General features: G+C 43.0%; 4 protein-coding genes across 7 annotated transcripts; 3 read left to right on the forward strand and 1 right to left on the reverse strand.

Moving 5' to 3' along the window:
- The first annotated feature begins 2618 nt into the window (after nt 1–2618).
- On the forward strand, nt 2619–11708 carry LOC129824953 (ras-related C3 botulinum toxin substrate 1). The gene is made up of 6 exons (XM_055884983.1): nt 2619–2943; nt 7999–8070; nt 8398–8515; nt 9292–9354; nt 9554–9713; nt 10064–11708. The coding sequence occupies exons 1-6, from the start codon at nt 2909–2911 to the stop codon at nt 10192–10194; spliced, it is 579 nt and encodes a 192-aa protein (XP_055740958.1). The 5' UTR covers nt 2619–2908; the 3' UTR covers nt 10195–11708.
- Nucleotides 11709–14300: 2592 nt separating this feature from the next.
- On the reverse strand, nt 14301–16802 carry LOC129830348 (NHP2-like protein 1). Its single transcript, XM_055893177.1, has 3 exons — nt 16553–16802; nt 16277–16397; nt 14301–14734 (listed from the first exon to the last, which is right to left on the reverse strand). The coding sequence occupies exons 1-3, from the start codon at nt 16553–16555 to the stop codon at nt 14472–14474; spliced, it is 387 nt and encodes a 128-aa protein (XP_055749152.1). The 5' UTR covers nt 16556–16802; the 3' UTR covers nt 14301–14471.
- Nucleotides 16803–17022: 220 nt separating this feature from the next.
- LOC129815639 (cytochrome b-c1 complex subunit 2, mitochondrial-like) lies at nt 17023–26574 on the forward strand. 3 transcript variants are annotated; one of them, XM_055870022.1, is made up of 14 exons: nt 17023–17181; nt 18199–18300; nt 18652–18801; nt 18913–18977; nt 19147–19203; nt 19637–19761; nt 19921–20018; nt 20193–20250; nt 20363–20458; nt 20634–20833; nt 20990–21070; nt 24099–24172; nt 24290–24443; nt 24814–26574. In XM_055870022.1, the coding sequence occupies exons 1-14, from the start codon at nt 17149–17151 to the stop codon at nt 24895–24897; spliced, it is 1377 nt and encodes a 458-aa protein (XP_055725997.1). In that variant the 5' UTR covers nt 17023–17148; the 3' UTR covers nt 24898–26574. The 3 variants fall into 3 exon arrangements, with proteins under 3 accessions (XP_055725997.1, XP_055726717.1, XP_055727567.1); XM_055870742.1 differs by lacking the exon at nt 18199–18300 and adding an exon at nt 18093–18164 and having other exon boundaries at nt 24814–25198; XM_055871592.1 differs by lacking the exon at nt 18199–18300 and adding an exon at nt 18093–18164 and having other exon boundaries at nt 17132–17205; nt 24814–25198.
- Nucleotides 26575–47729: 21155 nt separating this feature from the next.
- On the forward strand, nt 47730–60284 carry LOC129827638 (uncharacterized protein C16orf52 homolog B-like). Of its 2 annotated transcripts, none has more exons than XM_055889084.1 (3): nt 47730–48792; nt 57511–57723; nt 58693–60284. In XM_055889084.1, the coding sequence occupies exons 1-3, from the start codon at nt 48678–48680 to the stop codon at nt 58875–58877; spliced, it is 513 nt and encodes a 170-aa protein (XP_055745059.1). In that variant the 5' UTR covers nt 47730–48677; the 3' UTR covers nt 58878–60284. The 2 variants fall into 2 exon arrangements, with proteins under 2 accessions (XP_055745059.1, XP_055745559.1); XM_055889584.1 differs by having other exon boundaries at nt 47874–48783.
- Nucleotides 60285–72089: the final 11805 nt, after the last annotated feature.

Below are 72089 nucleotides of genomic sequence, written 5' to 3' on the forward strand. Positions count from 1 at the left end.
CCCCCCCCACTTCTAAAAACAAAGTTGTGCCCCTGTACAAAATAGATAAGTTGTCAAAGAACTGTAGAGTATGAGGGAAATTTCAGTGAGGAATATACAGTATAAATAAGAGGTAGGAAGGCTCTGTGATGTAGTGCATCTAACAGGTCTTCCTGAAAAAAGTGACTAACACCCACTGATTCACCGCAAACTCCACATGTCCACACAATGACTCTGAGCATTTTCCATTTGGACACATCTGTGTGCTAGTGGTGGCCCCTAGTCTCTGTGACGAGCATGTTTATACTGCATTAATCCCTTTCCTCTGCTTTTATCCACTACTGTTGTTGTTTATGCTATGAATGTGTCATTCCATTCAAAATCCCCCAACAGCATAATCCTTCTTGCTCTATTCCGGGATGAGGGGTATAAATACATCAGTGTTTGAGTTACCATGGAGACACTGATTAATTAACAATGAAGACACTTTAATAGTTTTGCTGATGAAATGAGAAGGGGGAGAAGGATGAAGGAAGAGAGAAGGGAAAGGGGAAAGAGAGCGAGAACTCAAAATTACATCTTAACTGGTTTTATTCTGTTTTTATTCAGATGTTTTGGATCTGCAGTCAACAGACAATCTGTGTCGTGCCGGGGAGCAGGTAGCCTAACAAGTAGCCTTGCTTGTTAAGAACATTGGGCCAGTAACCAAAAGGTCAGTGGTTCGAATCCACAAGCGAATGGGTGAAAAATCTGTCTGTCTACTGTCGTGTCTTTGCTATCATTAAATTGAAGACTTATAGTTTACATCAAAGATTCCTGCAATTAGTTATTACGCGATCAACTGATTAATAACGTAACGAATTAACTATGAATTCGAGGGCACCAGGGAAAGTAGTCAGATTACAAAGTTATAATTTCCCAATATAACCTTTCAGATATTTTCATATCTGATCAATAGTCTTCTGATGAATGATTTATTTATTTTACCTCACGTTAGTCTCCTTCCAAACGTCGTAAATTGTTGGTTATCTGCACGAACCCAGTCTTCACTATGAGTCATCCATACATCAATTGTCTTAAATCATTTATTTATTACTAACTAAGTAATTCACAGAAATGCATAAACAAACTAACAAACTTAAAATGGTTACATGAAATGATGGGAGAAATATGCCCTAGTGGGCTGAACCGGCATGGCGGCTTGTTAGACAAAAGGAAAATTGGCGTTCGACCAAGAAGTCACTACAGAGTTCATAATTATAACAATTGACATGCTAATCCTTTACTCATGAACGCTCACTCATTCGGGAACAATTGCAATCAATATATATATATTTACGCTAAATGTGTCGTCTTGATCGCTGGAGGAAAATTAGTTTCTGTTGGAGATTCGTCTGTCTCTGTCTTGGCTAATATGGATAGTTCAGAGTGACATTCGTTATAGAATGGATGTTTCGGCGGTTGTCTTTCTTCGCGTTCAATGATACCGAATTCCTAGCTGCAGACTAGTAGTCAATATCAAAGACTTGTTCTTATTCGTCTAAGAGTTTAACCACGTGGTATGGTTAAAGATTCAGCAATGGTATAATACTTAACCTTCGTTCTCCTCCTATGGAGAAAAACATGGTCTGTTGATAATTTCTCAGAGTTGGGCTTTTATTCGGATAGCAGAAAGGGGCTGTCCCAGGATGTCTGACCTTAAATGGGCTCAGGGGCGGTCCTTGGATTTAGTTCAAATCAAAAGGGATTTATATTTTTCTTCATTAAACAGTCCAAAATCATATTACACAATTATACAACCAGTATCATACTCACTCATTCATTTTATACAACAATCAGATGTAAACCTCATATCTGAGGTTATTATACAAACAGCGGTATGGTAATGTAGCCACCCAGTCTCCCATGAGTTTCCCACATTGGGACAAACGGACATGTTAATAGCTGGACTCTTCACCGATCTTTTATACTTTTTCCGGAAAATGAAATCTGTTCGTACCTCAAGTTCTGTGAGGTGGAAGAAACTTAATTTGTCCTGAAAGTTTACCCTCTCTCTAATACTGTTTGGCCATGAGGAGATTCTCAGGAATTTACGAAGTCTCTCTGTGATCACAGCATGGGTTGAAGGAGGAAAGGGGGAGGCAGGGAGTGGCAGGGAGAGGGGAATGGGCTTTATGTACCTAAACAGGCAACGTCATTGACACTATTATTGAGCAAGGCACTTAACCCTAAGTCACTCCGGATAAGAGCAGCTGTCAAATGCCAATTTAGATAAGATGCTGTAATGTGGATAAACACAGACTTTTTTAAAGGATAAAACATGATAAACACAGACTTTTTTAAAGGATAAAACATGGGACAACCATGACAAAGTTCCCGGATGAATTAAATCATAAGACCCTAAGTATTGACTGACTGTCTTGTCTCATGATGCCTGCCTCTCTGAAATGGTGCACCACCTTGGAGTGACTTTACAATATTCAGCTGATGAGGGAATACTGCTCTCTAATGTTCAGAAACTGAAAGTGGCTGTAGAAATGTTCTACTTACCGCTAGGTGGCGTCGCTTGACAGCCCTTTGAAAATTCCTTTATCCTATCTACGGTTAACGGAAATGACTTGTATAGAATGGGAGCTACAGCTTCCGTTGTCTGAGGGCGTTTTTTCAAGCTTAGCACCAGAGATTTTTGGGGTGGTGGCTGCTTGGTTTATAAGTTTGGAGTTCCACCAAGTTATTTGAGGACACTGATTTGAAGGAATTCTCCTCATTTATAAACTATCGCAATTTGGGCCATCCAATCGAGGCTTCAAACCTTGTTTTTCTCCTTTTTGGGAAAACAAGTTCACGGATCAAAAGAGTGGTTTACCAGCTGACCAATAAACTACCATTTGAGCTAGCTACTGTAGCTTGATAGCTGAGAAAGGCGTCGATGCAGGCCATCAAGTGTGTTGTAGTGGGGGACGGGTAAGTTAAACCTACATTTATGTAGCTAGTTAAGTATGTTTATAAAATGACGTCTTACAATATAAGTTATGATCTAGATTCTAGAATATACATTGTCAAAGTGAATTGTTTCTAGTAGCCCACAGTTTGAGCGTTAGCTTACTAACGTTAATTGGTGACAACTGTCAGTTTCCAACACTAACGTTAGCTAATTATCGTTAACTTGCTAACATCAGACTGCAAACTTGTTGTGGCATACTAACTAATTGTTACTTGACGGTAACGTTAACCGTTATGCATTCTCGTTTGCTGTTAGGACCACACGTTTCTTGTTAGGTTAAAATGAGTAGTGGCTAGCGAGAGACAAAGCCCGCTGTATGCATTGTTAGTTATTAGAAATGATCCAGTCCCAGCAACCCTTTAGTGTCCGTTCTATCATTTAACTTCTTGTTACCACCTTGTATTATGATAAATTACATAATTTGCTACACCATTGGGTTTTAGATAATTTACTTCCCTTTGCTTTATTGAGAACTTATAAACACTTGAGAAGATGACCCGTAATCTAGCAGATATTTATCAGAACCTCTTTTAGTTTCTTTAGAAAGCTTCATACACTTACTATAGCCCTTTAATTTAAGTATGTCTGGAAAAGAGTAGTTTAACTGTCTGCTGCCTGTTAATGAGCTCCACCATCAACATTATTTAGAACATAGGGACATGGTACCAGCATTGACAAAGAATGGCACTATGTCCTAAATAAGGTTGATGGTGGAGCTCATCAACAACAGGCAGCAGACAGTTAAACTACTATTTTCCAGACATATTTAAATTAAAGGGCTATAGTAAGTAGTGTATGAAGCATTCTAAATACAAACTAAGAGGTTCTGATAAATATCTGCTAGATAGTGGGTCATCTTCTCAAGTCTTTGTAATATGTCCCTATTGTAGAGCGAAACCTCAACATTGGAACACTACTGGATAATATGGATGCACAATATATCGGTGAACATATCGGAATCGGACGATATAAGCTAAAAATGCCAACATCGGTATCGGCCGACGTCTAGTTTAACGCCGAGGTGCAAAACCGATGTCAAAGCTGACGTGCATACCTATATAACGTAGGTACATGACGTAATGACGCCACCAAAAATGTTCCGCTATACTTGCAACACAGAATTCCGAAACTAGCCCACAATATCTGCTGTGTGGATTGAGCAGTCATTTGAAAGAGTAACACAATTTCAGCGAGACAACTCAAAGGCGAAATCCATTAAGCTGTCTGGCTCTGGCGTTCCGCCAGCGGAACTCCTCCCACATTCCACTGAAAAGGCAGAGCGCGAAAGTCCAATACAGCAAATGAAAGATACACATCTTGTGAATCCAGTCAACATGTCTGATTTTTAAAATGTTTTACAGCGAAAACACCACATATATTTATGTTAGCTCACCACCAAATACAAAAAAGGACTGACATTTTTCACAGCACAGGTAGCATGCACAAAGCCAACTTAACTAACCAAGAACCAACCAAACTAACCAACAAACAACTTCATCAGATGACAGTCTTATAACATGTTATTCAATAAATTTGTTTTGTTTGAAAAATGTGCATATTTCAGGTATAAATCATAGTTTACATTGCAGCTACAATCAGAAATTGCACCGAAAGCAGACAGAATAATTACAGACACCAACGTCAAATACTCATCATAAAACATTTCTGAAAAATACATGGTGTACAGCAAATGAAAGACAAACATCTTGTGAATCCAGCCAATATTTCCGATTTTTTTAAAAAGTGTTTTACAGCGAAAACACAATATAGCATTATATTAGCTTACTACAATAGCCTACCACACTACCGCATTCATTCATCAAGGCACGTTAGCGATAGCAATAGGCACGTTAGCGATAGCGAATAAACCAGCAAGATATATAATTTGACTAACCTTGATAAGCTTCATCAGACGACAGTCCTATAACATCAGGTTATACATACACTTATGTTTTGTTCAAAAATGTGCATATTTAGAGCTGAAATCAGTGGTTATACATTGTGCTAACGTAGCATCTTTTTCCCACAACGTCCGGATATTTTTCTGACACTTTTTCTGACACATATTCTGACCAAATAACTATTATAAACATAACTAAAAAATACATGTTGTATAGGAAATGATAGATACACTAGTTCTTAATGCAATCGCCGTGTTAGAATTCTAAAAATAACTTCATTACGACATCCAGCTTAACAATAGCGAGAGAGTACCCAAAAGCTGGGTGCTAACGACTAGTACAACATGTTCGACAGATATATGAAATAGCATCATAAAATGGGTCCTACTTTTGCTGATCTTCCATCAGAATGTTCTACAAGGGGTCCTTTGTCGGGAACAATCGTTGTTTGGTTTTAGAACGGCCTTTTTCCCTCTCGATTTAGCAAGCACACTTGCCAAGTGGCGCGAATCTCTCTATCGTCGACAAACAAAGAGAACGGAACACGGCAAAACTCCCGAAAAAAATTAAATAATCTGATTAAACTATATTGAAAAAACATACTTTACGATGATATTGTCACATGTATCAAATAAAATCAAAGCCGGAGATATTAGTCGTCCATAACGACAGCTTATCAGAAGGCAAATCCAGGTCCCCCCTCGCGCTCTCCAGAAAACAGGAAACTGGTGACACGTCATGCCACGAGCTATTATTCGTGCCCAGATCAAGTTACACACTCAATTTCTTCTCTCACTGTTTGCCGACATCTAGTGGAAGACGTATGAAGTGCATCTAAACTAATAAATAGCAAGGACTTTAATAGGCAGCCCCTAGAACAGTGCATCGATTTCAGATTTTCCACTTCCTGTCACGAAGTTTGCTGCAGTTCTGTTTTACTCACAGATATAATTCAAACGGTTTTAGAAACTAGAGAGTGTTTTCTATCCAATAGTAATAATAATATGCATATTGTACGAGCAAGAATTGAGTACGAGGCCGTTTAAATTGGGCCAATAATGGAATTCATTGCCCTTGACAATCAACCGTTCTCTGTCGTGGGTGATGTTGGCTTTCGCCGACTGGTTGAGCACCGGTACACACTACCAAGTGTGCTATTTTTCAGATGTTGCCTTACCGGAGTTACAAAGTAACAGCGTCACTGCTATTAACAACATACATACTATGGAACGTCATTTGGGTCTTTGCGTGTCTCAAAAGGTACAGTAGCACTGTCAAAGCTGTACAAAAGTCTTCAAACACCGGCCACGAACGATGTGTTTACAATACTGTGTTGGTAATAAATCATAATTTGTTAGACCGCAACTTCTGGGGTAGCTAGCTGTAGTTTGGTACCTAGCTAGCACCAATACAACCAGCCTGAAAACAATGACCAGTAGAAAGTGCAGTCATTTTCATTTTTAGCAATGATTAAGGAATCCTTGTGAGTAAGTATTAGCTAGGTTGCCTCTTGTTGTTCGCCTATTGAAATTGAACTTCAGTTCATGAAAATAAATAGCTAGCCAGCTACTTAACCCTGTTGCCCAAAGCTAAAGTTATAAGTAGCCAGCTAGCTTCATCTGTCTAGTGATGCTCGACCAGACCGGGTTATGTGCTGTGTAGCTAGCCACAATAAGGATTAGGCACAATGGTGGAATTTGCAGGTTGCCTTCAAAACAGAAGTCTGTAATTGACAGTGACGCAAAGGAATACAAATAGTAGAATTATGCCATACTTTTATTTTTAAGGCTAACCACAAAGTCCACTATTGTGGCTAGCTTCACATAGATCGGTCGGACCATTAATCAAATAAGAACGGTCTTATAAATTATTATTTAAGATGACACCTAGCTATATATTTAGCTAGCAACTATAGCTACTGAAACAGATTGTCGTTTTGCTATGTTTTTGGGGAAGAACATTGTTTGCGTCCATGAGCTAGCCAGCTTTTTTTGAAATGACCAGCACTGTAGGTGCGCGAGACAACTTTACCAGCATCATAGCATACGTATCGATGACTCGTTGTGACATGAGTGAGTGTAATCAATGTGTAAAAACTTAATGAACGTGTTAAATTTATTATGTGAAGTGCAGTCATATTCAAGTCCTGATTGGTCAACAAGCTTATTTCAAATCAAAGTTTATATGTCACGTGCGCCGAATACAGCAGGTGTAGACCTTACAGTGAAATACTTGCTTACAGGCTCGAACCAATAGTGCAAAAAAGGTATTAGGTGAACAGTAGGTAGGTAAAGAAATAAAACAACAGTAAGAAGACAGGCTATAAAAGTAGCGAGGCTTCATACAGACAGACATTGGTTAGTCAGGCTGATTGAGGTAGCATGTACATGTAGATATGGTTAAAGTGACTATGCATATATGATGAACAGAGAGTAGCAGTAGCGTTGACACGTTAAATAGTATATTTTTTGACACGCAAAGCCCCAAACAGCGTTCTGTAGAAATCCTGTTTGAGAATGAAACGACTGAACAAACGAACAACGAAACGGCACAGCAAGTGAAATAGGTTTTGATTGTTTTACTGGTAATGGGGACATATATGCGGGCAAAATAATATTTTGGTCAGTGTGTGTGTAACCTTAACTAGGCAAGTCAGTTAAGAACAAATTCTTATTTACAATGACGGCCTACCCCAGCCAAACCCGGACGATCCCTGGCCAATTGTGTGCCGCCCAATGGCACTCCCAATCACAGCCGGATGTGATACAGCCTGGATTCGACTAGGGACTGTAGTGACGCCTCTTGCGCTGAGATGCAGTGCCATAGACCACTGCATTTGTGTGTGATAACTATTTAACTTCACTAAAATGCTTAAAGGGCTGCAAAAATATTGGTTATTGTTTTTTTTGGCAAGGAAAATATCGGTATTTTCCTATTGTCATATCGGTGCATCACTACTTGATAATGCAGACATTTATTCATAGTTTAACTCATTTTCTCAAGTTGGCCAGTTAAACCCCTCCAAGTTCTCCTTTCAGTTTTGAAATTGACATAAACAAAACTAAAGTTGTTTATTTCTCCTCATCCCTCCATCTCTCTTCTTTTCTCCTCCAGAGCTGTGGGTAAAACATGCCTGCTCATCAGCTACACCACCAATGCGTTCCCCGGGGAATATATACCCACAGTGTAAGCATACACACTCTCTCTTTCTCTCCCCCATTGCAGCAGGTGTCTTATGAATGGCATGGAGAGTTTTGTCAGCAAAATAAATGCCGTGCCAGGGTCTAAGTTATAATGATTAACCCTTCTCCCCTACACTAGAAACATAGTTCTGAAAGTTCATGTTAGCATTCTATGTTTACATTTTATAAGAGGTGTGGTTTTAAAAGTTTTTCCTGATGAATCAGGAAATTATATATTTAGCCTGTAGAATCATTGACATTTCCTGGTTGTGTGCTTATCACTTCCCTGATGATGTCATTGTGGCGTAACAACATGCATCTCTCCCTGTAGCTTTGACAACTACTCTGCCAATGTGATGGTCGATGGGAAACCAGTGAATCTGGGTCTATGGGATACAGCAGGACAGGAAGACTACGACAGACTCCGACCACTGTCCTATCCACAGACGGTAAAACAACAGGAGAAATGTACTGTTGTCACTAGTGTCATAATTAGTGACTATCCTCATTTCTATCAGTGCATTGGTGTCAGCGGGGCGTAAAGCATCAATTCATACAACGGGTAGGCAACTAGATTCAGCCGTGGGTTGATTTTTGTCGCAGTGGATGGTCGGGGGGCCGGAACATAACTATAGTTATTTCTACACTGAAAATTGACCAAGACTAAGCCCAAAAAGAGTGTATTTTAAAATAACAATTTCCTTCATTCTTTGAGACACAATCACTTCTCTTTTATTCGTGGGCATACTTGGGAACAGACTGCCTAAATGTGTCATTTTTAACTGAATTCCTGGTGTTAGCTGAATATCCCCCTCAAAAAAAATGTGCGTTCCGGTTTTGACAACATTGTGAACAATATAACAAGTTATTCAGGGCGTTAGGGAAAGGCATATTGCGTTGTTGCCAACATTGAGCATTTATTATGTCAGTCTGCATGTATGGGGACGAGAGTACAGTCCTCTGCCCATAGTACCTAAACAATGTCTGGAGCAGGCATTAAGTGAATGAGTGCTCTGTCTGCCCTTTTGTCTGCCCTCATTCTGGGCTCTGACTCCTCCCACCAATTGACAGTGGTCAGTGTTCAGGGAAACTTTGTCCTAGATTGAGGACTGATTCATAATCTCTGTCTGTGGTTAATTTGTACCATTCATAATCTCCATGAATTGCAACTCAGTTTTTTATGGTGGATCTTGTATAAATTATGCTGTTTGTTTCCTCCCAACAGGATGTGTTCTTGATTTGCTTCTCCCTCGTGAGTCCTGCCTCCTTTGAAAACGTCCGTGCCAAGGTGAGCCATAACCCCGGCTTTGTTTCTATCTAGTTCTGTGTTAACTTAATGCTTTATCATCAAGGTCATTGCTTGAAAGGGTGAATTTTATCCACATACTCAAAACAACTGATGTATAGACCTGATAGGTAGGCCTCTAGTTTACAGTAACATCCTGATCCTATCCTGACTGTCTTGTTCATGTCCCTGTCCTCCGTAGTGGTACCCAGAGGTGAGACACCACTGCCCCAACACCCCCATCATCCTGGTGGGCACCAAGCTGGATCTGAGAGACGACAAGGACACAATCGAGAAGCTGAAGGAGAAGAAACTCACCCCCATCACCTACCCCCAGGGCCTGGCCATGGCCAAAGAGATTGGTTAGTTTAGGGGGTACTGTACATCAAGGTGCCTCAGTACAGAAACAAGAGATGGGCTAGTGTCCTTTCCAGGGGGGGGTACTGTACATCAAGGTGCCTCAGTACAGAAACAGGAGATGGGCTGTTCTGGCTCGGACAAGGCTTACTTAGTTCTTAGTAGTACTTTAGGGGCCGGTTTCCCGGACGTAGAGTAAGCCTATTACTGGACTCTACACAGCAATGTCAATGCAGTTTCTTCATAGCTTAAGCTGGCTCCGCTCAGTGTAGTCATAGCTATTAGTCTATTTAGGAATTTAATGAATTAAATCCCTATTTGCTGTTATGTTGACTGCCAGCCTGTCTCTCTACAGGAGCAGTAAAGTACCTGGAATGCTCAGCCTTGACACAGCGTGGCCTTAAGACAGTATTTGACGAAGCCATCCGAGCGGTCCTGTGTCCCCCACCCGTCAAGAAGAGGAAGAGGAAGTGCTCACTACTCTAAATTCCGCAGACAGGAAGTAGGAAGTCACACTGCAGTCTGAGCTCACCTATTGGTAATGAATAAGAGGGCGGGGAGTGTCTTAGGGGGAGGATTCTACAAAAACCATATGTATTCAGATATATAAAAAAGATATTTCGTATTGTAATTGGTACATACTACTTAAATATGATTGATTTTATTATAGGAAGCTTAGAATTAACTCTTATTCAGCTCTAGGAAAAAGGGTGTTGGACAAGCCCTACACTAAGAAATTCCTGCTGCCTTCAAAAATGTTCCTTTTTTTTTTATGTTCCTGGAAGGTAATACTAATTGCGCTTTTCAATTTCGGTCTCTTTCCACTCTTCTCGAGTCCATATTGTTTGTTTACAGACTTCAATGAATTGAGATGTTGCCAAAATTCCTACTTCATAAAACGGTCATCACTTTCTAGGAGCTCCGTGTACACTAAATGTCATGATTTCTTGTTTTTTCTCTTCTGTACAATGTTTGCGACTATAATTTGCTTAATCTTGACAAAACGGTTTATAGCTCAAGAGAAATCTAAATAAACAAAAATTCTAAGCGTTGTACTAGCTGTTAAGTTCTATAATCATACTCTATGTAGATTTAGATCAATAATTTCTCCTCAGGTGAATTTGATCCACCTTCGAATACATTGTCAAAACAACTGATGTCAGTCATGGATAATAGCTATCACGTTATTCCTAGGTGGATTTAAATGCATATTAGATCAATCTAAATCTCTACTTGTTGTACTTGGTGGTCCCCCTTGGTCTGAGAAAAGATCCAGTATTTTACATTCTGAAGGCATCTAGACTACCTAGACTGACCAGGTGTATAGGAGAACCTATTGGTCAGAAAGAGGATGGAGAATGGTTCTTTTTATCAGACCAATTTAGATGGATCCCTCTTGTTGGATTAAACAACAGTTTCAAACCATGAGTATTACTGTACATAAAAACATCCATTGTACGAGTATTGTCAGTAATGGAACTGTACTGTGTAGTCCGCCAGCTTTACACTCCAGACACCTGGTGCATCATGACCTTTTTCTTATAGGCCTTGTTTGTTTTATGGTAGAATCTAGGCCTGTATTTGACGTTATTCCCTTTTAACGGGTTCTGTCAGCAGTTTCCATCTATCCAGTCCTTTAAAAAAAGTATAGTACAAGTGTGAAGAATCTGGAGTTTGTTTGCTACTCGTAAGGATGTCATTGACATGATGCTATGTAAACATTACTATTACTGTATCACTAAACTATTTTCATAGCGTTCAGAAGTCATAACTGACCATGTTTTTGGTTTACAGCAGCTTCTAATGGCTGTATTTACAATATACAGTAGTTCAGTGCTCTTTATTTTTGACTTGGTGAGAGGCTGTTGCTCTGAGGTATTACCAGTGTACTAATGAATGGCACAATGAAAGAACTCGATTTGTTCTGCTTTTATTTGGACATGATAGTTGTTTATCTGCTGAATTTTTTTAAAAAAGCAAATAAATTCATTTAAAATCTCTGCCTGTTGTCAGCTTTTTAAGTTATGTTGTGCAGCTGTAGGAATGTTTAAACTTCTTTCCACCCACTCCCTTAACAGAACAGAAGGGTATACTACAAAACAAGATCAAGTAGTTAGCCAGCTAACTTAACATTCTGATATCACTTTTTTGTTGAGTTTAAAATGGGTATGGTCTACTTAACTCCACAACTAAAAACATAGCTATGTTTAGCGTTCTTTATGAACCAGAAAATAAACTATTTCTGGTTGTTTATCCAGGTTAGCTGGCTAACTAATTGATCCTGCTTTGTAGTATACCCCCCCCCCCCCCAGGTGGTAATGTAGTGTATTCAGATCCCTTGACTTTATCCACATTGTTACGTTACAGCCTTATTCTAAAATGAATTAAATTAGTTTTTAAATTGTAGCCAATATATAAAGTAAAATGAATACCTTATTTACATAAGTAAATGAGACTTGAAATTGAGCTCAGGTGCATCCTGTTTCAATTGATCATCCTTGAGATGTTCCTACAACTTGATTGGAGTCCATCTGTGGTAAATTCAATTGATTGGACATGATTTGGAAAGGCACACACCTGTCTATATAAGGTCACACAGTTAACAGTGCATGTCAGAGCAAAAACCAATCTGAGGTTGAAGGATTTGTCTGTAGAGCCCGAGACAGGAGTGTGTCACGGCACAGATCTGGGGAAGAGTACCAACAAAAATTTTGCAGCATTGAAGGTCCTCAAGAGCACAGTGGCCTCATTCTTAAATGGAAGAAGTTTGGAACCACCAAGATTCTTCCTAGAGCTAGCTGCCTGGCCAAACTGAGCCTTGGTCAAGGTGGTGCCCAAGAACTCGATGGCCACAAAGTTCCTCTGTGGTGATGGTAGAATCTTAGAAAATGACAACCATCTGCAGCAATCCACCAATCAGGCCTTTATTGTAGAGTGGCCAGATGGAACCCACTCCTCAGTAGAAGGTACATGACAGTCCGCTTGGAGTTTGCCTAAAGGACTCTCAGACCACGAGAAACAGGATTCTCTTGTCTGATGAAACCAATATTGAACTCCTTGGCCTGAATGCCAAGAGTCACAATGAGGAAACCTGGCACCATCCCTACGCTGAAGCATGGTGGTGGCAGCATCATGCTGTTGGGATGTTTTTCAGCGGCAGGGACTGGGTGACTAGTCAGGATCGAGGGAAAGATGTACAGAGATCCTTGATGTAAACCTGCTCAAGGCCTCAGACTGGGGCAAAGTTTCACTTTCCAACAGGACAATGACCCAAAGTACACAGCCAAGACAATGCAGGAGTGGCTTTGGCACAAGTCTGAATGTTGCGTGGCCCAGCCCCAGCCTGGACTTGAACATCTCTGGAGAGCTCTGAAAATAGTTGTGCAGCGACGCTCTCCATCCAAACTGACAGAGTTTGAGGCTCTGTAGAGAAGAATGGGAGAAACTCCCCAAATACAGGTGTGCCAAACTTGTGTCATTGTCTCTACCTTGCCCTTTGTGCTATTGTTTGTACCGCTACGGTGTTGTCCTATATTTTTAATCCCCCGTCGCCACAGGAGGCTTTTTTGCCGTTTGGGAAGCTGACATTGACAAGAATTTACAGACTTGCCTTGTTAAATAAAAATACCCCAAATAATTGCTGCCAAAGGTGCTTCAAAGTACTGAGTAAAGGGTTTGAATACTTATTTCAATGTTTAATTTTCAAAAACCTGTTTTTGCTTTGACATGGGTTGTATTTTCTGGGATCCTTAATTTCAGCTCATGAAACAACACTTGACATGTTGCGTTTTATATTTTCACACATTGATATCTTACGGCATAGTACTGTTTTCAGTCAGGAGTCTCCTCACCTGCCTTTACCCACAGGTTCATTGGCCTGTCAGTGACTAACATCTGCCCCTCTTCACTAACCGACAGTGTAACAGGACCCTGGGTGGACTGGGTAAAACTCTTTCCTCCTGCTCCACACACACATATCTGTAGGAGATGCACAAATCCAATTTGATCCCTCTGGCCTTCCATATTGTCTCATGATCCACAAGATATTTCTAACCAGAACCCATTATGTCTGGAGGTACATAGCTACAACACCAGTTGGTCTCTAACCCACCCAAACATTCCAACGTTAGAACAAAAAGTTGCTTAAGTGTTTGCATGCACTCTGCATCAGAAATGTTATTTTTAACAGGACCTTACTACAAACAGGCTGGGTCACTTCTGCACTTTCCCATTTGGAAAACTTCCCATGCTACTTCAAAACAACAATCCTTAAACCGCTGTGCTGTCCAAAACACTTGGTCAACAAGGGTGCAGACAGTTTACATTTAGCTTTTGGACTCTCACGTCGGTGATAATCTCACTGTAAACTGATTCCTGCTTCGAGGCTACGTTCCAGACATCAAATGGCTGCGTAAAAACGCTCTACAGGACTTCAATGGGCACATTTATATTCTGCCAAGACAGTTTGAGGGCCCCCTAAAAAAAAAGTATCCTCTAGTTGGTTCATCCCTCCATCTCAGGCTCTCAACCATTCTCTTGCATACAACAGTATTATACTGTACTAGTCTGACACAATGGAAGAACACATTAAGCAAAAGAAACTCATGTTTATGTTTTATCACAAAACATGTATGAATGACATAGCACATTAATCATTTTCTTTGCATGTCCCTGACAAAAGTAAAATAGACACATGTGGACAAAACATAATCCATCTCCCTGATATAGTCTCTCAGACTATCCAGAGCAGAGAAGTAACCAGATCAGACCAGCAGTCTCTCAATGGCCATCTGGGTAGACTGGATTTGGGGCTTCAGCTGAGAACCCTCCTTGATGGTGACCGAGGTAGCGATGACTGGGCGGGAGACCCCACAGGCGCGCCCCAGGGCCTGCTTGGATCGCACAAACACGTAGGGGACATTCTTGTCCTCACAGAGCAGTGGCAGGTGGAGGATGATCTCCAGTGGCTCAGCATCAGCAGCCATCACAATGAACTCAGAGATACCACGGTTCAATGTCTTGGTGGCTGGAAGAGGGTAGACAAGATTCAAGGATCAATGACATGCCTGAGATTATAGTGCAGAATGAGACCCCCATAGATAACGTGTAGTGATTACGGTCGTAATCGGAGCAGGATTTGAAACGTCTAATCAGTGGTCTGAGGCCAAGCACACAACCTCCTGTGCCAACCTGGATTCAGGGGTAGATGTAACATAGTAAACAAAAATCTGGGACACTTAAATTAGTTTGATATGTTACATTGGTAAGGTATGTATTCAATTTGTGGATGTCCATCCATTTAATACGATATATTACGAATTTGCAATGCATATGTTACAAATTCATATTAGTTGTGGCTAACGTTAGCCAGGCTACGGGTAAATGTTATGGTTAAGGATTAGCATAGGTAGTCGACTAGGTGCTGTCTGTTTTCCGTAAACAAGTGCTGCAGCAGGTAGCCTAGTGGCGGCAGGTAGCCTAGTGGCGGCAGGTAGCCTAGTGGCGGCAGGTAGCCTAGTGGCGGCAGGTAGCCTAGTGGCGGCAGGTAGCCTAGTGGCGGCAGGTAGCCTAGTGGCGGCAGGTAGCCTAGTGGCGGCAGGTAGCCTAGTGGCGGCAGGTAGCCTAGTGGCGGCAGGTAGCCTAGTGGCGGCAGGTAGCCTAGTGGCGGCAGGTAGCCTAGTGGCGGCAGGTAGCCTAGTGGCGGCAGGTAGCCTAGTGGCTAGAGCGTTGGGCCAGTAACCAAAATGTTGCTAGATCTAATCCCCGAGCTGACAACGTAAAACTGTCGTTTTGCCCCTGAACAAGGCAATTAACCCACTGTTCCTAGGCCGTCAATTTAAATAAGAATTTGTTCTTAACTGACTTGCCTAGTTAAAAGGTTAAATAAAATAAATACAGTTAAAATATGGCAGAGTGGGAACTCTAAACCTATAAAAAGGTGTGCATTAATTTATCATTTTATTTTTCAGCCAATATGAAAGATAAGGTCCTTATGCTTCCAAAACAATCCCACAAGCGATGCGTGTTAATGTTCAGACCTGAGCGTCACGGCTATTAACAAAACTCTCCCCTAGAGTCATGATCAAGGGCTAGGTTAGGGTTAGCCATCATGTTAAGTAGTTGCAAAGTAGCTAAAATGGTAGTAAGTAGTTGCCAAGTAGCTACAAAGTAGTTACAAAATACCTAAAGTTGTCAGCGATGCAATTCAAACGCACAAGGTTGTTTGAAGTTTCAAATGTCACATGCACAAGTACAGTGGCATGCCTTTCATGAAAGTTCTAAACCCAAGTATGCAGTAATCAATAACAATGTAAAACTCAAAATAACGTAAGATAGAACAAGCTGGACTTTCACGTTGTGCCCACCCAGACACCCTCCTTTCAAATGTTGCCTTAAGTAACGGGTCTTACATAACCATACTAAACGTAACATATACATATATTCGTGTACTGTGTACCAGAGCCAGGTGTCTGGAAGCTAGTATAATGCTTCTCACAGCAAGGATAGGGTACATTTATTATAGATATATTACCAATTTGGTATTACTCATTGTGTCAGATTCCCTTACCTTCATTGGCCCCTTTCCTCAACTGTTTGTAGTTGGAGGCTTGCTGAACGAGGTCCAGGATGGTTTTGGACAGTGTGGCGTCGGCCAGGGGGTAGGCCTTGGGATTCACTTCGGCTTCAGTCTGAAAATAAACACAAAACAGTTAGATGTGGAAACTGACTGGCAGAGAACGAAACGACACTATCCTTATCAATTAACTAGCTACGATACTACCGGTATCCAGCTACCGTTAGTTAGCTAGCAATGCTAACCGAAGCAGTTTATTCAAACCCTCACCATGATTAACGTTACTTTTGTTTATTTCTGATATTTGTCCTCTCGGCGAACGCTTCACGGAGGACTATATCGCCTGCGATTGAGGTTTCGGGAAATCCAAAAATAATTATTTCCGTTGATACGACCGTTTCTGTTCTCAAAAGCTCGAGGAACTTCTACACGCAACTACTTAGTAACAAGAATAGCACAGCGGTAACAACACGCGTGTGAGATTGAGTGTGGAACGCATTCGTATACCACGGCTCTGCTCGCTAAACTGAACAGGAAGTGCGTTGTTTGAGCCCAAATTATTCCGCCCATGTTCTTCTTTTTGCATTGGTTTTGTTTCCGCAGCCAGTAGGCACAGTTATTTTCAATGTAATTAAATATGCGTGTTGTGCATTTTCACGAAATGGGGAAAACCTTGCAGAACAGATAAAGAGTTGTTTAGTATATTTTTAAAGGTGTCCCCTTGGACGGTAGGTGGTGACGTGCATCAACAGCATTCGTTAGTGCACACAAAAAAAATCGAGGAAAAATGTGGCGCGCTATGGACTCTGGGTAGGACTTCCCAGGTCGGCCATATTTAATCGTCCTGGCTGAAGGATAGAGGGGAGATGAAGGGGATTCGGGGAATAAGTAAGCTGTCGGTAAGAACTACTTTAACATTTTAGGTGACTATTCATTTTAGGTGACTATTTAACATAGGTGACTATTCAGGAGACGGGTTTGGGTTTCCGATAGTACTAAGATTGTATGGCTTATTTGGCGAGAAAGGTGCCTGCTCTACAAACTGTGTGATGATGGCACTAGCTAGCATGCTAGCGAGGTCGCCAGCTAACATTAGCACGACCAGTTAGATACATGGCCTGCTGATGATGGATGAACCCAGCCTCAACGTTTGGCAGTGGGTTAAACGTTGTGGTTCTATATTAGAAGAAGAAGAAGGCATCTAACGTTACTCTTTCCCCGCTGTCAAAGTGTTGTCAAATTCGTTTATCGGTTTGACCAATCAAAAGATCAGATCATGCAAAAGATAACGGCCGTTGGATGTGTCGACAAGCCTTTTGATTCTCCATCTAAAGTCAAATGTAGTTCATAGACGGTGGTCATATGGCCTCGACCTTGCACTATAATGCAAATAGCTGTCACGCACTGTCTTGGGTCAATTCATCAGGACATAATGTTATAACCTTACAGCCAAGTTTATCCTTACTCAAGCTTCATCCTGCTCCAACATGGTGCATAGTTCTATTCTTTGATTTAGCACTTGCCATGACCCTCCTCCTCAGTCCTCCAAAACAAATGAGTGGCAGGGCTGCACTGTTGAATGGAAACAGAACCTACGGATTTTGCCTTTTTATTAGACATTACAACATTTTAATATTATTATGCCGGTGTGCCCCCATAAGATCCTTCCACGTCTGTCCAGCCAGCATTCAACCATCGTTCTCTGTCTATGATTCTTAATAATCTCATAGGTTCTCTCTATCCAGAGTCCAGACCCACCATAACACCCTAGTAGGATATGAAGTCACCTTGTATCTTTTCTGCATTACAGACAAGGCTTTACGCTGCCCATAAATTGGATGTCTCCGCAGAGCACGTAAAGTTTCAGCCGCAGGAGGTGCAGGTCAGTGGGTGTTGACATGTCTCTCTCCTCACAGAGACGCTTCTATGCGGCCACCCGAACAGAGCAGCCCTTGACTCAGCCTCTGTCAGGCATCAAGGTCTCCACAGGGGCTGCCCATTCATACCAGGACGTCCATGTATGTGGTGATTTAGGGGATGGAGATTGTGTCCTCTGCCCAGCTCTATCTCCTGTGTGTTTACATAGACCTTTGTTCCTTTGAGATATTATTCCACATAGAATATCTCTGTAGTGTTACAAACTCCCAGTCAAATTTCATGCTGATTACATTTATAATAGTTGAAGTAAAAAGGTGTTTGGGACTTGATGCTTTGCTTCTCACCCATTTGTTGCCTTGTATGTGGACATTCTATAACAGAAGTTAGAGCTAAAATATGTTATACTACACTGCTCTGTTAACATTTTCTGACATCTTAAATGCATAAAACACACCATCAAGGTGTGATGCAAACTGATATTTCTATTGCAGGTGACCAAACTGCCCAGCGGTCTGATGATAGCCTCGTTGGACAACTATTTCCCAGCTTCCAGGATCGGTGTGTTTGTGAAGGCTGGCTGTCGCTATGAGTCCCCAGAGAACCAGGGAGTCACCCACCTGCTCCGTCTGGCTGCCAACCTGGTATGCCTGGTTCTGGTTCATCAACATGATGTAGACAGGAGCTTCAACGTATTCAATACTGTGTAGGAACTAGTGATGTGGTTAATCCCAATCTCTACTGCTCTTTTCTAGACTACCAAAGGTGCTTCAGCCTTCAGGATCTGTCGTGGTGTGGAGGCAGTGGGAGGCAGTTTAGGGTCAGTAGTCTTCAGAGCCTGTGAATGAGTGTTTACATCCTCACAAGAGCCGAAAGACAACTAGACATATCTTTGATTTCTATTGTTTGGGATACTTAACATATTTTCTGACTGACTGTACCACTGTCATGGATGACCTAGTGTTTATCTTTGTGTGCTTTCTATGCAGCGTGACGTCATCCAGAGAGAACATGATCTACTCTGTTGACTGTCTCAGAGACCACATGTAAGTGATGCTTGCTTAAAGCGTACCTCTGTATTATGGCTGGGACCATACCAGTATCATGATACTCCTTGGTGTTGTGGCAGGGAAACAAAACACAAGGTGGATTTAACTTCTTTATGAAAACAGACTAATGTTGGAAACAAATATCATTGTTGTCATCCAGAGTCACATTTATGTTTTCCCCCAGCTATATCACACAATATTTTACATACAGCAGGTTTTTTTAAAGACCAAAAAGTGTTTTTGGTCTTTTATATTGCGATACTGGTATTGTCACAGCCCTACTATGCATACACAAAGAATGACAGCAATTTATTCACCATATTCAGATCTATGTTTGTGTACGCATAGTAGGGCTGTGACAATACCAGTATCGCAATATAAAATACCAAATAAATTGCTGTCATTCTAATTTCTGTGTTGTCTAATGCAGTGACACGGTGATGGAGTATCTGATCAATGTGACCACAGCCCCAGAGTTCAGGCCGTGGGAGATGTCGGACCTCACCCCCAGGGTCAAGATGGACAAGGCCCTAGCCGCACAGACCCCCCAGATGGGTGAGAACACACACACACACACAGTGGTTGTTTCAGTTTGATTATTTGAATGTGCTTTCTGTTAACATCTCTGGATAATAGTATAATGCAACATGTTAAAAGATTGCAAATTGTCACCATCACACTGCGGCTGAAGCATATTGTGGATCTGTTCCTCAGGTGTGATTGAGGGTGTACATGGAGCTGCTTACAAGAACGCTCTGTCCAACTCCCTCTACTGCCCAGACTACATGGTTGGCCAGGTCAATGCTGACCATGTAAGACACTCAACATCCCGGCCCTAGCATGTTCTACTGTACAGCACTATTAATTAGTTTGGGCTAATGCTATGGGTGTTCATCTTCCTCTCCAGATGAAAATGCAGGGTTGTACTACTTCAGGAAGTGCAGCACTACGGTTTAATTTTTCATTAACCCTCTGTTTCTCTCCAGATGCACAATTTTATCCAGAACAATTTCACAAGTGCAAGAATGGCTCTGGTTGGGCTTGGTAAGTGTTTAATGTGTATTTCTAATTTTAAAAAAATAATCAAATGACTTGATGTGTGTTAAGATCATTTTGAAAAGGATATTGTGTTCTCATATACATTCTATCTGTTCAGGTGTGGACCACAATGTTCTGAAGCAGGTGGGAGAGCAGTTCCTCAACATCCGCAGTGGGATGGGCACCGCTGGGACAAAGGCTCAGTACCGCGGTGGTAAGACCCTTATTCCAGAGGGGCTGAGATGACCACTATCTGCTAGAAGAGGGTTGGCTCCCCATGCATTAAATGTCATTCTCCTGGGATATTCCCTGAATTCTAATGAGGTTTCTCCCTGCTTCTCTCTTTCTATCCCTGCGTCTTTCTCTCTTCCTTTCTTTTTTCTCTCTAGGCGAGGTGCGTGTGCAGAACAGGTCCAGTCTGGTGCACTCTGTGGTGGTGTCTGAGGGGGCTGCGGTGGGCACAGACGAGGCTATGGCCTTCTCTGTACTACAGCATGTACTGGGGGCGGGGCCACACGTCAAGAGAGGCTCCAACCCCACCTCCAAACTCTTCCAGGGCGTCGCTAAGGCTACTGCAGACCCCTTCGACGTGAGTGACATAATCAGCAGATCAGATTGTGGTTTTATAGCTGGGCATTCTACAAGAGGGGAATGCAGTATGTGGAGGAATCTTTGGGTAGAAGAGTTTTGTGCAGAATAGATTTCTGTCATGCAGTCATTCTCCTCTGGTGTCACCTCCTTTTAGGCCTCTGCTTTCAATTCCAACTACTCTGACTCTGGCCTGTTTGGAGTCTACACCATCTCCCAGTCTGCAGCAGCTGGTGACGTGAGTATGATGTCTTTTTGAAGCTGTTACTAATTAGTCCTATGCACCCTGTGAGGGATAGTTGCTTTTACATAGAATGGCATGTAAGATCATTCATTTAGGATGAGGAAAGAGCATAATGAAGATGAACTTTGACCTCCCATTGATTAATCTGTGCCCTGGACACCATCTGTGAATTGATCGCTCCCCATCTAGCTTCAGAGTTTGTTCTGTTAGGTGACCTAAACTGGGATATGCTTAACACCCCGGCAGTCCTACAATCTAAGCTTGATGCCCTCAATCTCACACAAATCATCAAGGAACCCACCAGGTACAACCCTAAATCCGTAAACATGGGCACCCTAATAGACATTATCCTGACCAACTTGCCCTCCAAATACACCTCTGCTGTCTTCAATCAAGATCTCAGCGATCACTGCCTCATTGCCTGTATCCGCCACGGGTCCACGGTCAAACAACCACCCCTCATCACTGTCAAACGCTCCCTGAAACACTTCTGCGAGCAGGCCTTTCTAATCGACCTGGCCCGGGTACCCTGGAAGGATATTGACCTCATCCCGTCAGTTGAGGATGCCTGGTCATTCTTTAAAAGTTACTTCCTCACCATATTAGACAAGCATGCTCCGTTCAAAAAATGCAGAACCAAGAACAGATATAGCCCTTGGTTCACTCCAGACCTGACTGCCCTCGACCAGCACAAAAACATCCTGTGGCGAACTGCAATAGCATCGAAGAGCCCCCGTGATATGCAACTGTTCAGGGAAGTCAGGAACCAATACACGCAGTCAGTCAGGAAAGCAAAGGCCAGCTTTTTCAAGCAGAAATTTGCATCCTGTAGCTCTAACTCCAAAAAGTTCTGGGATACTGTAAAGTCCATGGAAAACAAGAGCACCTCCTCCCAGCTGCCCACTGCACTGAGGCTAGATAACACGGTCACCACTGATAAGTCCGTGATAATCGAAAACTTCAACAAACATTTCTCAATGGCTGGCCATGCCTTCCACCTGGCGACTCCAACCTTGGCCAACAGCCCCGCCCCCCCCGCTGCTACTCGCCCAAGCCTCCCCAGCTTCTCCTTTACCCATATCCAGATAGCAGATGTTCTGAAAGATATGGAAAACCTGGACCCATACAAATCAGCTGGGCTTGACAATCTGGACCCCCTATTTCTGAAACTGTCCGCCGCCATTGTCGCACCCCCTATTACCAGCCTGTTCAACCTCTCCTTCGTATCATCTGAGATCCCCAAGGATTGGAAAGCTGCCGCTGTCATCCCCCTCTTCAAAGGGGGAGACACCCTGGACCCAAACTGTTACAGACCTATATCCATCCTGCCCTGCCTAGCTAAGGTCTTCGAAAGCCAAGTCAACAAACAGATCACTGACCATCTCGAATCCCACCGTACCTTCTCTGCTGTGCAATCCGGTTTCCGAGCCGGTCACGGGTGCACCTCAGCCACGCTCAAGGTACTAAACGATATCATAACCGCCATCGATAAAAGACATTACTGTGCAGCCGTCTTCATCGACCTGGCCAAGGCTTTCGACTCTGTCAATCACCATATTCTTATCGGCAGACTCAGTAGCCTCGGTTTTTCTAATGACTGCCTTGCCTGGTTCACCAACTACTTTGCAGACAGAGTTCAGTGTGTCAAATCGGAGGGCATGTTGTCCGGTCCTCTGGCAGTCTCTATGGGGGTACCACAGGGTTCAATTCTCGGGCCGACTCTTTTCTCTGTATACATCAATGATGTTGCTCTTGCTGCGGGCGATTCCCTGATCCACCTCTACGCAGACGACACCATTCTGTATACTTCCGGCCCTTCCCTGGACACTGTGCTATCTAACCTCCAAACGAGCTTCAATGCCATACAACACTCCTTCCGTGGCCTCCAACTGCTCTTAAATGCTAGTAAAACCAAATGCATGCTTTTCAACCGTTCGCTGCCTGCACCCGCACGCCCGACTAGCATCACCACCCTGGACGGTTCCGACCTAGAATATGTGGACATCTATAAGTACCTAGGTGTCTGGCTAGACTGCAAACTCTCCTTCCAGACTCATATCAAACATCTCCAATCCAAAATCAAATCTAGAGTCGGCTTTCTATTCCGGAACAAAGCCTCCTTCACTCACGCCGCCAAACTTACCCTAGTAAAACTGACTATCCTACCGATCCTCGACTTCGGCGATGTCATCTACAAAATAGCTTCCAATACTCTACTCAGCAAACTGGATGCAGTTTATCACAGTGCCATCCGTTTTGTTACTAAAGCACCTTATACGACCCACCACTGCGACCTGTATGCCCTAGTCGGCTGGCCCTCGCTACATGTTCGTCGTCAGACCCACTGGCTCCAGGTCATCTACAAGGCTATGGTAGGTAAAGTGCCTCCTTATCTCAGTTCACTGGTCACGATGGCTACACCCACCCGTAGCACGCGCTCCAGCAGGTGTATCTCACTGATCATCCCTAAAGCCAAAACCTCATTTGGACGCCTTTCCTTCCAGTTCTCTGCTGCCTGCGACTGGAACGAATTGCAAAAATCTCTGAAGTTGGAGACTTATCTCCCTCAACAACTTTAAAAATCTGCTATCCGAGCAGCTAACCGATCGCTGCAGCTGTACATAGTCCATCTGTAAACTACCCACCCAATTTACCTACCTCACCCCCATACTGCTTTTATTTATTTACTTTTCTGCTCTTTTGCACACCAGTATCTCTTCTTGCACATGATCATCTGATGATTTATCACTCCAGTGTTAATCTGCTAAATTGTAATTATTCGATTATTGCCTACCTCATGCCTTTTGCACACAATGTATATAGATTCTCTTTTTCCTACCATGTTATTGACTTGTTTATTGTTTACTCCATGTGTAACTCTGTGTTGTTGTCTGTTCACACTGCTATGCTTTATCTTGGCCAGGTCGCAGTTGCAAATGAGAACTTGTTCTCAACTAGCCTACCTGGTTAAATAAAGGTGAAATAAAAAAATCGATTTACCTATCCCTATCCTCCTATCCAGGTGATCAAGGCAGCTATTAGCCAGGTGAAGGCTGTTACAGGAGGAGTCTCAGAAGCTGACCTGACCCGCGCCAAGTAAGCTAACACAGACTTTGAAACTTGAATATAGAATTTGAGTAGATAAAATCAAGAAAAGTATTGCAATGGAAGGGACTTTGAAGATGTTGACTTAAGGTGTATCTGTTTTTGTAGGACCCAGCTGAAGGCTGAGTACCTGATGTCGTTGGAGAGCTCCGGGGGTTTGTTAGACGCCATGGGTTTACAGGCTCTGTCTGGAGGGGTCTACCACTCCCCCGAGGCCATCGCACAGAAGATCGACTCCGTCTCCGCAACTGATGTCGCCAACGTAAGTATATTCACTTTGGGGAGAATATTATCTTCAACTTAAGTTGAATTTTCACTTAGTCTTCAATTGACATCAATGCATGACTAAGTTAAAATTCAAGTGGAAGTTAATATATTTCTATATTAGTCTTTGCTGCAGCTCACTCTTGACTTGTACAGTACATTAGGAGTGTTTTCCTTGTTTGTTAGTTTTTCTGCTTAGAGGGTCCCGTGTGGCTCAGTTGATAGAGCATGGTGCTTGCAATGCCAGGGTTCTGGGTTCGATTCCCACAGGGGACCAGTACAGGGGAAAAAGTATGAAAAATGTAAGTCGCTGTGGATAAGAACGTCTACTAAAGGTCAAATGTAATTATTTTTCCTTGTTCTCTCAGGCTGCAAATAAGTTTGTGTCGGGCAAGAATTCCATGGCTTCCAGTGGAAACCTCATCAAGACGCCCTTCGTTGACGAGATCTAAAGCCTTTCAACTGTATTTCACATGTGATTAAGTCACAACAAAGCCCCCTGTCCATTCAAAACAAACAAACTGAAACAGTCATATTCCTAATTGCGTCATTGTTCTTTTGAGGAAGTTGTTGTAATCACACCAACTGCCAATATTTATAGTTGTTGCTATTTTTACGTGGATCTTGAACTGTATAGCTCATGTAAATGAAAGAATATCTACCGTGAAGGTGGAATAAGTCGTTTTTCCTCTTGTAAATAGACCTAATGTCTTACCAGGTGATAATAAATGAAACCTTATGATCCATGTAAAAGTTTTGATGTAATGTCCAATAGTGTGAAATTCTATTTCTCCTAATCTGTTCATGTCGCTTTCATGAAAAAGTGTTTGATTACGTCTGACCATGTTGAACAAAATAACCTAGTTGATACGTTATTTGTTCCTGGAAATACAAGTGAATTGTAGCCAGGTGACTAATGTGTGTTTTCCAATGAGAAAAGCTACAAACGTGACCAAAAGTATGTGGACACCTGCTCGTCGAACATCTCATTGCAATAATATGGAGTTGGTCCTCCCCCCTTTGCTGCTATAACAACCTCCACTCTTCTGGGAAAGCTTTCCATTAGATGTTGGAACATTGTTGCGGTGATTTGCTTCCATTCAGCCACACGAGCATTAGTAAGGTTGGGCGATTTAGGCCTGGCTCGCAGTCGGCATTCCAATTCATCCCAAAGGTGTAAGATGGGGTTGAGGTCAGGGCTCTGTGCATGCTAGTCAGGTTCTTCCACACTGATCTCAACAAACCATTTCTGTATGGACCTCGCTTTGTGCACAGGTGCTTTGACATGCTGAAACAGGAAAGGTCCTTCAAACTGATGATGAAGCGTGTTTCCAAAGTCCAATGGCGGCAAGCTTTATACCACTCCAGGTATGCTTGTGCGGTTGCTTGGCCATGGAAACCCATTTCAAGAATCTCCCAATGAACAGTTATTGTGCCAACGTTGCTCCCAGAGGCAGTTTTGAACTCAGTAGTGAGTGCTGCAACCGAGGACAGAATTTTTACATGCTACGCGGTCCTGTTCTGTGAGCTTGTGTGGCTTACCACTTTTGCGGCTGATCCGTTGTTGCTCCTAGACGTTTCCACTTCACAATAACAGCACTTACAGTTGACCGGGACAGCTCTAGCAGGGCAGAAATTTGAAGAACTGATTTGTTAGAAAGGTGGCATCCTATGATGGTGCCACGTTGAAAGTCATTGAGCTCTTCAGTAAGGCCATTCTACTGCCAATGTTTGTCTATGGCGATTGCATGGCTGTGTGCTCCATTTTATACACCTGTTAGCAACGGGTGTGGCAGGAATAGCTGAATCCACTCATTTGAAGGGGTGTCCACATACTTTTGGCGGACAATACAGTGGCTCTATGTTAATGTATATATTTAATCATACCAGATTATTTTTTTTCAGTAGATTGAAGTTCATTTGGGTTGTGGGTATACTTTATCAAGATGATCTTACAGATGATTTTACCATGACCATTAGCCTTTACATATGCTTAAATCAGTGATTTTGACTAAAACATTTAATTTGGTTATATCAGGGGGAATTGGCCATGTATAGACCCTTAAATTCAATTAGTGTAATGTATATACACTGCTCAAAAAAATAAAGGGAACACTTAAACAACACAATGTAACTCCAAGTCAATCACACTTCTGTGAAATCAAACTGTCCACTTAGGAAGCAACACTGATTGACAATAAATTTCACATGCTGTTGTGCAAATGGAATAGACAAAAGGTGGAAATTATAGGCAATTAGCAAGACACCCCCAATAAAGGAATGGTTCTGCAGGTGGTGACCACAGACCACTTCTCAGTTCGTATGCTTCCTGGCTGATGTTTTGGTCACTTTTGAATGCACTTTTGGTGCTTTCACTCTAGTGGTAGCATGAGACGGAGTCTACAACCCACACAAGTGGCTCAAGTAGTGCAGTTCACCAGGATGGCACATCAATGCGAGCTGTGGCAAAAAGGTTTGCTGTGTCTGTCAGCGTAGTGTCCAGAGCATGGAGGCGCTACCAGGAGACAGGCCAGTACATCAGGAGACGTGGAGGAGGCCGTAGGAGGGCAACAACCCAGCAGCAGGACCGCTACCTCCGCCTTTGTGCAAGAAGGAGCACTGCCTGAGCCCTGCAAAATGACCTCCAGCAGGCCACAAATGTGCATGTGTCAGCATATGGTCTCACAAGGGGTCTGAGGATCTCATCTCGGTACCTAATGGCAGTCAGGCTACCTCTGGCGAGCACATGGAGGGCTGTGCGGCCCCACAAAGAAATGCCACCCCACACCATGACTGACCCACCGCCAAACTGGTCATGCTGGAGGATGTTGCAGGCAGCAGAACGTTCTCCACGGCGTCTCCAGACTCTGTCACGTCTGTCACATGTTCTCATGTGCTCAGTGTGAACCTGCTTTCATCTGTGAAGAGCACAGGGTGCCAGTGGCGAATTTGCCAATCTTGGTGTTCTCTGGCAAATGCCAAACGTCCTGCACGGTGTTGGGCTGTAAGCACAACCCCCACCTGTGGACGTCGGGCCCTCATACCACCCTCATGGAGTCAGTTTCACTATACCGGTGCTTACAGTTGACCGAGGCAGCACTAGTAGGGAAGAAATGTGACGAACTGACTTGTTTGAAAGGTGGAATCCTATGACGGTGCCATGTTGAAAGTCACTGAGCTTTTCAGTAAGGCCATTCTATTTCCAATATTTGTCTATGAAGATTGCATGGCTGTGTGCTCAATTTTATACACCTGTCAGAAATGGGTGTGGCTGAAATAGCCAAATCCACTAATTTGAAAGGGTGTCCACATACCTTTATAGATACAGTTGAAGTCAGAAGTTTATATACACCTTAGACAAATACATTTAAACTCAGTTTTTCACAATTCCTGACATTTAATCCTAGTAAAAATTCCCTGTTTTAGGTCAGTTAGGATCACCAGTTTATTTTAAGAATGCGAAATGTCAGAATAATAGTAGAGAGAAAGATTTATTTCACCTTTTATTTCTTTCATCACATTCCCAGTGGGTCAGAAGTTTACATACACTCAATTAGTATTTGGTAGCATTGCCTTGAAATTGTTTAACTTGGGTCAAACGTTTCGAATAGCCTTCCACAATAAGTTGGGTGAATTTTGGCCCATTCCTCCTGACAGAGCTGGTGTAACTGAGTCAGGTGTGTAGGCCTCCTTGCTCACACACGTATTTTCAGTTCTGCCCACAGATTTTCTAGGGTATTGAGGTTAGGGCTTTGTGATGGCCCCTCCAATACCTTGACTTTGTTGTCCTTAAGCCATTTTGCCAGAACTTTGGAAGTATGATTGGGGTCATTGTCCATTTGGAAGACCCATTTGCGACCAAGCTTTAACTTCCTGACTGATGTCTTGAGATGTTGCTTCAATATATCCACATAATTTTCCTCCCCTCATGATGCCATCTATTTTGTGAAGTGCACCAGTCCCTCCTGCAGCAAAGCACCCCAACAACATGATGCTGCCACCCCTGTGCTTCACGGTTGGGATAGTGTTCTTCGGCTTGAAAGCATCCCCCTTTTTCCTCCAAACATAACAATGGTCATTATGGCAGTTCTATTTTCTAAACAGTTCTATTTTTGTTTCATCAGACCAGAGGACATTTCTCCAAAAATTACAATCTTTGTCCCCATGTGCAGTTGCAAACCGTAGTCTGGCTTTTTTATGGCGGTTTTGGAGCAGTGGCTTCTTTCTTGCTGAGCGGCCATTCAGAATATGTCGATATAGGACTCGTTTTACTGTGGAAATAGATACTTTTGTACCTCTTTCCTCCAGCATCCTGAGCAGTATGACGGCTGCATGGTCCCGTGGTGTTTATACTTGCGTACTATTGTTTGTACAGATGAACGTGGTAACTTCAGGCGTTTGGAAATTGCTCCCAAGGATGAACCAGATTTGTGGAGGTCTACAAACATTTTTCTGAGGTCTTGTCTGATTTCTTTTGATTTTCCTATGATGTCAAGCAAAGAGGCACTGAGTTTGAAGGTAGGCCTTGAAATACATCCACAGGTACACCTCCAATTGACTCAAATTATGTCAATTAGCCTATTAGAAGTTTCTAAAGTCATGACATAATTTTCTGGAATTTTCCAAGCAGTTTAAAGGCTCAGTCAACTTAGTGTATGTAAACTTCTGACCCACTGGAATTGTGATACAGTGAATTATAAGTGAAATAATCTGTCTGTAAACAATTGTTGGACAAATTACTTGTGTCATGCACAAAGTAGATGTCCTAACCGACTTGCCAAAACTATAGTTTGTTAACAAGAAATTTGTGGAGTGGTTGAAAAACGAGTTTTAATGACTCCAACCTAAGTGTATGTAAATGTAACAGTATAACTTTACGTCGTCCCCTCGCCCCGACACGGGCGCGAACCAGGGACCCTCTGCACACATCAACAACAGTTAACCACGAAGCGTCGTTACCCATCGCTCCACAAAAGCCGCTGCCCTTGCAGAGCAAGGGGAAACCCTACTTAAGTCTCAGAGCAAGTGACGTAACTGATTGAAATGCTACTAGCGCGTACCCGCTAACTAGCTAGCCATTTCACATCCGTTACACTCACCCCCCTTTCAACCTCCTCCTTTTTCCGCAGCAACCAGTGATCCGGGTCAACAGCATCAATGTAACAGTATAACTTTAAACCGTCCCCTCGCCCCGACACGGGCGCGAACCAGGGACCCTCTGCACACATTAACAACGGTCGCCCACGAAGCATCGTTACCCATCGCTCCACAAAGGCCACGGCCCTTGCAAAGCAAGGGGCAACACTACTTAAGTCTCAGAGCAAGTGACGTAACTGATTGAAATGCTACTAGCGCGTACCCGCTAACTAGCTAGCCATTTCACATCCGTTACATAAACTTCCGACTTCAACTGTATAGTGTACATACTGAGGCTGGGGAATAGGGGTAAATGATTGTTAATTGTATTACAGGCAGAGCAATGCTTGTTCCCATATGCCACAATTGTGACTGAAAATAAAACATACTTTATTACATTCTGCTCACTCAAAATGTTAATTTTTATAATATGGATTACATGTAAGAGTTACTAATGGCATATGATTTGCATAGTGGCATGTCTGGGAAATGTTTTGGAGCAAATGGGCTCCACCAGCCTGTACTGTTGACACCAGGCAGGATGGGGCCATGGACTCATGCTGCTTGCATCCTGTAGCTCTAACTCCAAAACGTTTTGGGTCACTGTAAAGTCCATGGAGAATAAGAGCACGTCCTCCCAGCTGCCTACTGCACTGAGGCTAGGGAACACTGTCACCATCGATAAATCGATGATAATCGAGAATTTCAATAAGCAATTCTCTACGGCTGGCCATGCTTTCATCCTGGCTAACCCAACCCCGATCAACAGCTCCGCCCTCCCCGCAGCTACTTCCCAAGCCTCCCCAGCTTCTCCTTCACCCAAATCCAGATAGCGGATGTTCTGAAAGAGCTGCAAAACCTGGATCCGTACAAATCAGCTAGGCTAGACAATCTGGACCATCTCTTTCTAAAATTATCCGCAGCCATTGTTGCAACCCCTATTACTAGTCTGTTCAACCTCTCTTTCGTACCGTCCGAGATTCCTAAAGATTGGAAAGCTGCCGCGGTCATCCCCCTCTTCAAAGGGGGTGACACTAGACGAAAACACTTTCTAAGGTCTTCGAAAGTCAAGTTAACAAACAGATCACTAACCATTTCGAATCCCACCGTACCTTCTCCGCAGTGCAATCCGGTTTCTGAGCTGGTCACGGGTGCACCTCAGCCACACTCAAGGTACTAAATGATATCATAACAGCCACCAATAAAAGACAGTACTGCGCAGCTGTCTTCATCGACCTGGCCAAGGCTTTCGACTCTGTCAATTACAATATTCTTATCGGCAGACTGAACAGCCTTGGTTTCTCAAATGACGGCCTTGCCTGGTTCACCAACTACTTCTTAGATAGAGTTAAGTGTGTCAAATCGGAGGGCCTGTTGTCCGGACCTCTGGCAGTCTCTATGGGGTTCGACAGGGTTCAAGTCTCGGGCCGACTCTTTTCTCTGTATATATCAATGTCGCTCTTGTTGCTGGTGATTCCTTGATCCACCTCTACGCAGACGACACCATTCTGTATACATCTGGCCTTTCTTTGGACACTGTGTTAACAAACCTCCAAACGAGCTTCAATGACATACAACACTCCTTCCGTGGCCTCCAACTGCTCTCAAACGCTAGTAAAACAAAATCCATGCTCTTCAACGGATCGCTGCATGCACCCGCCCGCCCGACTAGCATCACTACAACTACAAATACCCAAGTGTCTGGCTAGACTGTAAACTCTCATTCCAGACTCATATTAAGCATCTCCAATCCAAAATTAAATCTAGAATCGGCTTCCTATTTCGCAACAATGCCTCCTTCACTCACGCTGCCAAACATACCCTCGTAAAACTGACTATCCTACCGATCCTCGACTTCAGCGATGTCATTTACAAAATAGCCTCCAACACTCTACTCAGCAAACTGGATGTAGTCTATCACAGTGCCATCCGTTTTGCCACCAAAGCCCAATATACCACCCACCACTGCGACCTGTATGCTCTCGTCGGCTGGCCCTCTCTACATATTCGTCGCCAGACCCACTGGCTCCAGGTCATCTATAAGTCTTTGCTAGGTAAAGCTCCGCCTTTTGTTAGCTCACTGGTCACCATAACAACACCCACTTGTAGCACGCGCTCCAGCAGGTATATCTCAATGGTCATCCCCAAAGCCAACACCTCATTTGGCCGCCTTTCCTTCCAGTTCTCTGCTGCCAATCACTGGAACGAATTGCAAAAATCGCTGAAGTTTGAGACTTATATCTGCCTCACTAACTTTAAGTATCAGCTATCTGAGCAGCTTACTGATCACTGCAGCTGTACACAGCCCATCTGTAAATAGCCCATCCAACTTCCTACCTCTTCCCCATTTTGTTTTTCTTTACTTTTTTTGCACACTAGTATTTCTACTTGCACATCATCATCTGCACATCTATCACTCTAGTGTTAATTTGCTAAATTGTAATTACTTCGCTACTATGGCCTATTTATTGCCTTACCTCCTTACTCCATTTGCACACATTGTATATAGATTTTTTTGTGCTATTGTGTTATTGACTGTACTTTTGTTTATCCCATGTGTAACTCTGTTTTGTTGTTTATTGTCGCACTGCTTTTCTTTATCTTGGCCAGGTCGCAGTTGTAAATGAGAACTTGTTCTCAACTGGCCTACCTGGTTAAATAAAGGTAAAATGTAAAATACATTTAAAAAACGAAAAATCCTGACTGCTATCAGCATGACCAGTGGCAATTTTAGCATGTAATCTTGGTGGGGCAAAAAAAATGGTGGGATGCATGCCAGAAAACTACACAACACTAAACAATACATTATTTGCACTATAACGGTTACAAATGGTGCCCACAAACGGCCTACATAAAGCTTTCACGAACATCTTACAACTGCTACACCTGGCTATCAGTGGAGCTTTGTCTGGCAGCGAAACAGTTAATTCAGCCTCATTTATTGCCTTAAAAAAAACATAGCTGATATGGCTGGCTTGCTAAAACAAATGTGGTTTCTAATGACATTTGAGATGTAAAAACTATTGCATAAGTGCACGACAAGCGGATAAGAGGCAATCTGTAATTTTTATTAAGACATTAATGAGCGAGCTAATAGTCAATAGAACTTTGTATTGTGAATATAATATATAGTCAATAGTCAATATAATCATTTGTTTAGCACTTTTGAAATATACAGCGACAGAATTCAGAACATGGGCCTTTCTTACAGTGTTCTCCCTGTACACCAAGTCAGAACCATAGCATAAAAAAATGGGGTCATATAAGCAGACAATGAAGCTCTTACAATATTCGATGATTACATTTCTCAAAAACAGGTTATAGGCTACATGAGCACCACCAAGTCAGAACAGTAGATGAAATTAAGAGATGAAAATATAACAAATTATTAGGGTGAGGCACATGGGCTACTAACAGCTTGCTACACCACATACACTTAGTATTACTTTCTTAGCTACAGTATTCATATCTCCCTGGCATATTACATAATTTATGCAGCAGCATACAATACATTTTTGGACTCACCTTGTTGTGCTGTGCTCACTTGAACAGGAAGGTGGCTTGGCTGTCCTTCGTGGGCAAATTTTGTCATCAAAGTCTGGCATTCTCTGGATTTATGATGCTTTCAAAACAATCAAAACATCAACAATCAAAATAATATCATTGATCTTCAGGTCGTAGCTCTAGAAAGTAGCCGAATTTATAATTCCGAGTTGGAGGACCGTTCAAAACGTATTTTCCTAGTCATAGCTCGTTTATTCCAAACTTCCCAGTTGTCTTGAACTCACTGAAGTCAAGTTTTCGCAGTTCCGAGTTAACAGTTGTTGTGAGCGCGACACAAATCATGCTTCATTGACAGCTTGGCCAATGTTGAATGTTTATCATTTTAAACTTGGAAAAGAGCCCCTTAATCAGGTAATATTAATTACAGAGAAATTATTTTATAGAATAGCATGTCATATCACTTAACTTCTCTCAGCTACGGATCCCGGTAGCGGGTTTAAATTCGACAACATACGGTGATCGCCACATAAATAGACATATTAAACATTCCTGAAAAAACAAGTGTCTCACATGGTTCATAAGCCTAGAATCTTGCTAATCCAACTGCGTTGTCAGATTTAAAAAAGGATTTACTGCGAAAGAATACGATGCGATTATCTGAGCACAGAGCCCCATACCAAAATACTATTTCAACCAGCACAGGCGTAACAAAATCACAAATTGCAATGAAATAAATCGTTTACCTTTGAAGATCTTGCTCTGTTTGCAATCCCAAGGATCATTGTTACACAATGAATGGTCTTTTGTTTGGTTAAATCAATTTTTATAGCCTAACACAAAACATTTTGTGAACGCTTATCTTGTTGAATTCCGTGTCATTCAATTTTCGACGAAACATTCGACGTAAATACACAGACTAAACGTGACTTTATCCAGTCATGTTTGGTTTCATTGCAATCAACTGTTTGTTTTTAACACAACCAAACTTGATGGGTCATTTCGCGGAACGTATTGTCCGAAAGAAACCGATTGGAAGACAACAAGTAATGACCTCATTGTGCACCAATTATATGACCGCTGTTTCGTTGATTGACTGTATTTTAACCCAATGACCACTGATCGTCTTGAAATCTAGCTGGGTAGATAGCCAATGAGCAGAGGTAAACGGCAATATGTAATGGTTCTCTGTTGGAAGACCAACTCATGTAGTAAACTCCGGCGTAAAGACGGTCTATCGCCATTGAAGATTCATACTGGAAGGAGCCAAGCTTGTTACGCACAGCACTATTTCGGTAACGAGCAGCTTCAGCTGTTTATATATCGAACATCATGGCGAATAAGTCAGGGAAAGCTAAATCTAAGACTAGATATACGAATTTAGACAAAATTATAGAGGAAATTGATCGTGAAAGTGAAACATATGCTTTTGGAAGACGACTCAGTTAGCAACCATGACTCAAATGCAAAACCTGGATCCGTACAAATCAGCTAGGCTAGACAATCTGGACCCTCTCTTTCTAAAATTATCCGCAGCCATTGTTGCAACCCCTATTACTAGTCTGTTCAACCTCTCTTTCGTACCGTCCGAGATTCCTAAAGATTGTTTTGGACTGGTAAGTTCTTCTCATGCTAATGCCGTTGTTTGAAATTAAGCTAATCATGTAAATGTAATTAGCTAGAAAGTCGGGGCACCACGAAAGAATGTTTATAGAGCTGATATCTTCCGAAAAAACTCTTAAAGACCTGCTAATATTTTACCTCAATAGCAGTCAATATTTAATCATCACCTTATTCAGTCTCATCTGAAAGTTGTCAATTCTTGATTATCTTCACGAACCCTAGCTAACAGGTTGAATCAGCAATACAAAATTTGGTTTATTTATTTATTTACTAAATACCTACATAAATCACACAGAATTACATCTACACAGAATGGATCATACATTGATTACAAATGATGTCATGAAGGAAAACGTCCCTAGTGGATGGAACAGATATGACGGCTGGTTACACAAAGAAAGTGGGTTGGATTTTGAATGAAAGAGCGGGAAGACTGAGGAACAAAGAGATTTTGTGTCTCTATCGGGCCGTAGGCAGCTATGCTATCGTAAATACAGTATCTTATGCATTCTAAATAACCGCCCATTTGGAAAAGGAAAATGCGATAAATATTTACTCTGAGCTGCGCTTCGGTAGATTGATCGTAGATAGAAGGCCGGGTTGTCCAGCATGGATCTCTTGTCCTCTGAAGAATTTCTACTGGTGAACTGGAGCGTGGTAGAATGGATCTTTTGTCCGTCCTCTCCTAGCCCACGTTTACAGTTGCTGCGGCTAACTCAATCGGCTAGGAGGTATCTTTAGTGAATAAGAGTTCAAAGTTCATACCACGTTGCCATGCTATATGCTCATGCTATATTCTGTCTGGTATAGTCGAAATTCCTCCTTCTGGCGTGTAGATCGTCACCTTCACGTTGAGATTCAATGCTAATTTCGTTAGGTTCTTGCTCACGCTGACGTTGGCTTAGTTCTGTAGGTGATCTTGTCCTTTTAACGCAGGGACCACAAGTCCTCATGTCCTTCGAACAGGAAGTTGGATTTTCGTCAACGGGTTTATATAGTGATGAAGAGAAGGGTGTGTTTCATAGTTTACAACCACTGTCTGTTCACTTGGGTGGGGCCTCTGAGTGAGCAGAGTTTACTCTATGACAACCAATTCTCTCCTTTAGATGCTAAAATTACATTTAATCTTTTCACAAATAGTTTCATATTTAAACATTTAACTTGCACAACAATTCCATGTGAATCTGATAACTAGAATGTGTAGACTTTCCAAGATACAGTTTATGTCGTCCTATCATCAGTAATAATGTCTCAGACGCCAACTGATCTGACATTATTCATTAAGTACCCACGCAAATATTCAACTGGTTGGATTACCGAAATATGGTTCTGTTTCCCACCTTTTGATGTTACCAGACTCTATGTTAACAAAGGGATTTTCAATAGTCACATCAGTAGAGTAAAGAGAGGAAAAAGGGGAAAGGTATTTATGGGGGTCATAAACCTCCCCCAACAGGCCAACGTCATGACAACTCAATGATATACACTACCGTTCAAAGGTTTGGGGTCACTTAGAAATGTCCTTGTTTTTGAAAGAAAAGCAAATAATTTTTTGTCCATTAAAATAACATCAAATTGATCAGAAATACAGTGTAGACATTGTTAATGTTGTACATAACTATTGTAGCTGGAAACGGCAGATTTTTAATGGAATATCGACATAGGCGTACAGAGGCCCATTATCGGCAACCATCACTCCTGTGTACCAACGGCACGTTGTGTTAGCTGATCCAAGTTAATAATTTTAAAAGGCTAATTGATCATTAGAAAACCCTTTTGCAATTATGCTAGCACAGCTGAAAACTGTTGTCCTACTTAAAGAAGCAATACAACTGGCCTTCTTTAGACAAGTTGACTATCTGTAGCATCAGCATTTGTGGGTTCAATTACAGGCTCAAAATGGCCAGAAACAAAGACCTTTCTTCTGAAACTCATCAGTCAATTCTTGTTCTGAGAAATGAAGGCTATTCCATGCAAGAAATTGCCAAGAAACTGAAGATCTCGTACAATACTGTGTACTACTCCCTTCACAGAACAGCGCAAACTGGCTCTAACCAGAATAGAAAGAGGAGTGGGAGGCTCCGGTGCACAACTGAGCAAGAGGACAAGTACATTAGAGTGTCTAGTTTGAGAAACAGACGCCTCACAAGTTCCTCAACTGGCAGCTTAATTAAATAGTACCTGCAAAACACCAGTCTCAATGTCAACAGTGAAGAAGCGACTCCGGGATGCTGGCCTTATAGGCAGAGTTGCAAAGAAAAAGCCATATCTCAGACTGGCCAATAAAAATAAAATATTAAGATGGGCAAAAGAACACAAACACTGAACAGAGGAACTCTGCCTAGAAGGCCAGCATCCCGGAGTCGCCTCTTCCCTGTTGACGTTGAGACTGGTGTTTTGCAGGTACTATTTAATGATGCTGAGTTGAGGACTTGTGGGCCGACCGGGCTCTCCTCCAGGTACAACGACAGCGGCGGACAAACATCTGGGCAGAAGGTATGCTGACCTCCTCTTCCTGCTCGGGGAAGAGCGGGACCTGATACCCCAGGGAACACTCAACTGGAAATAGGCCCGTGGCAGAGCAGGGAAGGGGTGTTGCGGGCGTATTCCACCCACACAAGCTGCTGGCTCCAGGCGGTGGGGTTGGCGGAGACCAGGCAGCGTAGAGTAGTCTCGAGGTCCTGGTTGGCTCGCTCCAACTGGCCGTTGGACAAGGGGTGGAACCTAGAGGCAGGCTGGCCGATGACCCAATGAGGGTGCAGAACGCCTTCCAGAACCGGGACGAGAACTGGGTAGTCCATGGGTAGTCCATGGATCCGGAAGACGTGCTGCAACATGAGCTGGGCCGTCTCCTTGGCCGAGCGTAGTTTGGGGAGAGGAATGAAGTGGGTGGCTTTGGAAAACTGGTCGACCGCAGTCAGGACGGCAGTGTTGCCCTCAGACGGGGGAGACCCGTGACAAAATCCAGGGAAATGTGGTACTAGGAACGGTGAGGGACAGGCAGTGGTTGAAAAAGACCAGCCGGAGCTTGCCGAGGAGACTTGTTCTGAGCACAGACCGTGCAGACTGTGAAAAATGCAGCCAGGGTCTGACGGGAGCCGGGTGGCAGGAAAGCCTGGAGGAATGGGCCCACTACGGCCCCCACCCAGAGTTTGGCTGGGACCTCTGCGCCTCCCGGATCTGTTTCCCTGTACCCCAACTGAGTGCTGTCACCAGACACGAGGTGGGAAGGATGGTCTCTGGCTCCGGGGTGGTAACCGTGTGGCTATAGCGATGAGACAGGGCATCCGATTTGACGTTCTTGGACCCCGGCCGGAAGAGAGGGAAAAGTTGAGCCGGGTAAACAGCAGGGCCCATCTTGCTTACATGGAGTTGAGGTGCTTGGCGGTGCACAGATACTCCAGATTTTTGTGGTCGGTCCACACAATGAACGGATGTTCCGCCCCTTCCAGCCAGTGCCTCCATCCTCCAACACCATCTTCACCGCGAGAAGCTCCCGATTCCCTACATCGTAGTTCCTCTCCGTGGCGTTGAGGTGGTGGGAGAAGAAGGTGCAGGGATGCAGCTTAAGGTCCAGGGCAGAACATTGGGACAACACAGCCCCCACTCTGACATCCCAAGCATCGTCCTCCACCACAAATTGACGGGAAGGGTCAGGATGAACCAAGATGGGAGCACTGGTGAAGCGGTGTTTGAGGTCCCGGAACGCCCGGTCAGCAGCAGAGGACCACGTGAACCGAACCTTTGTAGAGGTGAGTGCAAACAGGGGGGAAGTCAGGGTTCTGTATCCCCAGATAAAGTGCCGATAAAAGTTGGCAAACCCCAGGAAACGTTGTAGCTGCACCCTGGACGTAGGCTGAGGCCAATCCACCACCACTCTCACTTTCCCGGGATCCATCTGGACACTCCCAGCAAAGATGATGTAACCCAGAAAGGGAATGGTGGAACAATGGAACCTGCACTTCTCCGCCTTCACAAACAGCTGATTCTCCAGAAGGCGTTGAAGAACCTGCCGGACGAGGAGCACGTGTTCTTGGGGGGAGTGGGATAAAACAAGGATGTCAACAATGTAGTCGAAGATGAACCGGTTCAACATGTCGCAGAGATCATAATTTATCAGAGCCTGGAACACAGCAGGGGTGTTGGTGAGGCCAAAAGGCATGACCAGACACTCGTAGTGGCCGATGGCCATGTTGAAGGCGGTCTTCCACTTGTCCCCCTCTCGTATCTGCACCAGGTGTTAGGCGTTCCGGAAATCCAGCTTGGAAAACACAGTGGCCCCCTGGAGCAGCCCGAAGGCCGAGGAAATGAGTGGTAGCGGGTAACGGTTCTTAATAACAGTAATGTGATTGAGTCCCCGGTAGTCAATGCACGGGCGCAGGGTCTTGTACTTTTTCTCCACGAAAAAGAACCCTGCACCGGCGGGAGAGGAAGAGGGATGGATAAATCCTGCAGCTAGGGAGTTCCCAATGTAGGTCTCCATAGCCTTGGTCTCCGGTCCCGACAGAGAGTACAGACGTCCCGTGGCGGCGTGGCGTTTGGGAGAAGGTCAATCCCGCAGTCATAGGGTTGGTGTGGCAGAAGCGAAGTGGCCCTGGCCTTGCTGAACACCTCCCGAGTTCCTGGTACTCCGCAGGGATATCAGAGCAGTCCGTGGCACCTTCCGACCCCCCAGGAAGACATCCCAGGGAAGGTTGCACTGATTTCAGACAATGGGTGTGGCAGAACGGACTCCGGCCCATGATAGCACCCGTAGACCACTTGATGAGGGGATTGTGTCGCTGGAGCCAGGGGAATCCAAGAACCACGGGAGTCCGAGGAGACTTGATGAGCAGAAATTGAATACTCTCGCTGTGATTCCCTGACACCAGTAGGTTGATGGGAGTGGTAATATGAGTGACCCGGCCTATAGAGCGCCCGTTCAGCGCTCTAACATCCATGGGAATGGAGAGGGGCTGAATGGGGATGTTCAGCTCGGAAGCCAGGGTAGCATCCAAAAAGCTCTCAATGGCCCCAGAGTCAATGAGAACCCAGAGAGATTTAGACTGGTTTCTGGATAAGAGCGTCTGCTAAATGACTTAAATGTAAATGTAAATGTTTCCCCACAGCAGAATGGCATGAAAAGGGGTGTGAGCAAGGGAAGCAGAAAAGTTCTCCATATTGCCCACCAGAGTACTCAATCCTACCGGTAAGCCTGATCTTTTAAAGGATAAGAGGACACAAAATGACCAAGAGTACCGCAATATAGACAACTCTTCATGTTGATCCAGTATTGCCATTCCGCTGGCAACAGCCCAGCTCTGCCTAGTTGCATAGGCCCGGGAAGCGGTGACTCTGCCATCTTTTGCGACTCTCGGAGGAGGTCAGGAAGCCTCGGGTTCTCTTGGCAACGGGACCGTCAGGGACTTCTGGGATGACTCGGAAGCAAGGTGGAATCCCTTGACGTGCGAGCGACATCAAATTTCCTCTCCCTCCGTCGTTCCCGTAATCGCCGATCGATACGGATGGTCAACACAATGAGGGAATCGAGATCCGTAGGTAACCTACGAGCTGCAAGCAGGTCAGGGCGAAGTTGTGGAGAAGTACAGATCAGGGTAGGGTTATAAAAAAATATCAAAAACTTTGAACAGCCCACGGAGCACCATTAAATCGAATGTTTTAATGGAAAGAATATGGCATCACAACAAACCTGCCAAGACAGGGCCGCCCACCAAAACTCACAGACCAGGCAAGGAGGGCATTAACCTCCTCCGAGACGCCGTGCAGGAACATAACGAACAACGCTTCCTGGTTCCAAGCACTCTCCGCTGCCAACGTGCGGAAATCCACTGCATAGTCTTCCACACTGCGGGAGTCCTGCCGAAGCTGGATTAGCTTCCGGGCAGCTTTTCTCCCGGAGAACGGGGCATCAAAAACCTTCACCTCTCCCACGAAACCCTCCAGACGAATGCATATGGCCGCTGTTGTTCCCATACAACAGTAGACCAGGTGAGAGCCCTGCCGGACATCAGCATGATGAGGTAAGCTATCTTGGAGCGATCCGAGGGGAAGGAGGAGGGCTGAAGCTCAAAGATGAGGGCACACTGAGCTAGAAATGCCCGACAGGTGCTCGGCTCTCCATTGAAGTGTTCCAGGGGAGGTAAGCGGGTCTCCTGAGAAGGTGGAGTGACTGATGAGACGGCACTGCTAACAGCTGAGTTACTGAGGGGCTGTGGGGTTACCACTGTGGTAGACTGCCTCCCAGACAACCCACGGAATTGTTCTAACAAAATGTCCAACACCCGGTCATGGCGTTCATCCAACGTTTGGACCCCCTCCATAAGCCCTGAAGCAATTCCTTGTGCCTACCGATGGTGGCTCCTTGAGAGGAGATGGCGTTGCGCAGCTGGCCCGGGTCTGCTGGGTCATTCATGGCCAGTTTGTACTATCACGTTTCAGGTAAGACCCAGATGCAGACAATGTCGAAGTAACAACAGTTTATTAATCCAACAGGGGCAGGCAAAAGACAGGTCAAGGGCAGGCAGGGTCAGTAATCCAGATAGGTGGGGCAAAGGTAGAGGACGGCAGGCAGGCTCAGGGTAGGCAGAGGTCAGTAGTCCAGATAGTTGGGCCAAAGGTACAGGACGGCAGGCACAGGGTCAGGGCAGTTAGAAAAGGTCAACACCGGAGAAACAGGAACAATCGAGAGACAGGAACAGAAGGAAAAACGCTGGTAGGCTTTTATAAATATGGTATTACCCCCTGGTATAAATACACAGGGGATAATGGGGAAGATGGGTGACACCTGGAGGGGGTGGAAACAATCACAAAGACAGGTGAAACCAATCAGGGTGTGACAGGGAGTAGGCTGCATGCAGCTATTTACGGTTGATTTTGCAAATACAGGCACTTTTGGATGTTAAATGTTTTGAAAAATGAAACCTCTTGAAACTGCTTTTTATTTATCTGAATGTTTTCTTCACTCTGTATGGAAACAAGATCTTATAGTGGCTGAGACCATACTATTTAAGAATATAAAGATTTTTTATCGGCTTCCCCAAATACCAGAGGGGAAATGTCATTACCACCACATCATAAAATGTGCTATTTTAGTTGAAAAGGAAATTACACAAATTGTGTCTAAGGTATTTTATGTAACATTTCACATGAATTGTATTTTTGCACTTTTTTTTTTACTATTTGGAAGTTTTCTTAATTATATGTATTCACATCATTGTTATGTCTAAATGTCCATATATGCCTTGATGATACTCATAAACATGTATTTACCACATCAATAGCTTAATATTTAACATTACTTTAGAAATGATCTTAAGAACAAGGATTTAAGGTTCACATATGGGAAAAATCATCAATATCAATTGTAATTGAATACACCTTAGCCTCAAAAATATGTACCGTGATGGTAATGGCTTAGCGTTATGGTAATTACATTTCATATAAAACTGATGAAAAATACCATTAAACATTTTAATGTCACAGTAGTATATATTTCATTTTATTGAAGATATAGAACAGACCATTTGTTCCAATTCATCCCAAAGGTGTTCGATGGAGTTGAGGTCAGGGCTCTGACCAGGCCAGTCAAGTTCTTCCACACCGATCTCGAGAAACCATTTCTGTACGGACCTCGCTTTGTGCACGAGGGCATTGACATGCTGAAACAGGAAATGACCTTCCCCAAAACTGTTGCCACAAAGTTGGAAGGACAGAATCATCTAGAATGTCATTGTATGCTGTAGTGTTAACATTTCCCTTCACTGGAACTAACGGTCCTAGCCCAAACCATGAAAAATAGCCCCAGATCATTATTCCTCCTCCACCAACATTTACAGTTGTCACTGCATTGGGGCAGGTAGCATTCTCCTGGCATCCGCCAAACCCAGATTCGTCCATCAGACTGCCAGATGGTGAAGCTTGATTCATAACTCTAGAGAACACGTTTCCACAGCACCAGAGTCCAATGGCGGCTAGCTTTACACCACTCTAGCAGACGCTTGGTATTGTGCATGGTGATCTTATGCTTGTGTGTGGCTGCTCGGCCATGGAAACCCATTTCATGAAGCTCCGACGAACAGTTATTCTGCTGACGTTGCTTTCAGAGGCAGTTTGGAACTCAGTAGTAAGTGTTACAACATAACTACGCGCTTTAGCATTTGGTGGATATGTTCTGTGAGATTGTGTGGTCTACCATTTCGCGGATGAGCCGTTGTTGCTTCTAGACATTTCCACTTCACAATAACAGTACTTACAGTTGATAAGGGCAGCTTTAGCAGGGCAGAAATTTGACGAACTGACTTGTTGGAAAGGGGGTATCCTATGATGGTGCCACGTTGAAAGTCACTGAGCTTTTCAGTATGGACCATTCTACTGCCAATGTTTGTCTATAGAGATTGCATGGCGGTGTGCTCGATTTAAGACACATTTCAGCAACGGGTGTGGCTAAAATCTCCGAATTCACTAATTCAAGGGGTGTCCACATACTTTGGTATATATATAGTGTAGGTCCTTGTCCTCTCCCTGTTTGATTTAGGGGGCATTTTATTTAAAAAAATGTTAAATAAATAATTAACGTCAGTAATAATCATATAAAGTCACATAAATAGATAATCCTGAAATAATACAACATGTAAGGGGCTTATTTAGCAAATAAGTGTTCAATTTTAACTTAACCATGATCATTTATGTAATTTCTTTGTCTTTTCAGGTCTTAAGGTAAGTAAAAATGAATGAACTAATACATTTTGTCTTTACCGCCAGATTCTGTCCTTGCCATCACAGTTCATTATCTGGTGGTAATAATGTGGTGGGAATGACATTATTATGATATTTGGTCATAAATAGCAGGGATTCTAGCATGCAAACTCCAGTTGAACAGCTAGCATACAATGTATCCTAAATACACATAATTAAAACATAATTTCAAAAATCGAACATAATTTGATGAAATTAAAGCCTATTTCGTAATGAGGTACAATAAAAATATTATTTCTCAAGTCATATTTACCTTTATTTTTCTATAATTTTGTAATGTAGTGCGTGCTGGTGGCAGGGAATACAGGCGCAGGAGAATGAACTTGGAAAAAACGGAGCTGTTTAATAAACATCAAAACCTCCGAAAACCAAAGTATACAAAATAACAAATAGAGGGTGCAAAACCCATCGCACACCAGAATTAACAATAAACACCTACATACAACAAACAATCTCCAACAAGGACATGAGGGGAAACAGAGGGTTAAATACACAACATGTAATTGATGGGATTGGAACCAGGTGTGTAGGAAGACAAGACAAAACCAATGGAAAATGGATCAATGATGGCTAGAAGGTCGGTGACGTCGACCACCGAACACCGCCCGAACAAGGAGAGGGACCGACTTTGAAATATGGCACCTCACCCAGGTCTGAGTTAAAGAGAGGAATTAGGCAAGGTTGTCCTATCTCCCCGTACCTGTTTTTATTAATCACCCAACTTCTTGTAAATCCTTTCAAAAATAGTCCTGTACAAGGTATTTCCATAGCTGGTAAAGAAATGATTATAAGCCATCTGGCTGATGATACTAGACTTTTTCTGAAAGACGCTAACCAAATTCCCATATCGATCAATGTGATACAATCCTTTTCCAAAGCGTCTGGTCTATACCTTAACATTAACAAATATGAACTCATAGCTGTCAAAGATTCTGTGACACCTTCATATTATGGTATTCCAGTAAAAGATGAACTTACATATTTAGGCATAACCATTACAAAGGATCAGAAGTCTAGAGGCGTACTAAATTTTAACTCTCTTATTAAAAATAGCCAGAAGAAGCTAAATCAATGGCTACAGAGGGACTTATCTTTAAAAGGTAGAGTCCTAATAACCAAGGCCGAAGGTATCTCTAGACTAACATATGGCGCTCTATCTTTATATCTTGACAGTAAAATAAGCAAGGAGATAGACCAGATGCTTTTCAACTTTCTTTGGAGAAACCGTACCCATTACATTAGGAAAACTGTTGTAATGAACACTTATGAGAATGGTGGACTGATTTTTCTGGACTTTACTACTTTAAATAATACCTTTAAGATCAATTGGATAAAACAATTCCTAAGAAGACCCACTTCTATCTGGAATTTTATTCCTCATCATGTCTTCTCTACTTTTAATATTGACAAAATTCCAGTGAAACGTTCTGCTTTTCATCGGCAGATTTTCTTGTCATGGTCCTTAATTTATAAACACAATTTTTCTCCACACAGATATTATATATGGAATAATCGGGATATATTGTATAAAAATACTTCTTTGTGTTTAGAATATTGGCTCCGAAATAATATCCTATTGGTGAGCCAACTGGTAAATGCAGAGGGTCTTTTACTCAGTTATAAGGAATTCTTATCACTTTACAAGGTCTCCTGTAACAACTAAAGATTTTGCAATTGTTTTAGACGCCATTCACTCAGGTGTTGCTCTGTTATTCAGGAACGTGTCAAGACCTGACCCTCAGAGCCTACCTTCTATTGACCCTGTTGACTCATCAATAGGAAAGATTTGTTTCTCTTTTGGGTCCATTCAACAACAGAGTGATACGAACCTTGTTTCAGCAGGATGTTGTTTCTATACCTTATGTCATGCCTTATTGGAATGGATTTATTGATAATATCTGTTGGAAAAAAGTTTGGATGTTGCCACACACATACACATACACACACATGTTAACAAAATTAAGGAAGTTTCCTTTAAAATTATTCATAAATATTATCCTGCTAACCACTATATGAAGAAGTTTAAGGAAAACATCCACTCAAATTGCTCCTTTTGTAATGTCCACCCAGAAACAGTGTTGCATCTTTTTTGGCATTGTATTCATGTAAGAAAACTGTGGCAAGACATCAGTAGATTTATAATTGAACACATTTATGAAGATTTTACACTATTGTGGAGAGATGTACTGCTTGGATTCTTTACATACGATAGAAATAAGCTGAAACATTTTTATGTAATTTTATTTATTTAACAGTTTATGTAATTTTATGTAATTAATTTCATTATTCTTTTGGCCAAATTTCATATACACAAATGTAAATTTACTAACAAAAAAACACGTTTTCTTACCCTACAAAAATAAATCGAACTGTATTTTAAGACAGTTAAATACTCTACTAACAAAAAATCTGTTAGAATTGTAAGTGTATGTATGTCCGTTAAGGTCCTTGTGTAATTGTAATGTGACATTGTACCCCCTAGCTCGATTGTGCATTGTATATAATCTATATATACTTGTGTTCCCTTATGTACTTTCTGTATTGATTTGTTGTTAATAAAAAGAGAGAGGGACCAACTTCGGCGGAAGTCGTGACACATTTCCTGGCATCAAAATTGGAATTCCCCTCCATGACATCCACTGCCACTTTTCAAATCTATGGTAACCATGTATACAAACTTTTGAAAAAAGGTTATTATCATGTAATTTGCTTGTCATGGTGGTAATGACAAAATACTTAGAGACGACTGTATTTGGGGTTAAAAAAAAGTATCAAATGGTTTATGCACATCTAATATGTATATAGTTTCCATTTATTTTACTCTTTTTTTAAACAGGTGCATTAAATATTTTGTAATTATCAACACTTTTGTAGGTGTAATACATAAAAGAACGTCAGAAGTCCGTGTGTGAGACAGGACAAAAACAGTGAAAAACGGTGACATCCAGACATGAAAAGCCGTAGGAAAAGGCTTAGGAAAAATCTAAAAACATTTTGAAAGCTGAAAATGAGAGTTTAACGTTATTTTAGTAAATAATTCATGGCTGTGAAATAAACAAATCTAAATAAAAATGTTATCTTAAAAATCGAACCCCGAGACACATGTTTTATAAACATACATTGTCGACGTGTACTTTGTTGTCAGTAGCTAGGTTTCAATCCAATTGTCGACAGGTTTTCATGCGAATATTCAAAAATCCGCATAAAAACAATATGCGCATTTTCCCACCAGAGATGTTTCTATCAAATTTACTTGTTGTAGATAAAATAATGTGTGTGCGATGACATAGTGTACATAAAATAACTTTTGTGGTTAAATACCCATGCACCGAATAAAATATACAAGTTAAATTGGTTTCCATCATATTTTCAACTCTACTGATGGTTTTCCCACCCAAAAAATATTGCTTTATATAGCGAATGTGCCCACTCTAGTATTGGCACGTGTGTTCTAGCAAAGAGCTCGCAAATACAGTGCGGGCAGGCCAGCCTACGTTATGAGATTATTATAGACAAAAGAGCGAGATAATTTTTATTTGTCCAAAGGGCAGCCACCAGAATAAGACCCTCGATATTTATTGGAAAGGTGCATCAAGCTCATCACTTTGCACTTTCACCACCCTCTGAAGCCATCATGATGTATTTAATCTGTATCCTAATAAACAGCATGCTTTCCCGATGAGTTGTAGTGGGATGACTACATAAAATGTCACCCCGTGACCAAATGTACTTCTATTTGATGGTTATTATATCAATATTTCCGTGCACGACATTTTTCGCATAATTAATTTTACCAACACAAAAATATCCCACCTTGTCTAGCGTATTTTGTTTTGTCGTCATTTGGATAGTTTAGCGAAAAATGTTCTGTTTCCATCAGGCCTGTCATGACATGTTTTATCCGACATGTAGGCTACTTCACGCGCATAAACATGTTGGAAACCTGGTTAGTATAGCAGAAACATGGGGCAGAGATTTAGGGCGCGTTCGAGCAGATCACTTTTGTCAATTTGCATTATATTAACATTTTCGACTGTAGGTTTCTGCAATTACTCTTTACAAATGTCACCCTGCAGCCATTACCTGCATTGTGGGAGGCTCTATTGTCAACCAATCATTTTGGGTGTTTTTGTTTGGCCCAAAGACGTGACTGAAACAGGAACCAACTTTACCACAAATCATGTGCAGCCTATAGTGAATGAGGGTCTGTCTCACTAATTGATTGTATATTGTGCACAGATATCATTTCAGTTTGTGAGTAGGTGTTGGAGACACGTTTTTTTCTCGAAATTATAAAGAAAACCATGGCAACACTGCCATGCCGATCTGAGCCTTGCTGTTGGAAAACCACCTTCGTGTACGACTTTCTGCTGTTGCAGATGCACCTCCCCCCACTTCTCTCCTCGACTTTCGCCGACAGTCAGCCTTACTACTCAAACGCGCCCAATAACTTGGTTCTCTGTTTGACAGAGTTGTACAGAATCTCGCGAGAGTTGACGTCTGCTAAAAATACTTGAGAGAACAACGATTTTTTTAACCACTGATTCCAACCTCGAATGCATTCATCTGACGGGCATTTCAAGAAGGACAAATAACGGTATTTCTATTGAAGGGAATATTGGCATATTATATGAAATTAGACAATTGCGCTCAAGATATGTATTTTATGGAATTTGTTTGCAACGAAGAAATCTCAGATGGAGAAGAGAAAGGAACACAGGAAATAAGCGGTATAGTGTGCACGCTTGCAATAATATACTTAATGTTCTAATAACGGCGAAATGGTCGCAAAACTTTTGAATTTTCCTTCCATTACTCTTTCAAATATATTTTTTCCCAGACACCATAAGCTACGAGGTTGCAACACTGGGCGAATGGGTGAAACAGCGGGCGTTCATAGCCAGGGCCATGGTCGATATTTATAAGTCAATGGGAAGGCAGTTTGCAAAGGCAACTTTTCACATAACGGAAACGGCTTTGCATAACTCCTACACCAGGACTGCTGCGTACGCGCCGTAAAGATGAGAGGCTTTGCCCTTCTCCCCCAAGAGGACTACGACAATGCTTCCACCGGGCAAGACAAAAACATTGATATTGGACGTTGAAATCCACGCCTGAGTCTCTTCATACCTATTTGCCTTTGTAGGGCGAGATAAAGGATACTTTCCTCATTGACTCAATGTAAAGGAGAAGAGAAGAGAGCATCCACGTCTGAGAAATGGATAAACTCACCGTCATATCAGGATGCCTCTTTCTAGCGGCAGATATCTTTGCCATCGCCAGTATTGCCAATCCGGACTGGATCAACACAGGAGATGCAACTGGTAAGTTAGGTGAGGGCATTTAACTTAATTTCTATATTTCCACACGTTATCTGTCTAGTGTCTATCATCTGGCTGTAGGCTGCTACAGCTGGCTGTCACCCTGTGTGGCCCCTAAGGGGCTTTGTTTAAAATGATCAATAATGTGCATTATATACCGGGTGGTTCATCACAGAATGCTGATTGACTGACAGCCGTGGTATATCAGACTGTATACCATGGGTATTACAAAACATTTATTTTTACTGCTCTAATTATGTTGGCAACCAGTTTATAATAGCAATAAGGCACCTTGGGGGTTTGTGTTAAATGGTCAATATACCATGGCTAAGGCCTGTATCCAGGCACTCTGCGATGCGTAGCCATAGTATATTGGCCATATACCACACCCCCTCAGGCCTTATTGTTTAATTAACCCCTTTGACACTATTCTTCTAAGATTTCAGTTCACGTAACCCAACGTTTTTGAATCATTCTCTTTCTACTCTACTGCATCAGCCACACTACACCACCACCCTCTTCCAAATATAACACTTTGGCATTCTGGTGACCTTTCTCTTGAGCTTCAGAATCTTATAATGTGGCATCATCAAAGACCTTCTACATTATCTGTTACACTTTATACAAGCAGTCCTGCCCTCTTTCTCCCCACATCCACCCTCTCCCCACATCCACCCTCTCCCCACATCCACCCCATCCCTGAAAAATACAGTGAGCTACTTTGGCATTCTCTCTCGCTCTCGTCCTCTCGGGGCTTGGCCTCTTGGGGCTTGTCCTCAAACCACCAATCATCATCCTCCACAGCTGGTGATAAATGAACTGCCCTCTACTGTTTCACCCCAACATCCCCTGATATGTCCCTTCAAGGCATACATTCTACCCTGTACCAGCTACCAACTCACCTCCCTGATACCCCATGTCCCTTCAAGGCATATAAGCTACCCTGTACCAGCTACAAACTCACCTCCCTGATACCCCATGTCCCTTCAAGGCATATAAGCTACCCTGTACCAGCTACTAACTCACCTCCCTGATCCCCATGTCCCTTCAAGGCATATAAGCTACCCTGTGCCAGCTACAAACTCACCTCCCTGATCCCCATGTCCCTTCAAGGCATACATTCTACCCTGTACCAGCTACCAACTCACCTCCCTGATACCCCATGTCCCTTCAAGGCATATAAGCTACCCTGTACCAGCTACAAACTCACCTCCCTGATACCCCATGTCCCTTCAAGGCATATAAGCTACCCTATACTAGCTATCAACTCACCTCCCGTGTGGCGCAGTGGTGTAAGAGCAGGGTGACCGTTGACAAATAGTGTGTCAGACTCAGTGGGGAAGTGAGGGCCACATATCCGGCTATGCCCTTGGAGGTTTGTTCAGCTCTCCACTCACTCTCTGTATGTTATATGCATCTGACACAGACAGATTGGGGCATTTGTATTTAATCTACAGTACCCAGTCTGAGGACATGGTCAAATTAAGTGCAACAGTAAAGGCTACGACTAAACGATGGGTCACTTAGAATGAGCTATGCCTAATGAGCTATGCCTTTTAGCTACAGCTGTAGCCAGCAGATTGTAGTTCCATGCGGTGGCCTACTTCATAAACAACCGGGATAGGTGACATTTTCCCCTTGTCGTTGTGAGGTAGGAGCCAGGATGGAAAAGCAAACTTTTGAGTACTATGTTTACATTTTAATGGTCTCATTTGTGATTATTCTTTTCTTTTTTTATACAAAGAATGAAAACATAAGAGAGACCAAACCAGACATGACATCCCACTTTCCTCCCACAAGTTCTCCCTAACCCCTGGCCACCAACATCACACACTAACCCCTGGCCACCAACATCACACACTAACCCCTGGCCACCAACATCACACACTAACCCCAGGCAACCAACATCACACACTAACCCCTGGCCACCAACGTCACACACTAACCCCTGGCCACCAACATCACACACTAACCCCTGGCCACCAACATCACACACTAACCCCTGGCCACCAACATCACCCACTAACCCCTGGTCACCAACATCACACACTAACCCCTGGCCACCAACATCACCCACTAACCCCTGGTCACCAACATCACCCACTAACCCCTGGCCACCAACATCACCCACTAACCCCTGTTCACCAACGTCACACACTAACCCCTGGCCACCAACATCACACACTAACCCCTGGCCACCAACGTCACACACTAACCCCTGGCCACCAACATCACACACTAACCCCTGGCCACCAACATCACACACTAACCCCTGGCCACCAACATCACCCACTAACCCCTGGTCACCAACATCACCCACTAACCCCTGTTCACCAACGTCACACACTAACCCCTGGCCACCAACATCACACACTAACCCCAGGCCACCAACGTCACACACTAACCCCAGGCCACCAAAATCACACACTAACCCCTGGCCACCAACATCACCCACTAACCCCTGGCCACCAACATCACCCACTAACCCCTGGCCACCAACATCACCCACTAACCCCTGGTCACCAACGTCACACACTAACCCCTGGCCACCAACGTCACACACTAACCCCTGGCCACCAACATCACACACTAACCCCTGGCCAACAACGTGACACACTAACCCCTGGCCACCAACGTCACACACTAACCCCTGGCCACCAACGTCACACACTGACCCCTGGCCACCAACATTCCCCTGGCCACCAACGTCACACACTAACCCCTGGCCACCAACATCACACACTAACCCCTGGCCACCAACATCACCCACTAACCCCTGGCCAACAACATCACACACTAACCCCTGGCCAGCAACATCACGCACTAACCCCCGGCCAACAACATCACACACTAACCCCTGGCTAACAACATCACAGACTAACCCCTGGCCAACAACGTCACAGACTAACCCCTGGCCAACAACGTCACACACTAACCCCTGGCCAACAACATCACAGACTAACCCCTGGCCAACAACATCACAGACTAACCCCTGGCCAACAACGTCACAGACTAACCCCTGGCCAACAACATCACAGACTAACCCCAGGCCAACAACATCACAGACTAACCCCTGGCCAACAACGTCACAGACTAACCCCTGGCCAACAACGTCACAGACTAACCCCTGGCCAACAACGTCACACACTAACCCCAGGCCACCAACGTCACACACTAACCCCAGGCCACCAAAATCACACACTAACCCCTGGCCACCAACATCACCCACTAACCCCTGGCCAACAACATCACAGACTAACCCCTGGCCAACAACATCACAGACTAACCCCTGGCCAACAACATCACACACCAACCCCTGGCCAACAACGTCACAGACTAACCCCTGGCCAACAACATCACACACTAACCCCTGGCCAACAACGTCACAGACTAACCCCTGGCCAACAACATCACAGACTAACCCCTGGCCACCAACGTCACACACCAACCCCTGGCCAACAATATCACTTAATACATCTAAGGTGACATGGTTCTAATCATGTTATAACTCTTATTATATGCTCAGCACTTTGAGAATGAATGGGAACCTGAAAATGTACATATTAATGACAATTTATAGCCTCCATTACACTGTTACAGCACAGTCCAGGAGTGTTCAGGTAGAACATACCTCAATTACACTGTTACAGCACAGTCCAGGAGTGTTCAGATATAACATACCTCCATTACACTGTTACAGCACAGTCCAGGAGTGTTCAGATATAACATACCTCCGTTACACTGTTACAGCACAGTCCAGGAGTGTTCAGATATAACATACCTCCGTTACACTGTTACAGCACAGTCCAGGAGTGTTCAGATATAACATACCTCCGTTACACTGTTACAGCACAGTCCAGGAGTGTTCAGATATAACATACCTCCGTTACACTGTTACAGCACAGTCCAGGAGTGTTCAGATATAACATACCTCCGTTACACTGTTACAGCACAGTCCAGGAGTGTTCAGATATAACATACCTCCATTACACTGTTACAGCACAGTCCAGGAGTGTTCAGATATAACATACCTCCGTTACATTGTTACAGCACAGTCCAGGAGTGTTCAGATATAACATACCTCCATTACACTGTTACAGCACAGTCCAGGAGTGTTCAGATATAACATACCTCCATTACACTGTCACAGCACAGTCCAGGAGTGTTCAGGTAGAACATACCTCAATTACACTTACAGCACAGTCCAGGAGTGTTCAGGTAGAACATACCGTTACACTGGAACCGAAAATGGGTTCTTCAAACGGTTGCCCTATGGGGACAACTGAAGAACCATTTTAGGTTCTAGAATAGCACATTTTTTTCCTACAAGTGTAGTTGTTCCTGCCAATTAAATTAACTTGCCGGTCTAACTTATGCTCTTTCCTATGGTATCAGTATTTTGGCAGCACCAGATGATGCTTATTGCTCACAGATAAACAGATGTTGACAATGACTCCATCAGATTGGCAGATATTGTTATAAACACAAATGTCTCTTTCACCACCTGAAGTTTAGCCTGGAAAGGAATCATTATGGTTTATTTGTTTACAGCAAACCTCTCTGTAGTTATCCAGGATGTGAAGCTTTATACAAGTTTATAGAGGTGTGTGTGTGTCTTAGACTAGCTAATTTCCTGCTTGTTACGCAGGTATTCTGTAGTGAGTCAGAAGCAGCAGGGGACTGACTGGGGCTGCATGGGGAAGTGTTTACTAACTACAGACATTGGCCCACAATCGCACGCACGCACGCAAGCACACACACACACACACACACACACACACACACACACACACACACACACACACACACACACACACACACACACACACACACACACACACACACACACACACACACACACACACACACACACACACACACACACACACACACACACACACCTCTGTCTCAATGCCCTGGCTACATGACAAGCTTGATGTCTGATGTGTTACACACTTAAAACAGCTGCTGAACAGTCCCACGAATTAGAAATGTCCCCCAAGAGTCCCATAGAATAAAAAATACAATTTACACCAATGACAAGCTATGGAATGGGTGTGTAAGCTTGCTTAAGAGAGGGAAATATTGTGTGATGATAGGATATACAATGTCACTTTTTTAACATTTTATCAGTATCTTTGATTCTTTGACAGTGGAATATGTGACACTATGCTTCTGAGGCTGGACCTTTTCACTAAGGGTATAAAGTGGTTGGGATGTGAAATCCTGGTGGCCTACGCCTATTTCTGTTGTGCTCTTCACTTAGATAAAAGAATGTATAGGGAAGGAACAGGATATCCTGTGTAGAAAATGGAGGGGCTCAGAGATCATGGAATCAACATAGTATGCATGCAGTATGTTACACTTCAGTGTGCTCTCTCGCTGCAGACTCATACAACCATTCATAGGTATGCTACCTCATAGTTGACACATCTATCCTACTGTATATCTATCTAAACTGTTGAAGGGGTATATCCTCAAAATAATCAGCTGAAGTAAGTAAACCCTGTTGATGGGAAGTTTTCTACTCAGATCTGTCTGGTACTATAACATGATCTGTATCAGGGTTGGTAGCATAACTTTCTACCATTCATTTGTGATTCTGGTAATTGGGAAGCAAATTTGATCACTATAATGGATGAGGAAACAGGACACAGCAGTTTGGTTTAGTAATGAGTATTACATTAGGGTGCCATGTCAATAGCCACGAAATAACAGCTGTGATCAGCATTAGATCCACATACAGTAGGTCTACACGTGTCTTCAAATCAAAGGGATCCTGAGTGGCGCAGCGGTCTAAGGCAGTGCTAGAAGCATACCTACAGACCCGGGTGTGATCCCGAGCAAGATCACAACCGGCCGTGATCGGGGGTTCCATAGGTTAGGTTAGGGGGAGACGAGCTCAGCCATCCACATAAAGAGATGAGCTCAGCCATCCACATAAAGAGATGAGATCAGCCATCCACATAAAAAGATGAGCTCAGCCATCCCCATAAAGAGATGAGCTCAGCCATCCACATAAAGAGATGAGCTCAGCCATTCACATAAAAAAACGAGCTCAGGCATCCACTCAGCCATCCATATAAAGAGATGAGCTCAGCCATCCACATAAAGAGATGAGATCAGCCATCCACATAAAGAGACGAGCTCAGCCATCCACATAAAGAGACGAGCTCAGCCAGCCACTCAGCCATCCACAGAAAGAGACGAGCTCAGCCAGCCACTCAGCCATCCACATAAAGAGATGAGCTCAGCCATCCACATGAAGAGATAAGCTCAGCCATCCACATAAAGAGATGAGATCAGCCATCCACATAAAGAGATGAGATCAGCCATCCACATAAAGAGATGAGATCAGCCATCCACATAAAGTTGATGAGATCAGCCATCCACATAAAGAGACGAGCCCAGCCAGCCACTCAGCCATCCACATAAAGAGATGAGCTCAGCCATCCACATGAAGAGATAAGCTCAGCCATCCACATAAAGAGATGAGATCAGCCATCCACATAAAGAGATGAGATCAGCCATCCACATAAAGTTGATGAGATCAGCCATCCACATCAAGAGACGAGCCCAGCCATCCACATAAAGAGACGAGCTCAGCCATCCACATAAAGAGATGAGCTCAGCCATCCACATTAAGAGATGAGATCAGCCATCCACATAAAGAGATGAGATCAGCCATCCGCATAAAGAGATGAGATCAGCCATCCACATAAAGAGATGAGATCAGCCATCCGCATAAAGAGATGAGATCAGCCATCCACATAAAGAGATGAGCTCAGCCATCCACACAAAGAGAGGCTTGTGCATTTATTGAACTGGGAACATTTTCACGCCGGGAGAAATTTTACAACAATCAGAACAATTGGGAACTATTTCACACTGGGAAGATTTTTACATGACCACGGGCAGTGTACTATATGTCCTTCAACTTTTGAGGGAGCAGGGCTCGTCATATTCGTCCATACTCCTTCCCTCCCTCCCACCTCAGTGATGTATGTTCTTGTCTCAGAACCATAATGGGGTATTTGTAAATCTCCATCCATCTCTCTAATCCAATAGATTAAATATGGTTGTGTCTTGTCTAGGGTTGGGTGGTATCCAGATGTTCATACCATTTCTGTACCATACCGGGGTATACGGTATTACCGAATGTGCACACAAGGGCTGCGGACGTAGAAAACACTTGAGGCAACAGGGATCTGGATCCAGGAAGGGGTTGAATGTCTCTGCTGCAACCAAGAAGCTTAATCTTGACATGTTGCCACTTAGTTAGGAAGTTAGCAAACCAAACCCATAGCTGGATATCATTTATTTGACTCATCTTACATTTCTTATAGTTATACTTAACTTATAGTTATGAGCAGTGTAATAGCACGCAGCCCCTGCAAGTAGGTGGTGCCCCCAACCTCCAAAAATTAAAACAGTATTGAAAATCATAACATCGGTATTTTGAAATACCCGGTATACAGTATATCTCACAAGCCTTGCCCACTGTTCATCTCTCCTCTCTGTCTCCAGCCTCTGGAAGACACAAAGTGCTGGCTCAGGGATAACTCCTCGTCTCGTGAGAGAGAAGGGGAAGAAAGGGGTCGGAGGATTTAATTTCACATTTCTCTCATTCAAATCTATACCGATGAATTGTCCTTTGTAGCTGGATGGACGAGGGGGTTGAGTGTTGCTGAGTTGGCACGTTCTGTGTTGGGTTAGGGAGGGTGGGGTTCATATATGCTCTTATTGTTGTTGGAAGAGTTATGTGTTCAGCAGGCCTAGCTTGCTGACGTAATTGGACCCACCAGGCTTTGGGGCAGGAGAGGAGAGGCTCTTTGACAGTGAGTGACTTTCTGATGTGAATTCTTATCTCCTCCCTCTCTCTTTTTTCCTCTCTCCCCTTTATCTCATCTCTCTGTGTGGTTTCAGAGGCTCTGGGTTCCACCTCTGCTTTCGTTATCCTTCCATCCCTCTCTCTCTCTCCCCCTCTTCCCTCCAGCTCTCTTCCTCTCTCTGGTGTCAGGGGCTCTGGTCCTGAGCCATCCAAGTCTTACGTCATTGATTGATTCCTCAGGGACCCCTGCCATTGGTCCAGGGCCTAAGAGTCCCACTCTTCAGCCTTGTTACCATACCAACCTTCCTTGAGCTCTACTTTGTGTGGTCACAGGGCACTGGAATCCAGTGTCACCAGGGAGGTCATTAGTCCAGATGTGATGTAATGCAGTGATGCCTCATACAGATCTTAGCTTTTCTAATGGTGATACCGTCACAAGTTGAGGGATATTTTAGAACTGATGCAATCTACTGCTCTGGGTTATGTTTCTTCTAATAAAACAAGGTGTACAGAAAATGAAAAGATTCTGCTGAAAAGTGACACGTTGTTGTGGTGTGTGAGAGCACAGTTGACCTGAACAGCGAGAGTATGCTCTGTGTGTGATGAAAGATGTTCTTCCTCCGTGGGTGTATGTGATCAAGCACTCTGTTTGTAGCAGTGCAGGCAGCTGAGGGGAGGACGGCTCATAATGATGGCAGGAACGGAGCGAATGGAATGGAATCAAATACATGGAAACCATGTGTTTAATGTATTTGATACTATTCTACCTATTCCGCTCCAACCATCCCCAATGAAGGTGCCACCAACCTCCTGTGTTCTGTAGATGCTCTGACAGTGGGACTGCTGCTGTGTGGGATCTAACCCTGACTGATCTCTCTCCCGCTCTCCTGTCTCTCTAGGTTCCCTGACGGTAGGCCTGGTGCGGCAGTGCCAGACCATCCACGGTCGTGAATGGACCTGTATCCCCCCTCGGCTGCCCCCTGAGTGGGTCACCACCCTCTTCTTCATTATCCTGGGCATCATCTCCCTCACGGTGACCTGCGGCCTGTTGGTGGCATCACACTGGCACCGCGAGGCCACCCGTTACGCCCGCTGGATCGCCTTCACTGGGAGTACGTTTCATTTTGACTTATGTAACGGTTATTTAACCAGATAGGTCAATGGGGAACCAGTTCTCGTTTACAGTGACGGCCTGGCCAAGAGACCAAGACTGCAATACGATAAATACAGAAACATGGCCAACACTGTCACCATTTAAGTCATGAGTGGGGCCAGACAGAATCCTGTTAATCCCCTATTCAGGTTAAAGTAGTACAGTAGACTAGGGAATAGGCTAGGATTTGAGAGAAAGCCATTAGTTACAGCTTTGAAGCACCTTGAGATTCTTGTTATGTCACTAATGGATGTTAGCAAATTGATTTGAGTAAGCCGAGATGAATGTCACTTTGGTTTCATTTTAGTAAAAGCTTTTGTGTGGTAACTGTGTGGGCGGCAGGTAGCATAGCGGTTAAGAGTGTTGGCCAGTAACAGAAACGTCGCTCGTTTAGAATCTCCAAGCCGAATAGGTGAAAAATCTGTTGATGTGCCATTGAGCAAGGCACTTAACCCTAATTGCTCCTGTAAGTCACTCTGGATAAGAGCGTCTGCTAAATGGCCTAAATGTTCAAATGGAACTGTGCTGAGTGGCTCCTTGAACACCTACAGTAAATGGGGTTGCTATGAGCGGAGCTAAAACCAGGAGGGATTTTTAGTGGTCCAAGGGATATGACGGAATAACATTCCTTTGTTATTATTATACTTCCAGAGGTCATCTTATCCTAATCATTATCAGGCTAGAATTACCTCTTGAGGTATAATAATAACCAAGGAATGACAATGTAATATGACAATGTAAATAGATTTTTTTTCAGCTCTGTCAGGTTTCCACAACAATGAAAACGCAAATATAGAATTTAGCCTGAGATCATGTTGCTGCCTACTCTTTAAATGTTGTAAGAGATATTGCTCCCTAAATATGTTGTACTGTGAATAGTGTTTTTAAGAAGACTGTTTCTAAACTTTGTTTCCTCTCTCCTCCATAGTGATCCTGCTCTGTATGGCAGCTCTTATATTTCCTATAGGATTTTACATCGATGAGGTCGGGGGACAGCCTTATAAACTACCCAACAACACAGTGGTGGGGTCCTCATATGTACTCTTTGTCCTATCTATATTTTTCACTATAGTGGGACTACTGTTTGCAGGGAAGGTCTGCTTGCCTGGGTGACATATCGGCCACTTTGTTTTTTGTAAACATTCTTGCGCTTCGAGAAATGCCTTTGTAGAAGCATTTGCTCGGCCTGACATTTGAAAATGGCCAGCTGGAAGGGACGAAGAGGAACTGTGAGAAACACTCTCTCTGACGTACCTTTGGATGACAGGACTTTACGGCACCTAGCCCTGGGTCAATAGGACAGGTAGTAGGCACTAGTCTGTCTGTGTTCATAGATTTTGGAGGAATGGACACCTATCCAGCCCCCTCACAGATCAGTGAACACAGAAGTGTCCTTCCACAAATAGAGTGCCTTTTCGGGTAGTGTAACTTTCTTGTTTCACCAAATTTGAACATTCTGTCAAAGAGCACATGTTTAACTTCATAACAAACATGTTTTCCCCATCTCCTCCTTTTGCTATTTTATTTTTTATTTAAGGAATAGTTTAACCATATTAAAACGAGAGTTCAGTTCACGTAACTGGTTGACATGAGGGACAAATGTAAATGAATCACTAATCACATGAGATAAATAATAATTTCCAGAAATGATGTTGTCAAGGCAACAAATGATATTACCATGATGGTGAAAATATATAAAATATTCAAGTCGGACAAACATGACGTGGGACATGCCAAAATTGGCATTATCAGAGAAAATGACAAATGTATTTTTAATATAAAACACACTACTGTTGGATTTTTTAATGTTTGTTAGAGTGTAGATTTGTGATCCAATTGTTAAATTGAGTGTTTTATCAAAATGTGCACACAATGTCACCAGGTCATAAAAGGCACTCTCTTCATGGATCGACCCAGACGGGGTAGTGGCTAGAGCCTGAAACAGACATGGATCATCAGGCCAGGGAAGACTGTCACCCATGGCCATGACAACAGGAAGTCAAGTCACTCCGCCCCATAAGAAGCACAGTGGTAGAAAGGCTGGAGCCGGCAATAAGAATGATGAAGCCATCATTTTGTAGATTATGCATATATTGTTGGAAGTTGAGTTAGAACTCAGAGCTGTTGTCTTGGGTCCTATGAGTGGAGCTGGCCTCTAGATTCATGATGAAACTATGAAAAGCAGGAAGTCTGTTGGATCACATGATGATGGAAAGCAATTAGAAGTAATTCAATACAATTGTAAAGTATTTCATGAAAAAGTAAAATTATTTGTCTTCATGAATGCATTTTTTTCTCAAGATGGAGCATTTATAGTAATTTTTTATGGTCAATGCACTGTATCATGGAATTCCTACATGTCTGTTATCTTCGCTTTTACGTCTGTCAATTTGATCTCATGACTGGCTGACTTGCTCATGTAGGCTACATAGACAGAATGGCTGTTGTTTGAGGAGGCACTGTGATATACATGAACTACTCTGGAAAACCATCTCATTAAAAGTTACACAACATGACAAATGATCTAATCTATTACTCTAGACTGGGGAGAACATTCTGTATCATATAAGCAATTTAGGCTACCCTCCCGGGTGGCGCAGTGGTCTAGGGCACTGCATCGCAGTGCTAGCTGAGACACCAGAGTCTCTGGGTTCGCGCCCAGGCTGGGCTGGGTTCGCGCCCAGGCTCTGTCGCAGCCGGCCGCAACCGGGAGGTCCGTGGGGTGATGCACAATTGGCATCGTGTTGTCTGGGTTAGGGAGGGTTTGGCCGGTAGGGATATCCTTGTCTCAGTATGTAAAATGTATGCGCTCTACTGTAAGTCGCTCTGGATAAGAGCGTCTGCTAAGTAAATGTGAAAAAAATGTGAAATAGGCTTACAGAGAAAAAATATATAAACGCAACATGCAACAATATCAAAGATTTTACTGAGTTACAGTTCATATAAGGAAATCTGTCAATTGAAATAAATAAAATAAATAAATTAGGCCCTAATCTATGGATTTCACATGACTGGGGATACAGATATGCATCTGTTGGTCACAGATACCTTATTTTAAAAAAGTAGGGTCGTGGATGAGAAAACCAGTCCGTATTTGGTGTGACCACCATTTGCGTCATGCAGCGCCACACATCTCCTTTGCATAGAGTTGATCAGGCTATTGATTGTGGCCTGTGAAATGTTGTCCCACTCTTCTTCAATGGCTGCACAAAGTTGCTGGATATTGGCAGGAACTGGAACGCGCTGTCGTACATGTCGATCCAGAGCATCCCAAACATGCTCAATAGGTGACATGTCTGGTGCGTATGCAGGCCATGGAAGAACTGGGACAGTTTCAGCTTCCAGGAATTGTGTACAGATCCTTGCGACATGGAGCCGTGCGTTACCACGCTGAAACATGAGGCAACAAGCAGGGAGCAGGTTTCGAACCCTCAACATTCTAGCCCGAAGTCCAGCACGCTATCGACTGTACCTAAATGTATTAATTGAGGTTGGGGCCGATTGTGGCTAAAAACACTTTATCAATTGGAATCTTTAATATGTGGAAAGGGGAAAAAGTATTATTATTTGTTTTTCACAAGCATAGCAGGATGGGCTGTTAGCTGAACAATAGACTATTAAACCTTTACTAAAGAATTAGCCAAGCTAAGTGTGAACCCCCCAACTTGCAACAAATCATTTGTATCTATCTTTCCACATCTACCTACACACATATCTACCTACACACGGTTAATGTTATAAAAAAAAAAAGAAGCTATATTTATATATTGGTCATGGCTCCTGAGTGGCGCAGCGGTCTAAGGCACTGCATCTCAGTGCAAGAATCTTTACTGCAGTCCCTGGTTTGAATTCAGGCTGTATCACATTCGACCGTAATTGGGAGTGCCATAGGGCTGTGCACAATTGGCCCAGCGCCATCCGGGTTTGGCCAGGGTAGGCCTTCATTGTAAATAAGAATTTGTTCTTACCTGACTTGCCAAGTTAAATAAAGGTTCAATTTTTAAAAAACAACTGGCGGCAACTGCAGCTAAATAGCCCAGTACTGTACTGCTGACCATCGCTGTATTTCCATCCTAATGGAAACCCAGAGGGTTGTTTGGTTTTCTTGGAATAGAAACACCATAATATTAATCAAATGAATTAAGCAAGTACCAGTCAAAAGTTTGGACACACCTACTTATTCCAGGATTTGTCTTTATTTTTTACTATTTTCTACATTGTAGAATAATAGTGAAGACATGAACTATGAAATAACACCGGCCTCCCATGTGCCCTGCATTCTGTAGTACAGACATGGCCTGCTCTCCCTTATGTAAGGAATTAGGCACTTTCCCATGTCTACTACAGTATGTATTGTAGACTACACAGTAGCCTAATAAACAAATAAACACATTTCATTAATAAAATAATGATAAAAAACACTCTTTCAAAATGCAGATGTTGATTTAGTTATGGATCCATAATGAATTACTATGGGAATAAATATCACTGATTTATAGAAATATTGGAACAAAGTTGTCTAATGAGGGCAAACCATTTAGAATCCTCCAATCCTGTAGCCTACTCCCGACCGTCACGTTGTACAGCGACATATTTTCCATTCCATCCTAATGGAAACCCTGAGGGTTTAGTTTTTTGTTTTTCTCTGAATAGAAACACCATAATATTAATCAAATTAATTAAGCCAAATTTCGTCAAATCAATCCCATATACTGTGTTGTTACAAAAAAGTTTTTAAATTTTATGGTAATGCCTATACGGAATTCTATGGTAATGCCTATACGGAATTCTATCAAATGCTTCTCAAAGATGCCCTCTGGTGGTCAAACTAGCAATAACTTGCAGTAACAGAAAAAAATGACTATGACGATGAAATTACTTACCACAGAATGCTGCGGCAGCACGCAAGGTGTGCCGCAGTATGACACAACTTTTAAAGGAGGAACCACTGTATCTCTGTGCATTGAAATTGCCATCGCCAGTAACCGAAAGGTTGCTAGATCGAATCCCTGAGCTGACAAGGTAAAAATCAGCCGTTCTGCCCCTGAATAAGGCAGTTAACCCACTGTTCCTAGGCCGTCATTGTAAATAAGAATTTGTTCTTAACTGACTTGCCTACCCCTCTGCCTATTGGCTGATTTGCACATTCAAGCTTGCCTCGAAATACAATACTGCCACTTTTAATTAAGACATAAGCTTTTTAAAGCCAGCTTGAAATGTAGCCTACACTTTTTGTGCTCTTGTAGGAAGCAGTAACTCCCCATTGCTGACCTATACTTATCTAAAAATGGGGTAATAACTCGCTAACTAGCAAAGAATATCAACAAATGTGCACACACTCGGCAATGATCTGAAAGGTGTATTCGCGGGTGATTGAAAGACCACTTGTAAACTACCCCTGCCAGTAGAATTCTACTCCGTTGTGCTCTGGCTCTGCCTACAACAAAATCCCAGACTCAATCTTGCAAAGTTAGATGTGTTTTGGTTTGTTGCATTGAAAAGGGATTGATATAATGTTGAATCGATCACAGAAGAAACGTTGATCTATATAGTGCAAACTAAAGGGGTGAACTCAGTGAAGTTCAATCTCTTTTATGGCATTTCTTCTGCACCGCAGTCCTGGAGGAGGCGTACTCCTGCAGTTTAGAGGGAACATTGGTCATGATTCCCGAACTGCAGCTTCCCTGAGAAGGTTTCTGACAGTTATTCTTTGGTTGTGCAAACCCACAGTTTCATCAGGTGTCATGCTCCCTCAAAACATGAGACATCTATGGCATTGTGTTGTGTTACAAAACTGCACACTTATAGAGTGGTCTTTTATTGTTCCCAGCACAACCTGCACCTGTGAAATGATCATGCTGTTTAATCAGTTTATTGATATGCCACACCTGTCAGGTAGATGGATTAACTTGGCAAAGGAGAAATGCACAAATTATTGCCAACATGTTGCGTTTATTACAAAGTAAAAAGTAGGCTATGCTTTGTTGTTTTGGATATTATTTACCAAAAAGGTGGCAAAAGACCCTGGACAACTTCACAGAACAAGCACAATAACATGTTACCATGGATACCAGAAAGAAAATGCCATTGTTGTGTGTTTTTTTAATTTTGGGACCACACAGCATGTTGAGCAGCAAATCCCAGCTCACAGCCAGCTACTGGCAGGCAGGGACACAGTTGGGCTGCTGACAAGGACACCTCTCTCTCCCACTGGCCCATTGTTGATAAAGGTCAAGCAGCAGTCATTATAAAGCCTTGCTGCTCTGACCTTCCCTCCCTCCCTCCCCCACACACCACAACCACTGCTATTGTCAGCCCTGTGGAACAACCACTGCTATTGTCAGCCCTGTGGAACAACCACTGCTATTGTCAGCCCTGTGGAACAACCACTGCTATTGTCAGCCCTGTGGAACAACCACTGCTATTGTCAGCCCTGTGGAACAACCACTGCTATTGTCAGCCCTGTGGAACAACCACTGCTATTGTCAGTCCTGTGGAACAACCACTGCTATTGTCATCCCTGTGGAACAACCATTGCTATTGCCAGACCTGTGGAACAACCACTGCTATTGTCAGCCCTGTGGAACAACCACTGCTATTGTCAGCCCTGTGGAACACTTAAAGCTTGTGGGCTGCTGTGTCCTTGCCCAAGTTTCAATCAGATTGCTGTTTGTCAGCTATGCACCTTTTTAAAAGCAATTTTATTTCAACGTCCGCGGAGACCACATTCATGGTAAACGTGGCATGTCTGCTCAATGAGAAATTACCTTTTAAATGTCAAGTGTGCTATAATGCAGATATACACTACCGCTCAAAAGTTTGGGGTCACTTAGAAATGCCCTTGTTTTCCATGAAAACATACATGAAATTAGTTGCAAAATGAAAAGGAAATATGTTCAAGACGTTGACAAGGTTATAAATAATGATTTTTAATTTAAATAATAATTGTGTCCCTTGCCTTCGTCAAATAATTCTCAATTTGCAGCAATTACAGGCTTGCAGACCTTTGGCATTCTAGTTGTCAATTTGTTGAGGTAATCTGAAGAGATTTCACCCCATGCTTCCCGAAGCACCTCCCACAAATTGGATTGGCTTGATGGGTACTTCTTACGTACCATACGGTCAAGCTGCTCCCACAACAGCTCAATAGGGTTGAGATCCGGTGACTGTGCTGGCCACTCATTATAGAGAGAATACCAGTTGACTGCTTCTTCCCTAAATAGTTATTGCATAGTTTGGAGCTGTGCTTTTGTTCATTGGCCTGTTGTAGGAGGAAATTGGCTCCAATTAAGTGCCGTCCACAGGGCACTTAATTGCATGGCGTTGCAAAATGGAGTGATAGCCTTCCTTCTTCAATATCCCTTTTACCCTGTACAAATATCCCAATTCTCCACCACCAAAGTACCCCCAGACCATCACATTTCCTCCACCATGCTTGACAGATGGTGTCAAGCACTCCTCCAGCATAATTTCATTTTTTCTGCGTCTCACAAATGTTCTTCTTTGTGATCCGAACTCCTCAAACTTAGATTAGTCTGTCCATAACACTTTTTTCCAATCTTCCTCTGTCCAGTGTCTGTGTTCTTTTGCCCATCTTAATCTTTTATTTTTATTGGCCAGTCTGGGATATGGCTTTTTCTTTGCAACTGCCTAGAAGGCCAACATCCCTGAGTCGCTTCTTTACTGTTGATGTTGAGACTGGTGTTTTGCGGGTACTATTTAATGAAGCTGCCAGTTGAGGACTTGTGAGGCGTCTGTTTCTCAAACTAGATAATGTACTTGTCCTCTTGCTCAGTTGTGCACCGGGGCCTCCCATTCCTCTTTCAATTCTGGTTAGAAAGTTTGCGCTGTTCTGTGAAGGGAGTAGTACACAGCGTTGTATGAGATCTTCAGTTTCTTGGCAATTACCAACAGTGTAATTTTTAAGTAAAAAAAATAGGTATTAGGTAAACAATAGATAAGTAAAGAAATACTTAACGTGGAAATGTGGACAACAAGAATAGACTGATAAGTTTCAGAAGAAAGTTATTTGTTTCTGGCCATTTTGAGATTGTAATCAAACCCACAAATGCTGATGCTCCAGATACTCAACTAGTCTAAAGGCCAGTTTTATTGCTTCTTAAATCAGCACAACAGTTTTCATCTGTGCTAACAAATTTGCAAAATAGTTTTCTAATGATCAATTAGCCTTTTAAAATGATCCACTTGGATTAGCTAACACAACGTGCCATTGGAACACAGGAGTGATGGTTGCTGATAACGGGCCTCTGTTCGCCTATGTAGATATTCCATAAAAAATGTGCAATTTCCAGCTACAATAGTCATTTAAAACATTAGCAATGTCTACACTGTATTTCTGATCAATTTGATGTTATTTTACTGGACAAAATGTTTTGCTTTTCTTTCAAAACAAGGACATTTCTAAGTGACCCCAAACTTTTGAACGGTAGTGTACTGCTGATTGGATTGAATTCAGGCCCTTGTCTTTTTATTTTCTCTTATGCGGGTGGATGTTGTGGTTTCCACAGTAACAACTGACGGTTACAAAGTAAAATAAAGGGTCTTTAGTTCTTGCCCCTTCAATCATCAGGTGAACACTAATGTCCACTGACATGTCCACTTTGTTGCTCTCAACTACTTTCAATGTGCAGATGAAGGGACATGGAGCCTCTTCAGACTATTGAGATGCACCTTCAGTCTGCTCTGGGCAGTTCTACTATGGCTTTTGCTTTGAGGACATCTATTCATATAGCCCTTCACTTGCCAACATTCTAAAATGCAACCCCGTGACAGCTAACAGCCATTCAGACTGACATGGTTGAGGCCTGTAATTCTGGTGTTTCATTTCTCATCCTACATTATAGGACCACAATAAGCAATTTCGTATTTGAGGGCCTTTGTCAATTGAAATGTAGTGACTTATCAGACCACAAGATGGCATTAAATGACAGCTGTTTTACCCACAGACTATAAACCACATACTGCATTTAGGATGAAAAAATATGTAATAAAGAACTTTATTTCTCCAGAGGGAAATTAATTTGTGGTGCCAGAGATGAGCACATAAAAATAATTAGAAAATTGAAGGTACAGTTCTTGTGACACTTCTGTAGGGCCTGGCTCTTGGGTTAGGACATAGAGGGCCAGCCGTGGCCTGTGAGTCGCTCTGGAGGGTGGCGGGGTGGGCAGCCAGCAGCAGGCCAGTGAGGACCTCCAGGCAGAAGGAGAGCCAGGCCAGGCCCAGGGACCAGCTCGAATGGGGTGCTGACCACCTGGGCCAGACGCTCAGCCCCCACCAGACTCTCGGTCTCTGCCAGCGCCTGCTGGGAGTAGCTGGTGTACAGGCTGACACCGGAGAGGGTCAGGACACCTGAGGAAACACACACACCATAAATAAACACACACACCAGCTGGGAGTAATTGATGTAGCTGGGGCTCACTTTGAAGCTTGTCAGCAACACCAGCTGGGAGTAGTTGATGCTCACTTTGAAGCTTGTCAGCAACACCAGCTGGGAGTAGTTGATGCTCACTTTGAAGCTTGTCAGCAACACCAGCTGGGAGTAGTTGATGCTCACTTTGAAGCTTGTCAGCAACACCAGCTGGGAGTAGTTGATGCTCACTTTGAAGCTTGTCAGCAACACCAGCTGGGAGTAGTTGATGCTCACTTTGAAGCTTGTCAGCAACACCAGCTGGGAGTAGTTGATGCTCACTTTGAAGCTTGTCAGCAACACCAGCTGGGAGTAGTTGATGCTCACTTTGAAGCTTGTCAGCAACACCAGCTAGGAGTAGTTGATGCTCACTTTGAAGCTTGTCAGCAACACCAGCTAGGAGTAGTTGATGCTCACTTTGAAGCTTGTCAGCAACACCAGCTAGGAGTAGTTGATGCTCACTTTGAAGCTTGTCAGCAACACCAGCTGGGAGTAGTTGATGCTCACTTTGAAGCTTGTCAGCAACACCAGCTGGGAGTAAGTTGACTGAGAACACATTCTCATTTACAGCAACAACCTGGGGAATAGTTACAGGGGAGAGAAGATGAATGAGCCAATTGTAAACTGGGGATGATTAGGTGGCCATGATGGTATGAAGGCCAGATTGGGAATTTAGCCAGGACACCAGGGTTAACACCCCTACTGTTACAATAAGTTCCTGATTCTACCTGGATTATGTTGGAGAGGCTTCCATTAAAGATCACCCTCTGTGTTCTGTTAGACAGGTAACTCTTTATCCACAATATAGCAGGGGGTTTAAAGCCATAACACATTTGTTTTTCCATCAGCAGGACTATGATCGATATTGTCAAAAGCAGCACTGAAGTCTAACAAAACTGCTCCCACAAAGTTTTTATCAAACATTTCTCTAAGCCAATCATCAGTCATTTGTGTAAGTGAAGTGCTTGTTGATAGTACTTCCCTATAAGCCTACGGAAAGTCTGTTAGGATTTTATCTGGTCAAACACCATTTTTTCCCCAAAGGTTTACTAAGGGTTGGTAACAGACTGATTTGTCAGCTATTTGAGTCAGTAAAGGGGGCTTTAATATTCTTGGGTATCGGCATTACTTTTGCTTCCCTCCAGGCCTGAGGGCACACACACACTTTCTATTAGGCTTAGAATGAAGACATGGCAAATAGGAATGGCAATATTGTCCACTATTATCCTCAGTAATTTTCCATCCAAGTTGTCAGACCCCGGTGGCCTGTCATTGTTGATAGACAACAATTATTTTTTCACCTCTTCCACAAAATGCTTGTCATTCATAATTTGATCAGTTAAACTTGGATGTGTAGAGTCAGCATTTGTTGCTGGCATGTCATGCCTAAGTTTGCTAATCTTGCCAATGAAAACATAATTCAAGTAATTGTCAATATCAGTGGGTTTTGTGATGAATGAGCCATTTGATTCAATGAATGATGGAGCTGAGTTTTGTCATTTTACCATTTTACATTTAAAGTGCTCCAAAGCTTTTTACTATTGGTATTTTGGTATTTGTATTTTATTAGGATCCCCATTAGCTGTTGCAAAAGCAGCAGTTACTCTTCCTGGGGTCCACACAAAACATCAAACATAATACAGAACATCAATAGGCAAGAACAGCTCAAGGACAGAACTACATACAACATTTTTAAAGGCACACGTAGCCTACATATCAATGCATACACACAAACTATCTAGGTCCAATAGGGGACAGGCATTGTGCCATGAGGTGTTGCTTTATCTGTTTTTTGAAACAGGTTTGCTGTTTATTTTAGCAATATGAGATGGAAGGAAGTTCCATGCAATTAGGGCTCTATATAATACTGTGCGTTTTCTTGAATTTGTTCTGGATTTGTGTGTGTGTCAGAGCTGTGTGTGAATTGACTATGCAAACAATTTGGGATTAACAACACATCAATGTTTCTTATAAAAATAATAAGTTATGCAGTCAGTCTCTCCTCAACTCTTAGCCAAGAGAGACTGGCATGCATAGTATTTATATCAGCCCTCTGATTACTATCATTCTTTATGTCAATTATCTTTGTTTCATAGTTTAGTTTCTTATTTTAATTCTTATGATTTCTCAATTTGCAATACGTTTGCCAATCGGTTGTGAGGCCAGACTTATTTGCCATTCCTTTTTTCTCATCCCTCTCAACCATAACATTTTTCAATTACTCATCAATCCATGGGAATTTAACAGTTTTTACTGTCATTGCATTAATGAGTGCATGCTTATTAGTAACTGGGATAAGCAATTTCATAAATGTGTCAAGTGCAGCATCTGGCTGCTTCTCATTACACACCACAGAACAACAAATATTTAAATCAACAACACAGGAATCACCACAGCACTTCTTGTATGACCTCCTATACACTATATTAGGCCCAGCCTTTAGAACTTTGCTTGAGTGGGCAGCTTGATCAAAGCCAGTCAATATTGAAATCACCCACAAAATATACCTCTGTTGATATCACATACATTATCAAGCATTTCACATGTTATCCAGATACTGACTGTAAGCACTTGGTGGTCTATAGCAGCTTCACACCAGAATGGACTTCAGGTGAGGCAGATGAACCTGTAGCCATATTACTTCAACAGTAGTTAACATGAGATCCTCTCTAATCTTTACAGGAATGTGGTTCTGAATATAAACAGCAACACCTCCACCATTGCCATTTCTGTAGATGTTATAACCAGTACAGGAGGATCATAGCAAAAACTGAGACTGGAAAATATCTTCTACCCCCAGACCATCAGGCTCCTAAATAGCCATCACTAGTCAGCTATCTGCTCCTCCCTCCCCCGCTACTCCCCCTATGAACATTCCCCCCGCACCCTCAACAGTCACTACCTTACCTGCTGCTCCCCCTATGGACATTCTCTCTCTTGCTGCCCTCTGTAACAGATCTTTACTCTGCCCCCCCACTCCAACAACATTCATCACTGTTGAAGTTCTTAATATGTATATTACTTTATTAAGATTTTGTTTTATTGGACTTGGTCCCCATACCCCCCTCAATGGTCATGCTGCTCCCCCTATGGTCATTACCCCACCCCTCAATCAATACAATTTATTTATAGAGCCCTTTTACAACAGCAGTTGTCACAAAGTGCTTATACAGAAACTGAGCCTAATACCCCAAACAGCAAGCAATGCAGATGTAGAGGCATAGTGGCTAGGAACAACTCCCTCGAAAGGTAGGAACCTAGGAAGAAACCTAGAGAGGAACCAGGCTCTAAGGGGTGGCCAGTCCTCTTCTGGCTGTGTCAGGTGGAGATAAGAGTACACGGCTCTTAAGGCCAGATTGTTCTTCAGGATGTCCATAGAAGACCAGCAGGGTCAAATAATAATCACAGTGGTTGTAGAGGGTGATTTTGATTTGAGATCAGCACCTCGGGAGTTAATGTCAGTTGGCTTTTCATAGCAGAGCATTCAGAGGTCGAGACAGCATGCGCGGGGGAGGGTCCAGTGAACAGGTCAAGATTCCATGGCCGCAGGCAGAACAGCAGAAACTGGGTCAGCAGCATGACCAGGTGGACTAGGGACCGCGAGGGGTCATCCGGCCAGGTAGTCCTGAAGCATGGTCAACAGTCTATACTCTGCCTACACCCCAAAGGACAGTACTTTATTAATTACTGCTATAGTTATGTATATAGTGCCATTTATATAGTTTTTTTAATTATTTCACTAGTCCTGCATGTTGGAGCTCAAAGCCTAAGGTTTCAATGTACCCTGCAACCACAACTACAACCCTGTACATATGACTATTAAACACTGAATCTGACACACACTAACAGTAAGGCATTGCTAATATACAAAATGTGCACACAAGGAGTTGGAGAGGAAGATGAAACATTCTGGTTCACATAAGCACAAAGTATGTACACGCTCTTATGCAGTACACCTGGCTTGGAGAGCACTTTACAGGATCCCTTCAATGAAGGATAAAGATGTCACAGCCACTTAGACAGCATCTTACACATAAAAGCTTAGGCTCAAAAAGGACAGCGAGGGAAAGAGGAGCCTTTTGATGTTGTATTTTGTTTAATCTCTAATGGAATCTAGGCAGACTAGACATGAATACAATAGCAAAACTATAAAACCCACATATCAGAATGAGAGAATGGGAGAAACAAGACGTAGACTGACGCAGGCACCATCGGATGACATCAAAGTTTAAGAGCTCTCAGAGTCCCATTATGTTGCCATGGCGAAACTGGTCTTTGGTTCCGGCTGAGAGGACTAGGCAAAGTCAATAAACTAGAACATTTTTGTACCCGGCTCCCTGCACAAGCAGCCCAAATCACCACATATTGCTGGCAGGGGGGCTAGGTGGGGGTAGTTTTTCTTTATCCCTATATCACCCAAGGGTGTCATGAGCAGAGAGACTGGAAGGAGTGGAAGGGGTGTCTGCGTGTAATTACACAGATGGTTTATTCACACAGGACTGAAATATTAAAGTGATCAGAATTACTACCAAAGAGGAGAAATACCCAGACAGCACCACAGGGAATATAATCAACTGCTTATCAGCCTGTACAATGATTGGTTAATGATTTTGGGCTGAGATGTTAGAGACAACAATGTTCGTTAACAGAAATGAACAGGACATTCAAATAAACAAGTTCTGGATATTCCCTGTTGACATTGAAACCGAATGACAGACTCATCTCGTAGGAGTTGTTGATTACTGATGAGGTGGTCGCTCAGGCGTTTATACCTACCGAAGCATCACCCAGGTGGGTGCTACACTTTTAGTAATGGATGTTCCAGTCTACATAGCTGTGCACTTCAGAGACAACCTGACAAAGAGCTGCGGGCAGGCCTGTCTGACTGATGTTTCTC

This window comes from Salvelinus fontinalis, chromosome 1 (genome assembly GCF_029448725.1).
Source record: "Salvelinus fontinalis isolate EN_2023a chromosome 1, ASM2944872v1, whole genome shotgun sequence".
Lineage (NCBI taxonomy): Eukaryota > Metazoa > Chordata > Actinopteri > Salmoniformes > Salmonidae > Salvelinus > Salvelinus fontinalis.

Bases quoted from the DNA above. Each gene is read 5' to 3' on its own strand.
- LOC129824953 (XM_055884983.1), top strand. From the start codon at position 2,909: ATGCAGGCCATCAAGTGTGTTGTAGTGGGGGACGG. The intron at 8,071-8,397 runs GTAAGCATACAC...CTCTCCCTGTAG, and splicing joins GGGGAATATATACCCACAGT to CTTTGACAACTACTCTGCCA. The intron at 9,714-10,063 runs GTTAGTTTAGGG...GTCTCTCTACAG, and splicing joins GGCCATGGCCAAAGAGATTG to GAGCAGTAAAGTACCTGGAA.
- LOC129830348 (XM_055893177.1), bottom strand. The intron at 14,735-16,276 runs GTAAGGGAATCT...ACCCTCTTCCAG, and splicing joins GAGGAAAGGGGCCAATGAAG to CCACCAAGACATTGAACCGT.
- LOC129815639 (XM_055870022.1), top strand. From the start codon at position 17,149: ATGAAGGGGATTCGGGGAATAAGTAAGCTGTCG. The intron at 18,301-18,651 runs GTATGTGGTGAT...TTTCTATTGCAG, and splicing joins ATTCATACCAGGACGTCCAT to GTGACCAAACTGCCCAGCGG. The intron at 20,459-20,633 runs GTAAGACCCTTA...TTTTCTCTCTAG, and splicing joins AAAGGCTCAGTACCGCGGTG to GCGAGGTGCGTGTGCAGAAC.
- LOC129827638 (XM_055889084.1), top strand. From the start codon at position 48,678: ATGGATAAACTCACCGTCATATCAGGATGCCTCTTTCTAGCGGCAGAT. The intron at 48,793-57,510 runs GTGAGGGCATTT...CTGTCTCTCTAG, and splicing joins AGATGCAACTGGTAAGTTAG to GTTCCCTGACGGTAGGCCTG. The intron at 57,724-58,692 runs GTACGTTTCATT...TCTCCTCCATAG, and splicing joins CTGGATCGCCTTCACTGGGA to TGATCCTGCTCTGTATGGCA.